General features: G+C 40.4%; 2 protein-coding genes across 4 annotated transcripts in view; both read right to left on the bottom strand.

Moving 5' to 3' along the window:
- The window catches only part of TSPAN3 (tetraspanin 3), a 23,268-nt gene extending 21,856 nt beyond the window's left edge, over positions 1-1,412 (bottom strand). For both annotated transcript variants that reach the window (XM_054387812.1, XM_054387813.1), the window contains exon 1: positions 1,307-1,412. In XM_054387812.1, coding sequence (XP_054243787.1) covers positions 1,307-1,369 — 63 coding nt within the window. In that variant the 5' untranslated portion in view covers positions 1,370-1,412. The remainder of the gene's footprint in view (positions 1-1,306) is intronic.
- A 23,762-nt stretch (positions 1,413-25,174) lies between these two features.
- Positions 25,175-55,692, bottom strand: PEAK1 (pseudopodium enriched atypical kinase 1). Of its 2 annotated transcripts, XM_054388199.1 has the most exons (5): positions 52,529-55,692; positions 45,126-45,242; positions 43,036-43,232; positions 33,044-33,792; positions 25,175-26,332 (listed from the first exon to the last, which is right to left on the bottom strand). In XM_054388199.1, exons 1-5 carry the CDS (start codon positions 55,690-55,692, stop codon positions 25,175-25,177), a joined length of 5,385 nt encoding a protein of 1,794 aa, XP_054244174.1. The 2 variants fall into 2 exon arrangements, with proteins under 2 accessions (XP_054244174.1, XP_054244175.1); XM_054388200.1 differs by lacking the exon at positions 45,126-45,242.
- Positions 55,693-72,089: the final 16,397 nt, after the last annotated feature.

Genomic DNA, 72,089 nt, shown 5'->3' with positions numbered 1-72,089 from the left:
TAAAGCATATCCCAACAAATCACCATACTAAAGGGTTGATGCAAGTAACTCATACTTCAAAGATAAGGAATGGAGCCTATATACCTCACTCAAAATTAGACTCCTAATATGCACCACTTAAAGGCCAACGTGCCTCGTATTTACTGCTCATGTCTCTGAACAGCTACATAAACACATGCTGGTAAGAACAGGCACTCATGAGAGGCATTCCTTTGTAAAAATCGAGACAAGAATATCTATCCTGTAACACTTGTTAGCATATGGCTTTCAATATTACATGACGTAGTTACAGACAGCTACATTTTTATGTTCTATTATACTGCTACCCCCCACTACTACTTTTAGAATGCTGAAATCTTTGGACAGTTGGGACAACAGATTCTTCTGTTCCTGGAGCTGGAATTAGAGGATGAGAAATGCAGTAGCAAAACGGCAGAAAAAAATGCTTCAAGTTTACAGAAGATTATTTATTTTGATTTCATTTACTTAGCATGATGTTTCCTGACAGGCCAGTTATTAGAGTGAATACTATACCAAGCTACTGCACGCATGCCCATCCTTGGGAGGTCGTTTAAAGCACCCTACTGTTCCATCGAGCTGTGTAAGCTTTTGTCTTACTGTCAGCATGACTGGAGTTGTAGGAGGTTTAAGCGATGCATAAACACCGTGATGCGGTTTGGCTACTGGAGCAAGTGAAATTTAAGACTTGCTTTTGGACTATGAAGTTACATATATAGCCTAACTTCGCCTTAAAAATACGCGGAAGAAAATATCGCTCCATAGCTACTGTTAAGTATTTGGGACAAGGCGTCCTTAACGTACAAGACCAAAAAACTAGATAGCTGTAGCAAAAATTAAAACTGCCAGAGACGTGAAAACCTCAACAACGTATCTCAAGTGGACTCAATTATACAACCGTCTCAAGATCTATAACGCTCGTTAAACCTTTATTACTATGCTACTGAGGCAACAGAAAGAGCTCCATCTACCCCTGAACTTTGGGGAGGTGAACTACAAGGATAGGGACTGCGGCCGCCGCTACAACACGGGGCCCCGTGAAGGGGCACAAGACGGCCGTTAAAGATTAAATACCAGCTGAACCAGCGAGGCAGCGCGGGGGTGCTCCCAGCTGCTGCCATAATGAAAGAGGATCAGACAGCGGCTCGATTCGGTTCGGTTCGGCCCAGCCCAGCCCAGCCCCGCAGCGCCCTCAGGGCCGGCCCGGGCCTCCACTCACCGCACAGCTGAGGGTGAGGCAGCCCCACACCCGGAGACCCTGACCCTTCCCAGCTGTCCCCGGGCTCACCCAGAAGATGAGGTTGAGGAAGACCAGGACGGTTTTGGAGGAAGTGATGCCGCACTGCCCCATGGCGCCTGCCACTGCCACCCCTCAGCCTCCGGCCGCGCGGCTCCTCTCCGCTCTCCTCAGATCCGCTCCGCCGCCGGCCCCGCCCCACGTGACCCAGGCGAGCCGCGGCGGCGGCGCGGGGAACCTAAGATGGCGGCCGCTGGCGTCACTCAGCGGGAGGGGGCGGAGAGACCTAAGATGGCGAACCTCTCCCCCTTAAAGGGGCCGCCCGGCGCGTGACGGGCGCGTGCAGGTTTGAGGGGCGGCTGGGGGGCCGCGCCTTCCTTGGCCTCAGGAGAGGGAGCGGCTCGGCCGTGTGGTAGATTGGCGCTGCTGGCCTCGCAGATGCCACAGCTAGTGACATTTCTCACTAGACCTTTGCTTTATGAGGAAAAAAGAAAATTAAACCCTGCTCAGCTGCTGCCGGAGGGATGGTTTGTGCCTTCAGCAGGCTGAAGAGTGGCGTCAGGCAGTACTAGTCCTGGCGGCAACAGCTGAGGCGATTTCAAGAAAGGGTAGCGACGTACAAGACAGTTCTGAAAGGACTGCAGTCTCACTGGCCAGGTTGCCTTGCTAACCCACTACTAGGAAAGGGTATGACAGTGCAGTGTTTGACCGTGAGGCGATCTCTAGGTGCACTGATGGATTTTAAAGGAGGAATTGAACCTGTCTGTCAGTGACTATACTACCTATGCACCAAGCATGGCAGGCAGGGAAAGCAAATGTTTAATGAAGAGAACAGCATGCATTGTGTAACCAGGGAAGAATGAATGCTTCCAGGGAAATAAAAAACCTAGCTCCTGTTGCACAACCCAAGTGAGGAAAGTGCAAGCACCGGTATTGTTAGAACATTTTTGATGCATCCAAAGGGGATGGGAATTGCCAGTGAAGAATGAAGTGAAGGTAACTTAAGAATCTTATTACAACATGTTCGTGGTTCCCACAAGCTGCACTTTTACTGAAACTGCAGAGGTATTCTGGCAGCAAGATAAAGGTAACACCCATCCAGTATTTGGTGCCCTGTTTATTCATAAGGTTCTCTTTAACATGGCCAGGATCCAATGCTTCATTCTGAAGGCTTTGCTTGCTAGTCACACCAAACCCCTCCTCCCCTATTTCGTCTGGCACCATCCTATATTCCTTAATCTTTCCTTTGTTCTCTTACTCCTCTCTAATATTCCACTGTTCCTAGAAATACTTGTCATTCCTGAGCTGTTCTCACCTCCTTGGTGAAGTTGCTTGATAGCTTCTACTTGTTCCTTTTCCAGCAGATCTACATCTCAGGTAGAAATGAAGCTACCCATGTTACTGGGACTCTTAACATTTTAGGGATTAGTCTTGTAAAAGAAGAATAGTAACAATCAGTTTTATTCCACTGTTCTGTTTCCATGGTAGCAAAGTTAGGGTTTATTCCTCCTACAACTATGGGAAGTTAAATCCAGAACCGGTTCCTGGATACCATGGAGATATTAAGTCTTTTTTCATCTTTCTTTTCAAGTCCTTATATGCTCATGGATGAAACTTCCCAATCTTGCAAGTATTATCAGACCATTTTCTGTCACTGAAAATTGTATCCCCAGATGTGCTCAAAGTTGGCTGCACTATTAATATGTTTTTGCATTGAATGTATGGCATTTAAGGTGTGATATGTCTTTCAATATCTGGTTTTTTTGATGTGCTATGCTATATATATTTGAATTTTGTGACATAGATTATTATAAAAGCATATATAGATTATAAAAAATGCCATGAAGAGTTGATAGAAGAAAAAGCTTTGTAAGAGGTGTTTGATAGAAAAAGGATTAATGATGGTATTCCCTTACAAAGATTTTAGTACCACAATGTTATAACAGAATTTCAGTCACACAACCACTTGCTCTGATTTTCTATATTAACTTTATCTTCTTTCACAACACAGTACTTATTTTATTACAGACTCATAGGAACTGGCATTTAGGAAACACTCAAGTTTCTTTGAAACATCTATCTTTGATAACTGAGAATGATAAAAAGGATGCATGAAAGAGCTAGGACTTCATGCTTGGAGAGGAGACAAATGTTGTTATGCAAGGCCCTGAGATAGGGTTACAGTTTTATACAATCAGGGAACAAAAGGGGCTCATGGGGACAATGGCAAAGGGTGCCTGGGAGAAAGGAGGAATGGAGAGACTGCAGTCAGTCTTTTGAATTGGCAGAGGACTTGTGTGGGATGAACTCACAGTGCCTCAAACTGCAACATCAAGCACCGAGAAAAAGATAAATGCCAAGTGTTCCTCTAAGTATGGCTCCTGAGGAAAAGAAAATATAACAGTGTTTGGCATTCCTCCTTGCAGTACTGTCTCATCGCTCTCATGCATAGAAAGTTGCCTGATAGTGGGTGCCAGTGTGAGATCTTTGTCAGGCTCTTGTTCAGCGAAATACTCTTGGTTCCATATAGAATGCTTGAAAAACTGTTGGATATCACCAGTCCTTGTAACTTCAAATCCACAGATGTCCTCTGGAGTATGGTGTGGGCCTGTGATGGCATCTCAACCCAAGCAGGTGAGTCAAATGACATTTCAAGAAAAGATGGGACCAAGTAGTAAGATGCCATCAGAAATCGCCCGTCCTCCTCCCATGGGAACATAGGCAGGTAATTCTAGCTCTCTGCCTGTGCAGGAGGAGGAATGGCTTGATGAACTGATGAGAGGCCGTGCAGTTCCCAGGAGTGTGGGAGCAAGGCATGCTGCAAGCAGGTTGTAACAAGTAGCTTGAAAACTGGCTGCAATTTCAATAGCTGGCTTGAATGAATTGGACTGAACTGTCTCTGGTACAGCTTTGTTGCTTACATCTCCACATTTCGTGATGTGAACAGGAAGCTTGACTGCTGAGTTGTGCTTTCATCTTCAACACATTTAGGCGTCTTTGAAATTCTTCAAAGAATGTTTATTCAGCATTTCACAACATTCAGGTGTGACTACCGTCATAGCAGTATTTTCAGAAACATATACAAGGGTATCCTGCACTTCATTGCTTCTGAGAGAGTGAGGGGATCAAAGCCTGGGGTTGGCTACAGAACAAGAGTGGGTCAGAGTTCTCAAATGCAGAATGCAAGTGTGCTAGAGAGATACTCACTGGATAGGTTGTGAACTCACAGAGGCTTGGTCTCTGGCATTTAGTCTAAGTCTCCATCATGGCACAGACCATATGGGTTGGCTGGATGGCTGGTTATGTATGGTAAGTGGCCTGAGAAATTGTTTTTCAGATTGAAAATGTAGAGGCAACTGTGCAAGCAGATACAGTTATGATGTAGTTTGTCCTTCAGTTTAATTATGACTGATTCCATGCTCCTCTTTTTTTACATAAACACTGGGATTTAAATTCTGTGGGCACAGTGCACTTTGCATTGATGCAACTGAGTCTAGACTGTGCTAAATCACTGATCTAGACAAGCCTGTAGACAATTCCACAGCAGAGAAAATTTCCATTTGCAGGCCTGCATGGGAAAAGTAAAACTGTAATCTTGCTTTTGGGACAGACATTGTAGTCAGTGTAATAGAAATGAGTTAATTTAAATGAATTTGGTAGTAAAGAAGAATCTTGTGCTTTTCACCAGCTCTTGATGAGGTGATCATAAGCTCATATGACATCTTCCATTCTGTTCTTCTGTTCTTTGGACTCTCTTCCACCAAACTGCAAATAGCACCTTCTTGCTTCTCACTCCCCCATCATTGCATTTTCTGTTCGAGCTCTTTGCCAGCTCCAGTTAACTTGTTTTTCAGGATCTATAACCTGAAAAATGGTTTCAGTGTAACATTACTTCCCCCTTTGGCAGCAGAGCCTGTTAACAAAGCCCTTCTGTCTCCCCACCTACAGGCATACAATCCTGTCCCTGCACTGCCACACTCCCTTTCCAACTGCACCAGTGCAACTATGTGAGGAGAGGGTGATGCTTTTCTATTCACAAAAAGCTGGGCTCTTCTGCAGAAGTGAATGGGGGATGGGAACTTCTCAATTCAGACCTGCTGTAAAGGAAAGGTTTGTGAAATCTCAGACCATAGTTTGATGAGATTTCTCTTTCTGCAGGAGTGTCAGCTTCAGCAGCCTTCTGCTGATTTCTCCATTCTTCCTAACCCTTCTTCACATGGCAGTAACAAAGGTACCCGTGCAAGTATTTGTGTAACCATAGAGACCAGGAGGAGGGAACAGATTATCATGAAAAATAACTCAGGGAAAAGAAAGTTGCATTTTTAACCTGGATTTCCCCCAGTCTGTTCATTGAGTGGCCCCCAAGAGAATGTGCAACAATCTATGTGTTATAGCCATGCACGGGCAGAAATTAACAGTGGGCAAGTATGGGTTGTTGATTTGCTTTCAGGAGAAATGCCTTTACCTTCCAAGAACTTGGAATGAGTTTCACATTACCTGAGAGTCACCAGTTTCTGCCTAGTCTTGACTGGCAATGTAAGCTACCTCCTCATGTTGCTTCTGTAATTAATCATCCTGGAGGGACACCTCAGTCCATTAAATATAGAGGACCCTAAATGAACAGTTTAGGTGTTTGGCCAGATGAGCTCTCCTGAATCTATACTGTTACTGTTCCCTGTAGCTCTCAGCCAAAGGTAGACATGATTTCTTACAGATTTCTAGTCAGTTATTGCTGTTGACTAAAGCTACATGTATCTCAAGAATGATAAAAGACATGCAGTCTTTCAGACCACTTCCACTAGTATGACTTTAGCGTGCTATAAACAGATACTGTATAAACCATCATTACTTGTGTTTGCTTTTTGTTCAAAATTCATGGTAAAAGTCATCTTCCGTGAGCTTTTGTACTCATTGTACTGTGTTGTGCCTGTTCCTTGCACAGACTCTGTCTGGATTGCCTTTTTCCTTTTACAGCATCCACTTCAAGCCAGTTGACAATTGTCTCACCCTAGCTATTTTACGTTTGTGTTTTACCTACTAATAAAGTGTTTCACAAAGAAAACAGAAGATATTGAAGGTGATATAAAGAGAAGACAGTAAGTCAGTGATGGGGAGAAAAAAAAAATAGATGTCTTTACATATTGGCCTGGGTGCATAATCCAACATGCATGTCCCCGTGTCTCCATTACACCATGGGTATGACTTCATGTTGGTTGTGTGGGGGGCACACCCTGGAGGCATGGCTTGGGGTACACAGGGACTTGAGGTGTTTCTGTAAGGTGTTGTGGGACTTCCCTGTCTCAGACACTAGTTACTAGTTGTTGTCAGAGTTCATGACATAATGTTCAGCTGAAGTATTTTTGTGGAAAATATCTTTAAAATAGTACAAACTTGTACTTGATATTTCTCTATTTTTTTTTTTGAAAATTGATAAAACCTTCACCCCAGACTCCCTAAAAAGCTAAGCTATAGTCACAAATCAGTTAGTAGGGCTGCCTTTGCTTCTGCAAAACAGCACTACCAAACTGTTCTCTTGGTGCCATCTGTAGCTACTATGAACTTCAAGACTGAATGTCTGTGTTTGTTCACACACCTTTTAACAACGATCTTTGCAATTTACTGGTCGTGAACCCCCTGAGATGGAGAGGAAAGAAGGCATTGCAGTTAAAGCACATACTCCATGGGCAAAGAACCTTGCCTCGATTCACTTTATGGTAGCAGAAAATTCATGTAACATCTTTTTCTAATTTCCTCACCATTTTCTGAACCTGTTGGTGTACCTCACAAGTGTATTATGAGTCTCTAGTTGATGCCTGGGAAATCTGGAGCTTCTGGAAAGCAGGACTCTTGTAACTGTTGAGCTCCTTCCCATGGATATTTTGCTTATCCCATTAGGAGCAATCAGGGTGATATCTTTATGGTTACTATAGACTGACTTGGAACAAATGCTCAGCATAATCCCACCAGGTGTTCAGTGCTGTGACATAGCTCCAGAGAAGTGTTTAAACACATCCATACTTTCAGCTGTGGTTCCAGGAGAGTGAAAGGTCTGGAAAAAACCACCTGGGGCTTTCCAAAAGGGTTAGGATAATTAAAGGGAAAGTAAATCATTCCTCATGTGTTTTTAAAAGTAGTGTTTACTTCTGTATTCTATGTCTCTTTTACCATCTAAATTTTGGCATTTCCCAGCTGGCAGATACTTGTCCTCCTCAATTGTTTCAAGGTAAATGAAACATCTTCCTTACCAGTTGTAGTTTGTTGACTTGCATTTTAGTCAGCACTACATAATTTTAGCAAGCCAACTGGGCCTCAGTAGCCAGAAGCAGCAAGAAAACAAACTGGTATCAAGAAGGTGAATCCAGCTAGAAAAAAATAGAAAATGTTAAGCTCTGTGTAGCACCCTCATCATTGTTTTAGCACCTCTGTGTTGGCCAATTATTTAGGGGAATAATTTATGTCATCCAATATTATATGTATTTTAGTGCTCATTTGATGATGACCTATATTTCAAACAAAATACAATGTCTGTAATGAGATAATCTGGTTTTTGCCACAATTTTAGGATACCTGCTACAGTGATCTAATGAGATTGACCTTCATTTTCTAGCAAATTGGTCTCCTCCTGAAACTATTTTTAACAGCCTTCTTGATTTATGCAAAGGGACCTATAGCAATAGCCTTCAGTTGGGGAAGAAATTATTCAAAAAATTATAAATTTCATGAAAATTACAAGTTACTTTAAAATACTATTATATTTAAAATACTAAAATACTATTATATTTTTTACCAGGCTACACACCGGTTGAGTGGAACATTGTAAAAGTCTCGTGTGCATTTGTTCTCTCCGCAAAGAGCAAAGTAAATGAGGTTAGCTTGTAATGAGTGAAGATAACCCCATATAATTGCCAACACAGGGCGTGTTTGAGCAGCTCGCCGGCTTTCAGCTGGAGGGTCTCTCGTCCCTGGAGTGCCGTTTGCTGCCATCTTCTGGGCACTTCTTAGCAGTTCAAGGAGACGATCAAATTCCTGTTGTCCTGCTATTCAAAGCTGTAGTGCCTGTGACTCCTAGCATGAGATGAATGAAGGGTGGTGAAGGAGAAAAAGAGGAAATCCATATTCTGCTGATTGCCTTAAAATTATGGTCTAGTTGAAGCAGAATGTTTAGATCGTGGTTTCAGAGGGAGGATGAGTAGGAGATGGATACAATTGGTATCATATTAATAGTAGGTAAGAATACTATGTTACACTGTATTTACCGTAGTATGAAAAGACTACTACCTTATTAGTGTTATTTAATTATCAGAGGATTTCTTTTATTACTTGGTACCAGTTTTATGGACTGATGTCACATAGCCACTGTAAGGCAGAATGTTTTCAAGGCTTTGCATATATATTTCCCATTGCAGGAAAAACAAGTGATATAAAAATTGTATGACTAAATATTTTCTTAGTGCAGCTTATGCACTTCTCCCATATTTTCCATACCTTGTGCAGACCTGGTTGCAAATGTGGCGCTTGTAAATTCCTGTTCAAAAATCCCAACACCAAGACTGTTCTGAACAAACAGCTTTACCAAAATGTGATTTGAGATGGAAAGAGTAAGATGCAAATTAGACTTTAAAGGAAAGGCTACACCAAATTAGCAAGTATTTCCTGAAAGACGATACATGTCCCCATGTTAAAATGATGAACTTCCAAACCTATATGTACAGCATCATCTGGTGACTTCTGCAGAGCAGGATCCCAAAGCAGGGATTTATTTACCTTGCCACATCAGACAGTGAATCAGGAGGTATCTTCCAGCAGACCTGTTCCTTGTGTTCTCACTGCTACAACCTCCTTACACACATGAAAATATGCTTTCACTTATATTTGCAGGTTTTTGCTGTTGTTATTCCTGTTTTTACAGAGGAGCAGGAGCATTTTCTGGTGCCTCTTCTTCCTATCTTACTATACATTATACGTTTATCTGGGAAGGAATCCACAGTCAAAGCTCACTGTTTACAGTCCCCATCTTGATAGTAGTCAGCAAGCACATAGATCAACATTTAGCACCTAGCCTTTCCTGGCTGCCCATCTTCCTGCTTGGCTGAGACAGCAGTTCAGTTTGTGCCTTTCCCTTCTGCCCACTGTTCCAGTCTGTCCCTCTGTTTTGCAGCTGTCCCAAATAATGCCACATTGGCTTTGCTACAGAACAAACACAGATCACCACTGTGCTGAACAGTGTGGATGGTGTAGAGTGGTGGGTCTTGACATTTGCTTCAGCAAAAGCAGTGAACTGGGTGATCCATTTGTAAGTATTGTCCGTGGGTGCCTTAACCATTTTTTGGATATGTGGATTTTGTCACAGAAACAATTAGACTCCAAGAAGTCTTAGTTTTTCTGTAAGCAAAGAGCAAGTAAATAGACTGGAAGTTTAATGTTCCTATGCATTACATCATAGTACTATTGATTTCAGTACAGTTCTGCTTCATCCTAAACCCAAGGTAACTGACTGGAATATCATTTTAACTCATAAATCTTCTGTATCACACATCTCAGGCAATCCCCTCAGCAGCTGTGGATCACTTACATGAGTTTCCCTACCACTGAAGAAAATAGATCTCCTTTGTTTCAGTATAATAGCCCTGTGGATTTAGCAAAAACATCATGTGTCTATATTTAGATACAGCAAATGAAGCTCTTCCTCCAGCAGAAACCACACAAATGCTGCAGGAATTAATTGCTGTTACTAGGACTCATTTAATTTTTTTTTTCTCATGTAGCAGCTTTCATAATTTATTAGAGAACAGCTTCTTATAATTTGGCACAGTGGCCTGAGCTGGTTACAAAATCAGTCAGTACTGTAGGTGAGAAACAGCAGGGTGCCAGCAGTTTATCTGATGACCCCTTCTGCTGAAGCAGACTGGTGTATCTATTTTAGCAGTAAGAGGAGGATGAGGATCAGAGATCACACATTTGCCAGTGGTACTGCATTGTATAAAATCTCCCTCCCACACTGTCTGAAGTGGTTTACTTTCTGATGAAACAACTTGGCATGATATATATGTCAACTTGCATGGCTGTGAAGCCTGCAAGGAGGCTGTGAGGATGTCTTGGAAGGGCAGAGAACTTGCTGGATGTTCAAATACAACTTTATAACAAGATTTAATTTGATAAGGGCTGAGTCCCAATGTACATACAGAAGCCAGTAGCTCAGTAAGCCATTGAGGAAATCTTTATTTCATCATTTGAAGGCTCATATTGTGTTCTTCATTTTCTGTTGGTTTAATCCCTTGAGAATTCTGTGGTGAAAGACATGGCACATACTAGTGTAGGCTTAAATATATTTATATATAGGCAGTAGGGAGAACATATTCTATACCACAAAAAACCAAACCAAACCAAACCCAAAAAGCAACAGTAAACCCCAGTGAGAACAGTGGCAAAAGATGGAATTTGGAAATTCCTACCTGTAATAACACAGTCCCTTTGAAGTATACTTAACAAGGACAGTCCTGACCAGGTTGGATTTGTCTGATAAACCTTTGTTCTCTTTTCTCTTTATGGTAGTTGGAGTACTAATGCTCCCAATAACCTGATTGGTATAAAGGGACAGGAATCCTGTTGTTCCTTCCTTGAGAGTAACAAGCATCTCTTTTTACACCCACTTAATGGAAAGTGGCAGGTCAGCGTTGAAGACAGATGCAGTTTACTGACCCTGAAAAGAATGCAGTGCCAGTCTGGTCAGGTTAAGTTTCTTACCCTTTCTTATTCTCAACAAACAGAACACTGGGCCAAGGCTTTCTGAGCATTCTGCTCACTGCAAATCACTGCTCACCTCACTTTGTGCGGCACAGTTGCAGATGCAACCTTGGCACCTCCTACTGCTGGTCACACCATGAGATAGCTTTGCCAGGGATTTGCTGGCTTTTTATTAAGAGCTTCTAAATTCTGAGGGTTTATAATTAAGTAATTTAATTGTCTAGGGCTTCCTAGGCTCGTGGCCATGATGTTTTAACCATTTGACACTAATATAGATGTAAGAATATGATACGGCTCCTCCTTTTGTATCATTCATCTGTATGCCAATAACTGGGCTCTGAGGTCTTTTGAACCAGCACTTCTCTGTGGCCTTTGGTGGACCTATCTTAATCTACGTTCAGACCTCCACAAAGAAAAGATGCACCTTTGTAAAATGCACATTTCTATCCAAAATAGAGCTTCCTTGAGCATGCAAACTTCTGCCAAGCCAGAGCTCTGCCATATGCAGGGAAATTTTCTGAGTCTGGAGCCCAGTGAACTTGCACACCGCACTTGGGCATTTTTCCTGACTGTAATTGCAATTGATCTTTCAAGTCGACAGGGAAAAGTCATTGTGTCTTTGATGTAAAACACAGCTGCATTTACCATAAGGAAGATCTTTCCTAGAGATGTAAAGCATTCCAGACCCCAGTCATGCATGGCTCCAGTAAAGCACTGTGGCTTTTTGTTTCAGAGGGGTTTGGGCAGTTAGGGCCTTCATTCCTTAAGTGACCTATTTGAGCAGAGAGAGGAACTGTTCTGTGTAAGGGCAGCTATTTTGAACTTATGATGCTTTGGAGAGAGGATGAAATGCAGTGAAGGATAGAATTAGGTCACAACTTCAGGTTGCCAGGATTTGCTTATTGCTTTTCTAAACCAGGCTTTCACATTTAACCACACTGGAAGAAATAATCTTTTCTCTGCACTCACTGGATCAAAGTACCAAGGAAATTCATTGAGATCATTAAAAATTTAATTTTCTACATTTCTATGTGGAAGAATAGCAATAAAGACAAACCAATCTTCTCAGCTATGTAATTAGCATTTATGATAGGGAGATAATAAACAATCAATCAAAGTCAGTTAAAGCACTTCTCAAAAGCAGTTTAGAATCTCGCTAAAATGACTGAAATGCAATGCAACACAAACACTTCTGTGATGAAGTCAGATTGAGGGCAAGAATAGCAAAGGGATTGTTGATGATTAGTAGGATAAGAAACAGGATTAGAAAACCCACTTTTAAAACTGAGGAGCTCAGTTCAGTACAGTGTCCTGAGCCCACTGATTGCTCTCTGTAGGGAGCAAGCTTGAAATCTTTATTCCCGGTGCTATTTAGAATTAATAAATGCATCCAAATTAGAAACTAGTGAAGTGTTTTCACATCATACTCCTCATTAAGGCGAGTGGAAAGATGAAATTATTAAAAAGCAGTCTTAAAAACTGGATGGCTCTATTAAATTTGCCTGCATCCAAAATGTACATACAGCTTTGCTTTCAGGGATTGTGTGCACCCACATCTCCAGTTTCTTGTCATTATCATTGTGAGCACATGTGGATTTGGGAGGGTATGAGTGAACAGACAGTACTTTGGAAATCCAGCCTACATTGTGTGAAATAAGAAATTAGCAGTGAGCTTGTGGCTAGTATTCAGATAGACTCTTTTGCTATTTCATTATAACCCCTTTCAAAATTGCTGCAGATTTTGAGCACTTATCTGACAATATCCATGATAAGGCCCACTTCCCAGATGCAGTTAAAACAAGCTGTTCTTTGTTCCTTTTCACAGGATAAAGTAAATCCATAGCCACACCACTGTCTTCTTTTGCCACTTTGGAGATGCAGGAAATACTGCAATCAGATGTTTCTAATTTAATTCAACCCCTCATTAATTTGATTTCTCCTTGAATTCAATCTCAGCCTCAGGACCTAAATAATTTGTATTAAAAATAACATAATGGCCATCCTTTCATTCAATCAATGTTGACTGCTTTAGGTAGGTATTAGCAGATAATCTGATTACCAAATACACAGTGAGTTAGCATTTAGTTAACTAACAGAAAATTTTGGAAAAAAATCAAAGGAAAAAAAATAAAAAGAGAAAGAAGGAAAAGAGAAGAGAGCCTTACAAACGCATACAACATTAAAGAGAATACTATGGAAAAGATTTTTTTGCCAGTGACTGCTATTCATACAAGCCTCTAATGCAAGCCTCTAGAGCCAGTGGTGACAGCCATAGGTGACAGGCTCAGCCCAGCGGGAAGGGTATTGAAAGAACTCCAAAAAGGTCTGTGCTAAATCTAACATAGTTTCCTCTTAGACTTACTTAAGATTACTAATGAGATTTATAGGTTAGATGCTTACTGGCATAAGCTGGCATAGCTCTACTGAACTCTGGCTGCATCAGTTGCAGCCTTCTCTTCTGCAATGTAGGGTAGACACTGTTTGCCTGCCCCATCAGCCTTTTTGTGGGAAAGCCACTCTGCTTATTCTCCTCTGTGTTGTCCAGGAAGAATGTACTACCTGGCAGAGTCCAGGGCCAGGACAGGAGTCAAGACTGGAGTACAGCTCCAGCTCTACCAGGAAAAGGATGGCACTGAACGCTCTTGTCTATCCTTACAGTCCCTTGACAACTGTTCCATAGCCCCAAGAAATTTGGGGGGTATGTCCTTTACTTCAGCCTATAACCTACGATGCCTCCCTGCACTTTGTTCAGGCTGAGTAAGACATGGAGTGGTGTGGAACAGCTCTGTGATTGCTTCATGCTACCTTGTGTGGAAGTCACCAGTCAGGTTCACTGGGCAGTTTGTCCCAATCTGACTTATGTCACAAGGTACCCAGTTCTCTAAAGACTGGGAGCTGCCACCTGTAGGGCTGCCAGATCTGGCAGGTGCTTGAGTTGCATCTGTCTTGTTTTCTTACAAAGGTTATGTTTGGAATGCATCTAAAGTAGGTAGTTCATTGTGTTTTGTCTTTTCTTGGCAAATTTGAAATACTCCTGTAATGACAGCTTTTCTGGTCAGCCAGTAGCTCCAGAGGAGACTTGGACCTGTTTTTTTTTTCCACCTGTCTCTCCTGTGACTGCTCCCCATGCTCAAGTGATCAAGCTGAATGGAGCCCATGGTCTGCTGATCAGCAGATGGCATTTTTTCCAGTGCATCAGTATCACAACGATATCCAGCATAGTATGAGGGACCACAGGCTGTGAAAGACCCTGCCTTTTGACTAAAGTAGAAGAAAGAGCCTTGACAGTTTGCATAGTGTCCTGGCATGTTCCAGTATGCCATTGCTCTCTGCTTAAGTTCCCAGTGCTCTCACGGAAGTTTTATTCAGTGTATTTTGTACTGATACAGTGATGAAAGGTATCATACACCACCTCAGAAGGGACTGCACTCCTCTGGGGAGTAATATGAACTCTGTGTGCTAATCACAAAGGGGCCTTTGAAGCTTGCAGTAGAGATTGCTTGAAGTCATCAGCATAATAATGTAGCACATCTGGGACTTGAGAAACTCGATCTGAAACACATTTTGATGGTGTGCCAAGGCAGATGACTACTGGATTTCTGTTTGTGTTAGTGAGGCTCGTTCCCCATGACCTCCTTGTAAGATAGGCTGCTCAGCAATGCCTGAGAACAGGGCTGGTCCAAGCATGAGCAGCACTCCAAGGCAGTGGTCTCCTGCAAAAGAGATGTATTGAAACTATACCAGGAGACAGAATAGGATGGCAAAGTAGCAGTTTCAATCTATGTATGTATCGGAGCTGAAATGGATATTAGAGCAGCTTGATCTGCTAGTGTGGTGGGATAGCTTTGAATTCTTTCTTTTTGTATAGGCTGTGTAGACTTGTTACTTTCTTGTTTGAGCAACTGTTATTAAAGTTGACAGAATTAATTTGTAACTCTATAAAAATCATTCTGTGATAGATTTAATTGGTGGAGGCTCCCAAGTCATAGTGGATAGTCATGAGTCAGTAGTGAATAAACAGGAATACTGTAGGAGATGGTTTAGGTGAATGGGCTCTGGATTCTTGTGTACTACTTCCCTAAGAGGCTTTGCTGTGTCCTTCAATAAATTCCTTTCAATGCTGTGCATCAGTTCCCAAATCTGTGATATAGGAATTACGTCCTCCTGGTAAAGTGCTTTAGGATCAGCACAAAACTCACATTGTATTGTTATTTTACTTTTGGTGAGTGAAGAAAAAGGAAACCCTTTTAATCATGGATAAAGAACAAAAATTCTGTAACAAGTATAAATTCTTTAGAGCAGACCAACAACTGTGTCCAAGAACTGGTATTAATTCAATGTTTCTGACTGCTGATTTGCAGGAAGAAGTGATTAATCACAAAGTGAAATCAGTTCAAGATTAGCATAAATTGCAGAAAGTTGTAAAAGACTCCAGATGGATTTGAATCATTTGTAAAAGCAGACAAAAACAGCAAAGAAAATTTTGAGTTGGATGAACACAGGCTAATTCCTAATAAAAAAATAAACTGAATAACCTAATGTGAACATCCAGCATTTTCAGAAATCAAGGCTTTAGGTATGGATACATCTACCCAGGACAAGCAACTAGGGAGATGATGGGCTGAAAACAAAACATGGTGTGACATTTCTGCAGAATGCTGATACCCTCGCTTCTAGTCCTTCAGTTCAAGCTAAATCACCTCAAAACCACAGAAACAAAAATATCTCACCTGTTGCAATGAACTGAGTAGGATTGTGTGCTGAAATTCCTGTGGAAGGAGATGAAGCCCTCAAGGTGATGATACACATAGGGAGAAATGCTTCTTGCCACAGGGAAATGATTTGAGTGGGTCACTGCTGCTGCAGAAGGGTCAGTGATAGTGAAGTTCTGGGTCTGGGGAAGCAGTAGATGGTATTAAAACATTTACAACTCATACTATTAAAGAATTTGTTGTGTGGTATCCCACACCATCATCTGACATCCTGCTGCTCCTTCTTTGAAGCCAAGGCACACCCTCATGTCCTGTGTTTGCAGCTTTGGCAGTAACTCCCATTCAAATACATAAACTGGAGTATTAATACAGCAGAGCATAAATCTTTTGTCCAGTAATTAAATGCTAAAAGCTTGGAAGGAGGCTTTCTCACCTGGACAAAAGAAGTTGCATGACTGTTCTTTTTCTTTTGATGGTTGAGGTAGTAGCTGTACTGGCCCATTTCCAATAGTAACATAATTTGAATTTAGTGCCCATGTAGGAACCAGGATAATTTTATTATCTTGATTTAATTCTCAGTTTTCTTTAGAAGAACATTTATGTCCTTTTGCACTTTGGAAAGGTGTGAAGTTAATAGCTTGCTTCTTACAGATAAACTGGGATTTAATGTTTTCTAAGGTTAATCTTCTGCTGTTCACTGCAGTTAATCTGGACCGTTAAGACTCCATTGAAATCAGGCTAAACCTAGCATCTGACAACAGATCTGTAACTACCCCCCTGCCCTGCTGCACACAGGTGCTGTCCCTGGGTCTGTTCTATCTCTAAATGGCACCATGGTGCTATGCATGGGAGCACGAGTTCTCCCCAACCCTAGTGTGCCAGGCCAGCTGCTTTGAGTGACACATCAAATCACACCACCTGTAAAATATGACACAACAGCTTTAGATGTGTTTGTTGAACAGGAGCTACTGTCCAGTACCAAAAAGAACAGACATTGATAAATAACTTTGCAATAAACTTCCACATGCCTATTCTTTCCCCTCTTGCAGCATAAGCTGTAGTAAAGAATTTTGTAGCTTTACCTTAAACTTCTGTCAGTTACTGCTAGCATCCACTTCTGTGTATGTTCTGACACTGCCAGCTGTAATGTGACAAAAATAACACCTTAATGGCAGCAAAACAAGGGGGTGCAAGCAGGAAGTATTCATAGAAAATGCATGTTCAGAAGCTGTAATTTTGAGTTCTCTGATCTGATATGTGCAAATCTGCTTCAGAGTCTCCAGGCTGTCATCTCAGTGGCTCTCTTGGTATTTGGTGGGCAATGACTTCTGTGCTTGTTCCAAAGCTCGTTCCAAAGTGTTGAACTGTCAGCAGGAAGCCTGCCCTCAGCTTCCAAGTGGAAGTATAGTGTTGCCTTCTCAGATAGTGCCTTCTGAGTAGGTGCAGTACCAAGTGAGGTGCAGTAAATTTGAAGCCCCAACATGGTGTTTTAATGTATGTCTTTCCCCACAGAGCTATGAGTCTTGGCTCAGAATTGAAACTACAGCCTTGCTCTGCAGCTTCTGTCTGGTTCTGGCTAAACCGCTACTGGCTCAGGAGGATGGTGTGATTCATTTCTGGCAGTGCAGAAACTTACTAACTTGGGCAGCAGCCTTCAGAGCTCAAGTGATGCATGGAGATTTTCTAGAAAATAAAGGTTTATCATGTAAAGGAACACAGATCCTTAGGGCCTGTCTACCATAAGGTGAATTTCTGAGCTGGTGAAAAACCTGATACAGACATTTGTGCATCAGCCGAAACTGGGCATCTGTTGGGTTCTCTTCCATTCATGTCTGGCACAAACTGAAACAAGAATGCCAGGCTGCAACTGCTTAAGGACACTCACAAGAGAGTTTGCACTGACATAAGTAAATTAATTTCAAACAGATTTTAGTTAAACTAGTACAATTATCATGTCTTGACAGGGTTTCAGTCTGTATTTGCATATCTTTTGCCTTCAGAATGGTGATTGCTGCTGACAAACAACATAATGGCTCTGTTTAGCTAAGTCCATGGCACTTGGCTGAAGTGAATGGGACTACTTTGGCAAAGCCAAAATATCTGTCAGGCTGTTAAATGTGGTGTGTATTCACTGACACCTCTGCAGTCAGTTAGCTTTGTATTTTTAAAAAGGATGAAGCCAAAAGCTTAAACTGGTTTTGAAAGGCTTTGAAATCATGTCTAATAAATGTGAAAGGCCTGTAGTAGTTACAGGCTAGACTAATTCATACTGAAGTCGATCATACACCTGTGCAAAGCCATTGTAACTGTGGGAAGAACAGAGCTCTCAGGGTGCTTCTTTTTGGGATTTTTTTTTTTGTTTGGTTATGTTTTTAAACAAGAGTACTTGTGAGCAGTCTGATTGTCATGCAGAAGCACAGCATTGCTCTGATGTATAGGGTGTCATCTGTTCTACACTAATAAATTAGCATCTGCAGCCACCATGGCTGCCTATCAAATCTGGGTACAAAATTGAGTTGTTTGATCTCACTGCCACTGAAGTGTGTCTGTATGATCACAGGAGATGCATCTTATCCCATCTGTTTTTCACAGACCCTCCATCAGGCTGTATGCTTCAAGGTAACATGTCAGACATGAAATGAATTCCACTGCAGATGACTGCCTTAGAGGCATCCTGCTTTGTCATAGCCTATAAAAATTTGACTCAAGTAATTTTATTCCTTCACAGCAGGTCATTGAAGTCCTCTCCCACAATAGAGAAATTGCTAACTGTGGCTCAGCTACTTTAGTGATAATGCTTGCCCCATTGTGGACATGCAGCTGTCTCTGTTTTCATAAACATATCAAGTCACTTCTCTCCAAGAAGGCCTTACAAGATGCTGGTTCAATCAACAGCAGCTGCTGATGGCCAGTTTATTTTGGGCTGTTACTGCCACTTGTCCAGATGGAGTCAAAACAGTGCCAGCTATGCTGAGACTCCTGGGGAAATCACCAAAGGTGGGAGGTGGCATAGTGTTCCAAGCACTGGCAATTCTTGCAGCTGAGATGCCTGGCCACTGTGGTGGCATAGCTGAAGGTGCTGAGCCTCAGTACCTCTGTTTGCCATGCCTGCAGACTACTTGCTGCTGCAAACCACTCAGCTGTTCTTGTAGCAAAATCTTTGGCTTATCTTGCCATGTGCATTTTCCTCAGGAACACATACTTGTCCAAGTGCCTAGGAAGAGAGAAAAATAAGACGACTGCAAATCTGATTTCGAGTGTAATAAAACTAGTTTATTTACACAGTAACATGAATGCCACAGAATACACAGCAAAGTACCACAGCAAACCAGAGTGTAACTGCCCCGATGACAAAGGAAGTCTTGAAGTTTATATACTTATTTATATAAAAATGTGTAAATATCAGTATGAAGCACCAGATAAAGCAATGCAACCAGGAATTCCAAATACAAATTACCCACAAGAATGGAGTTGTATGGAAATAAAAGAAATTAAAAAAAAAAACATAATCCCTTATTCAAGGGATTTAAAATCCCATCTATAAAATCCATCAATTTTGGAATCCCTAATTTAAAAATAAATTTCCCCCCTTTATTAAAAACAAGAACATAGTCTTAAATGCTCAGCATAATTAAGTTTTAAAAGAAAAAAACCCAAGGATTTCAACTGCAAAACCTTCTAATACCAACAAGCCAAAGGACAACGAAACAGAAGTTTCGAGTCATTTTTGAAGAGGTGTTATTTATGAAATGATTATATTAAAATTTACACAGTCTTAAATATATATTATATATACAATATATAATATATATACTCAAGCAAAAAGGGGCAAAGAATACTTCTGGGATACAAAAATTCACATACATACATACATATATATATATTCAAACATGCCCACACTCATTCGTACATGCGCGCACACACACACATATATATATATATGTATGTATATATATATATATATTTCCTCCATATAAAAAAAGGTCTAACCTCTTCTAAATCCCTGAACACTTACCCTTGGATTTATGGAAAAGAAAGATGCTTATGGTCTGAACTACAAACCAAATTCTGTAGAGTGGTAAAATGCTTACGTACAGCTCAGTTGAGTAGTAGTGAGAACTGGCAATTCTGCTGTACCTGAAAGCATTCTCTGGTTTCCAGCTAAATGCTGAGTGGAGCACCAGTGCAAGGAGACTTACAGGAAATTATTTAAACGGCATTCTACACCTGTTCAAAATCACCATCCTTGTAATACTGCATCCAAGTGAATCATAAAATCCATACAAATGTCTACTAGAAATTCTCTGCAACACAGCAGTGGGAAAGACTTTTTTTTGTCCTTTTGGAGCTGACTGTGCCCTGAAGAAATGTCTGCTCAATATTTCTTTTGAAAAATACTTTTTGTGTATTCCTCCCTTGAAGTCTTTGGAATCCGGATGATTGCTTACTGAGTATTTCTGTGAGTCTATTTCTATAGAGGGATTTAAAATTCTATTCTGCATTTGCACTTCTCTGTTGCTGTCTTACTGCATAACTAAATCATCATCACATCTTTTTCTATATGGACCGAGTGGCTCTGGTTATGCTCGACAATTTACAGGAGTTTGAGCAGACCCAAAACTACCTTTAAAAAAATCAGAGTAAAATCAACAGCCTAGTCATGCAAGGAATAATGGGCATGTACTGGTTCCATAGAGAAACAGCTTAATTCATGTTTGGGGAAAGGAAAGTGCATTAAAGAGGTCTGATTCAGGTTCCATTGTATCCCTCAGAAAAGTTACAATTGATTTAAATAAAACCAGGACTATTTAATTTATAGTTACATATGAATTTAATTGCTATTACAAACAAAACAAACTTTAGATGGGGCATCTCAGCACAAGAGAAACAGATTTTATTTCAGCAGCAAATACTAGTTTTACATGCTAAAGTTGAAGACCTATAATATGAAGCTGCTGAATAAGTTTTCCAAATAGCTGAACCCTAACACACGTATGATTTATTTAAATACCCTAACACACATATGATTTATTTAAATAATATATTTTTCTCTCTAATATGTGGAATTCCTGTGTTAAAATGTGCCAGGTGGGTGTTGCCATGATGTGTGGAGTATAAAAGACTCAGGGTAGAACATTATTGTAGAGGCTACTTCTTGTCTGGGGGCCAGCAACATGATATTCTAGCTTGAGTTACTGGTCTCATAATGTCTGAATGTTGAAGTGAGACCAGGCTTCTACATTTGGACATTCCAGAGGCTTGAATAAAATTCTGAATTTCCTCATTTCTGAAAATTTGTGGGCAAGTTCTTACTAGCAGATTCTCTCTATATTTACCTGGTTATGCATATGGACTGCATCAGATCTGAAGTTTGAAAAACAATTAGTGATTAAGTAGTTCCCATTTAAGAAACACAAAACCAAACCATTTTCCATGATATCTCAGGGGCCGGTGCTGCTTAGAACTCCTGTTTCAAGAGAGGTTTGTGTTTCACACCACAGAGTATGGTGTGCAGCACATTCTACCTACAGCAGGAGCTGCACATCTTACCTTCACTGTTTGTTCCAGACTAATCAGATTCCTCATCTCCTAGAAGCTGTCTGCAGTAGATTGTCAAAGCATTAGGCTTCTTTTGATGCTGTGGTCAGTGTAGACCAATTGACTTGTCATCCACTCTTATTCTTGTGCAGATCCCAAATGGGAAAGCCCACAATTCCGCTACTTCCATGTGTACTGAAAGCAACTTGTTCACAGAACTGAATAGATCAACTCAGTATCATATGAAATACAGCATTTAACTTTGTGAAGTCTTTCTCATCTTAATGTGGGCAGTATTGTTCCTAGGGCTATTATGAAAAGGATAAGATTTTCATCAACTGACCAGCTACATTGTAGTTTTTTGACAAGGCACTAAACATTGTGAATCCTATCACTGTGCTCTCTCTGTAACATTTAGAGAGGCTTTATTAATGGCTCTAATAGGATCAGAAACCACTCATCATAATTCCTCAGCAAGCATTTGATTTTTCCAGAAATTAGTTTCCACTGGAAAAATCTTTAGAGTTCACGTTAACAATATTTGAATGACAGCTTTTATTAATAGAAAAATATATATTTACAGTCAATACTGTTATCTTAGATTTGTAGCTCTTCCTATTTCTTGAGCTCAACTGAAAGTGCGACATTGCTAAAAAAAATAATTCAAGATGTGTGCACATATTCAAGTAAATTGTAACGTGCACAGCCAGGGGGTTTGTTCCTGTCATACACAGGATCCCAGTTACAAACAGAGCGGGTTTTTTTCCTTTTGCTTAGCAATTATGCTGTAGCATTCTTAGGATTAGTTTACAATCAGTTTAATGCATACATTCTTGTATACTTACGTGGCACAATCTGTTGCCAGGATGGAGAACCACCACACAGTTACAATCATCAGTTATGGGCAGAGCTGCAAAGTCAGCCTCAAGCTTTCCAAGGAAGAGCTCAGGCCAGATTGTGTTCAACTACTTTGACCATTCTTTCTTTTTAAAGAAAAAAACCCAATACACAACATTACAAATTACTAAGGTTTACCCAGTGCTGCACAAGAAAGAGATTGGTAGTGAACATCTACCCATGCTTGATTATACTGCAGAGCTAAAATGAGTATTGGTTCTTCACAAAAGATGCAAACTGAAGTTACATTGCTAGAGATAAAAAGGCTTCGGACCAGCTGCATTAAATACGTACAGTTGTAAAACATTCAAAATTCAGCTTTGCATGTTGACATGGAAGTGACACCGAGAGTGTGTGTCCTTAAACACAGAAACACCGATAGGCTTCAAGCAGTGAGCCCACTGCAACGGCAAATGGTCCAAGAACTGCTTGTACAGCCTCTGTCAGTTAGGTGAGAACTTATGTGCACACACGCACTACGGAACACAAAACCAAACCACAGAGAACAAGAAGCCCTACTTGTAGCTCAACACGTTGTGACTAATAGCTAGCAGATAGCATGTTGGTGACTTGTCATGCTCAGTGTATTTGAGGTGTGAGAGCATTGCCCTCCTGTGTCCAGATAAAGCTGGGCTGCATCAAACGCTTTTGTGATTCTTTGTAAAGGTTCTTCTAGGAGCTGCTTAGCAGCAGTGTAGAAACTTTCTTTCCTGACATAGTGGGAGTACCTCAACTACATACATTGCACTTGGGCTTTTAATGCACTGTCCTCTCTTACTGCATCAATGCTACCATTCTAATATTTTTGCCAAAAAGAGAAAGAAAAAATAGATATCACATTAAAATATATTATCCTTAGCCTTGCCTGATCCTTCAATGATACAGGAGAATCAGAAAAAAAGAATAATAATCAGAAGTTTCAAAAAAATCTTTAGAAAGGTCACAAAGTCTATACTACTGCACAATCGATGTAGGCTTCTACACATTATGCAGCTTAGCTCTGATAGATGCCAGAGAAGAACAATACAGACATTTTAACCCCTCCAAGTCTATGATGTGGATCCAGAGCTAGTTTTGCTGACTGTAAGCCTGCATGACTGTTTGTTCAGTTTCCATGTATCTGGCCAAGCATGCATATGCTGAGTAAAGTGGCTATTTGTTTCAAGGCTGAAGTGAATTGATTCCTCACAGTTTTAACAATTAAAATGAAACATCAATTCATAAAAAGAACACGTGGATATCTGTGCATTTATGTGCCAGGAAAGTAAAGGAAGGGTATGCAGATCTATCTTCAGGTAAAGGCTTGTGTGTAAAGTAAACACTGTAACATACAGCTTTAAAAAATACATACAAGAATTGCACATAGATCCATAGGAGAGAAGCACAGGCTCATAACTAGGGCTGTCTGCTTTCCATCACCCAGATCAGAATATCCGGTGTCGCTTTTTCCCCTGCATCCAGATCAGTTCTTCAGAGTGACCCAGGAAACAATGCAGAGCCTTGCAATACTGAGCAATGACAGTGCCTGCACAACTGCAGAGGTTCCACTGGAAGCGGCTGTTAGGGCAGAGAAGGAAGTCAGCAGCAGCCTCTAAGAGTGAAGAAGCTTCTTCGTTTTGAAATATTCTGTTTTTTTTTAATCCTCACTAATTCCTGCTCTAGTCCAAAACTGCCTGCAATGCTCTTGGAGCAACATACCACTTTTAGGGTGTTGTCTGTAGCAACATGAGAAAACACTAATTACACAGACAAGAGATTGCAGCCAAACACTGCTGTGGGAAAAATGGATCATGATACTGTTAGTTGTGGCTGCCAAACTTAACAGCTCCCTCAATAATTAATCAACAGTGTTTTTGCCCCCTTGTTTTTACCCTTCAGAGAACCATGTCTCAGTAAAAGTGTCTCAACGTGGCCTGTTAGCTACACACAGACAAGCGCCAAACACTTCTATCTCCTGCCAACATACCAGCAGAGCCAATTTCAGTCCTGCTTTGCAATATGGCACGTGACAAGAGAAGACCAAAATAAAACAGAAGAGGTGGCTGTTATTTTCATCCCTGATTCATAGCAGTGATTGTCAGAGAAGGTTATATGTGTCCTATCCATTTCAAGTCATTTAGTGCCCTTTGTGATGGAAGGGGAATTTCGATTGCCCACCACATCTTGTAATACTCTTGTATAAATGTGATTATAGCTACAGTACATCATCAGTCCAGACTGGGAAATGGCCTGGACAATGTGTGAGGATTCTGCTTTTTAATGCGGAGGTCTTAAGTTCGGGTAAGGGTCCGATTAAGGCAGCATTGTTGAAATCCCAGATCTATGGTTAGAAGGGGTATAGGCAGGCAGTGAATCTGAGGCAGTGGAGGAGGGAAAAGGACAGATGCTTACTGCCCACTGACCTTGCCACAGTCAGCAGAATAACTACATCTGTAGAGGAAAAAAAATTCCAAAGCCTAAAGTGTAAGAGAAAAATCAGACAGTTTGGTTGAGACCAAAGAAAGAGGAGTCCAGCCTGCTTCTGGAGAATTAAGCTGAGAGAAAATTTTGTGTTGTAAGTGGAAAGGAAGCATCTGAGTGTTCTGTGGCATGGTGGATCACTCATCTCACATTTGCAACCTAACCCATCTCTGCTTATGGTCACTGCTATTCACTAACCAATGCTACATAAGGGAATGACAGAAACAACCCAGAAGAGGAGGGCCATTTGTTTACTGCAGTGGTAGAAATAGTGGTATTGAAGTTTGCTCTCCTTTTCAGCCTGATATTAATCAAGTTACATACAGTCTGATCCAAATGCAGCCATATATTAATCAATCCCTAACAGGCCTGGCAAAAAAGTAAAGTTTCTGTCATATTGGGTACAAGATGCAGTTTCTCCAATTAGAACATGTTTGCTCAGAGTTGCCAGCTCTGACATCTAGGCTATTTTTTAACACTTGTTCAAAGCATGAGCCCCAAGGGAGGCTGGAGTGAGGACTGGGGGGGATGCGGGGCATGCTCCATTAAAAGCAGCGGGCTCTACCAACTAGTGCTGCTGCATGATTCGCACAATGCGATGAAGTGATTCTATAGTGGCAAAAGCAAGATATTGACAACAAAGCCAGTCTTCCAGAATAACTCCACAGTCCCTGTCCAAGGACTTCTCTGCAAACTTGATCATCAGCAGCGTCCTTTTAATATCCAGCCAGTTCTGAAGTACAGCATCTCTCCGTGAGGGATTGGAAGATGTACTTAGAGCGTGGAACAAGTCCTCACGTGGGCCCCAAAGCAAACACTGCAGGATTCCCTTGGCTTCTGATATCAGGATCCTCTCTGAAGGGTTGGGATTCAGCAGGCAGCTGGCAAGTTGTTGAAGCCCTTGAGAGTAGAGGGAACGACAAGGAATCTTGGGGAGATCAGCACGAGTATACTCCTTCTCCTTCAGCTCTGGATTCTCATCAAAGGGATTGGGTAAGTGCAGCATTTCGTAGATGAGGATGCCAGTCTGGAACTCATCACACTTCTTGTACTGGGTTGCAGTGATGATTTCTGGAGCCAGGCGTGACTGATCCCGAAGGACCTCAGGATCCACCATATGACTCTTCTGCTTGGCCTGGGAGAAATTGCTCACTATTAATCTGGCTGGGCAAGCGGTGTTGGGACTGGGTTCCATGGATTCAGAGCTCAGAGGACTGCCTCTTGGTCTGGAATGAACCAGCAGCAGGTTCTCCAACCGTAGATCACAGTGTGTGATATGATAGGGTTTCAGGTGCTCCAGGCCCAAACAGAGCTGTAAAAGGAGTAGACAGACCTGCCTTTCATACAAATCTGGGCTTTTGGCATGGCGAGGTGCAGATTCTCGCACAAAATCGGCCACTGTTAAATAAGGGACTTCCCGTGTGATGACCACAACACGGCTGCGTGGCTTGCTGATGGTCCCTTGGTTGCTGGAGCTGTCTTTCTGTGTAGCCTCTATATTGGAAGGTGTGTCTCTGTTCTTTTGCTCAGGCTCTTTCTCCTCTTCTTCCTGCTCTTCTTCTTCCACCTCTGACGCATCAGCATCTTCCCATGGAAGGAGACGAACTGGCACTTCTGCAAGGAAATGGCCACAGTCCTGCTGGATGTTGAAGTTGATAGCCAAACTCTGCCGGATAGAGAGGCTGTGGTAATACTGCTGGGATTCCTTAGCTTTGCTCTTACAAATCTGGGCAAAGAAAATAAACAGAACAGACATAATGTAAATTCTAAACGGAACTTAAGTTTCTAAATGCTATATATATTTTTTTTTAATGTACTTTGCTGCTGGTCATCCACTGAGTAGCCCTAAACATAAACACTGAAACATTTTCTCCTGAACTGACCTTGGCAGACTTATTTTAGGCCCATGAGCAGGTTCCATTGGGTAATAAGCAACTGCAGACCACTATGTGCAGATAGCTCTCCCTGTTCACATATTATTCAATGGAAAACAAAGTTCAGGCATATTGTACTTTTAGTCAGAACAGCAGCTGGTATATGTAAATGCACAGTGAGGTTTACTTTACAGTTACGTGTTTAGCTACATAATTTTCTGTTCTTCTCTCAGCTTTGTGTGAAGCTTGAACAAGATAAAAATAATCAAGAGTGATAGGAGATAAAAAGAAACATGCATAGAGTATTTGAGGATATGATCAAATGATTACACATGACTGAGTTTGCTTGGTGTATAACCCTTGTCAGCTAAGTGACTGGATGCATGCTCTTTGCCCACTGTAATTGGAAAGGGAAATCTGTGTCTGATCTGCTGCTGTGTCAAGTTAACACATCATGTATGCAGTGAGTGGTCTATGTGTGCATGGCATGGGCTCTTGGCAGGATAAATGCTGTGGCTCAGGTGAGCAATAGAGACTCATGAGAACATGGTTCCTTAATTACTTTCAATCATTTGTCAAGATCCTAAGGATACATTTCTATTTTGCCATGTATAGATACATTTAATTTCTGTCCAGTAATATCTTTTTGCTTACCACCATAATCATTAACTTTACTACCATAACAACTGTCAGCTCTAGACACCTCACAACAGTCACTAGACAACCTCTACTGGGGTCTCGGTTCTGAGGCATCTGCTGATTTTAATTACAGTCCTACGGAGACTCAGGCATGTTGACCTTTGCATATTAACCTTATTTCTGCTGACTTCAGTGATATTGTTCAAAGTGTATAAGGTTAAGTGTATGTTTTAATCTGTACAAGGATAGATCCTAAGTACTTAGATAATGTAATGCACCAACAGGTCTTAACTGCAAAGCTCAGATGAAGAGAAAATAGGAAGACATCTCTCTTCAGATGAAGAGAAAATAGGAAGACATCTCTCTTCAGATGAAGATACAGCTTCCCTTAACCAAGGAAAGACAGATAACTAAGGTAAGTAAAAGTCAGCACTAGTTCTACACAGTCACAACAGCCAAGGAGCCCAGATCTCATACTAGCCCTAAATATAAAGTGACTTTTCTCTCAATTTCTCATTTTTCTCCTTCTCAGGAACTTAATAGGATAAGATATAAACTGATTTTTCACTAAAAAAAAAAAATACACAGAAAAGGAAAATGTTTTTAATCTTTTATGTGTTGAAGAAACATATAGTTAAATGGGAGATTTAGTCTTTTATGCTCACCAATCAGAAAAGTGCGCTGTCAATCATATGAAATTAGGCACAAATAGTTGACAGTATTTTGATTGTCCTCTTGTCTTGGATACTGTGCATATTTCCATGCTTTACAGGCATTTAAATTTCCTTACATATTAGGCACACTATAGCTTCAACTGCCTGTTCGTAACTGCCGGGCACAAACAAAACAAATTTGAGAACTGCATTTTTAGAGAATGTTGCCAATCCTAGGATTGTAACAGTACAGAAGCGTTTTCATGGGCCTCTGTGGATGGGGTAATGCTTTCTTCTAATGTCAAAATGACTGGCCATGCACATCTGCTCCAAAAGACATTCAGCTCTTAGGGCAGCATACACTGTCTTTGTACCTATTGCCTTTTATTCTGAGCTGGCAGAACTGGCCTGCAAGGCCAATCTAATCCATACATTGCCAGCTGGATCATTTCTATGCAATGCCTTTCTACTACTAAAAACACCCAAAAAGACAGTTATTCTTCTCTGTCTTCTCCTTTCTCTTTCTTCCTGCTATTCAATCCTATTTCACTCCAAATTAAACCGATAGCACTTCTTCTAGCTGATATTAAAACACATAGATTCCTGCTCTTTGTGAAGTTCCACCTTTACATTTGGGAAAATGTAACTTTACCCCTCTTCAATGTTTTCTTTTCAAAACCAACCAGCCCTCATTTCTCCTATCTTTAGTCGTAACACTCTGATTGTTGTTGCTCTTTTCTGGGTTCTCCCCACTCATTACAGCTGTCTGAAGAGTGGCACACCCTGTAAGGAATACGGTATTCCAGTTAAGGCCTTTCTGGCATGAGGTGGAACAGAGCTTTATATATAATGATCCTTCTAACACTTCCTAGGGTGAACAGGTCATATTATTGACTCCATTGTTACTATGGGTCACAAGAATCTTCTGAGTAGTGTCCACTAGAAAGTCTGAATCCACGGCAGAGCCAAACTTTCCTCAATGTCACTTCTTAAATCAAGCTTTTGTCTCAGACTCCTCTATTCATATCAATAAAACAGAAATTAAAGACCAAATGGTTTTATGATTAAAATCAATAATAAAATATCTGCTTTCATGAAAACTCCTTATACTGCTGTTAAAGAAGATAACCAATAAAGAAACAAAAAAAACCCTCTAATCCAACAAATGCCCAATAACTGGGGTTTGGACACTTCTCTTGCTGAATACAGGGAAGGATATGGGTATATGAACATGCACACAATATCTACAAAGACAAGAGAACTGAGATCTGATTAATTTTCTGCTTCATGCTTTTTGTTTACAAACAACATGAAGTGAGGAGTGGAAGAAGCAGCTGGGTTATTTAAGGCCGATTAAATTGCTGACTGTACAAAGACTACGATTTGCATACTAGATATTTGTAATTGGAAGTAAAAACTAGGCTGCCTGGAAGCAGCATCCAAAACCAGGTATGATGATAAATTGGACATTTTTTCTGAATTAATAAAACAGTTTCTAAAAGACAGACCTGCAGTAATTTGATGTTCCCTTCTAAGCGTCTGTATGCTCTTCAGAATTTTGCTGTGAAATACAGCTGCACGAGTTGACATAAGTCCTGGGGTTTTAGATTATAGAGTTCAGATGCTGATTTACCAATATTGTATTAAAGTGGGGAAAATATACTGAAAGCAGTGGAGACAAACTAATTTTTTTTATTATTGTGATCAAAGAGAGTTTATACACTGTAAATTTTATTTACTTCTTTTATTTTATAATTTCCTGAATTGGAGCTTCTACTCTATTTTATATTACCAGTTTGCAATAGAGCAGTGCATGCTAGCGTTTAATACTATTAATGCTCACCCTAGCATTTTGTATTAGAATAACTCCACTATGACCTAACCCTATCATCTGGATGACCAAGATTTAAATTTTCAAAATGGTTTAGTAAGTTATGCAACCGAAGTGTGTATTTGCATTTGAAAAGATTTAGGAAATAAATTGTGAAATTTGATGGCCTCATTAGCAAGGGTTTTAGATTGCTTGTGATGCATTGCTAGAGGAATGGATATGGAACTTCTTTCCTGTTTGTGGCAGTTAATGTGAGGGTAAAACTGTGAGTAAATATATATGGCCCAGTTTTCTTTGCCTGATATTTAAAGCTTTTGTCTATTCCAGTCATCTACTCTTAAAAAACCAAACCAACCCCTGAAACAAAACCCACCCCCTCAACAAGAAACACAAAAAAAAGGAAATCCTGTTGCCTTTTCCATATACAGTATGTTGAATTCCTATTTTTGAGCATAAGAAAAGGAAAAGATGAAAATACTCAGACTAAAACACTAATAGAAAGTAGGATCCATCAGTGTTTACCATTTGCTTTAATGAAATACAATCAGCTGAGCTTTTAAGATGCTATGTGATAACAGCTGAAAGAAAAGTGTTAATAAGGGCTTGGTAAACCTTATTTCTAATGCTGATAAATAGCTGGTTGTTCACAAGTGAAGCAATGTTGGCAAAAAGCCCTTCCAGATGATGCAAGAAAGGAATGAGGAAAGAGAGATATGAATAGGAAGGAATGGAGTTTCCATCTTCCTTTTCAGTGGAATGGACTGTCATCATCTATCTTTTCTTTACTGCATCCATATAAACTTAAGCTTCTGTCATGTTTATAGGGACTGGACAAGTTTCTTTACATTCTGCCATTTCCACTCTTCCCCTCCCCCCAGGAAGCAAGAATTTAATGTTTCAGAGCTTCTAAAAACTGCATTTTTCCTTCATGAGTCCAGTAGCCTACTGTGCCATCAGATGACTTCCACTTTAGCAGCAGGGAATCTCATTTCCACTCTGTCCTATGCATTTTATAGGGCATCACTGAACTTAAAGTACAATGAATATTGTGGAAAATGAATTTACAAGTACTGAAAATGAGAGAGACAGAAGATCACAAAGACTGCACCATCTGTGCTACTTTGTTGTACTGCACAGAGGGACAACTCTGAATGAAATTGTGTGTAGAATGAAAGCTTGCTAATCCCAAATTGATAGCTTGTTCTTGGCACAACCTTGTTTTCCAAGGAGGCCAGTTTGATCTCTGATTGACCTCATTTTCTTGATCTGGCCTTGGAACAGAGCTTTGACTTTTTAACAATGTGTCAAAATACAGAACCCTCCACTGCTGTGACTGAACTGGGGCTGGGCTCAAAGTTTAATGTCCACAGCTTTATTTTGATCTGAAGCATGAAGTTCTGGAATGACCTTTAATAACACTCTGCCAAGGAGCTCCACTAGAAAACTGAATTACCAAAAAACCCACCCTTGCACACTGTGACAAACTAGACAGAACTAGAAAATAATTGTCAGCTGCAGCTAGGAAACTGCCAGACAAAGTCAGCCCAATGCAATTTACTTCTGCATTGCTCTGTTTAAATGTGGGACAGGAACCTTAGCAGAAATCCTGAGGTTTTATTGCTAAAAGAACTTCTGCTGCCCTGCAGCAATCAAAGCAATAAATTTTAACTGCTCTTTTTGATCTTTTTGCACCTTTGCAATTCCTGTTATGCTACCTGAACAGCATTGCAACAGATGCCTATGGCCAGAACACATGCTGCAGGCCACAACCCTACTGGCTTTTATAAGTCTTTATTGTTCCGGATGGATGCTGAATCATGACTTATATGTGCTGGTCTATGATACTGCACAGTAATTTCCTTTAGAGTTTAATACTGAAAGTGGAAGTAGTTTATGTCACAGAAATCACTTTGTCTAACTAGGACTCAAACTGACTAATCAGTTTTTTTTTTTTTAATGAAAGGATTCCTGCCATATCCCAACCTTATTCAGTTTGTGTAGGGATACTAAGTATCTCTTTGTACAAAAGCTGGTGCTCTCTGCTGCTTTTAAGTTAGCGTAACCTTTCCACTACATATTTGGAATTACTGATAAGACTGTGGTTTCAGAGGAATGTTTATCCATATTGTCCCAGATCCACCAATTACTTAGAATGTGGTACTGCGCTTAGCAAAGGAAAAATACCTCAGGGACTGGAATTTTATGACAGCTTTTCATGTAAAGAAACTCCTATTTTTTTTCCATCTGGAAAAGTAGTTTTCTGATCATGACTGACTTACTGTTTTTATGATGTTTCAGTTAAAATAATTTCCACATGGCTTCATGCAGTTTTTTTTTGCACAGGATGTTTACACTGTTTGCACAGTGGATTAGGTGAGAGTGAAGCAAAAACTGTCTGAAACAACACCCCAATAAAACATGTTTCTTCTTATATCTATACCAACAGAAGAAGTTGTGTCTGTTCACCACCAAATTTCTCAGAGTACTGTTTGCTGGTGATAACCCCAGAATGTAAAGGTGCATTGGTACATTCATCTGCAAAACCAAAGTCCCCAAACTGAGTAATGCCAGACTGTTGATTCTGCACCCAGAGCAGATTACTGTATTCATGGTCTGGTTCTTGGCTGTTTTGCACCACTGGGCATGACATTCCCAGACATTTATTTTATTTCAAGAAAAGGTCCTTGATAACTGTAAAAATATAAATAGTTAAATAGTTATGCCCAAAAATCTACCTTAAAAAGATGCCTTTTCAAGTTTCTGAAGAAGGTATCAGTTGCACTAATCTTACCTTTTATTTTTTCACATCCTTCTTGTAAATAATCATGCAGGAGTGGGAAAGACATTTTGTTACCGTAAAGCACCACCCTTCTGGGAATGTCAGCATGCTCTGTAAGGCCTCCCACACCTGAGCTGGGTAGTAAATGTCTTATCTCCATTTCAACAAGGAGTCAGAAGTTTGATTTGCTCAAGGTCAGAGCTGTGAGTCTCAGCTGTCTTTCTCACTATCATGCTACCAGATAAGCATTGAGAACTGTAGAGATACAGTGCTCAGAATTACTGATATAAAAGGCCATTAAGTAACAACATCTAGTGAAGTAGCAGCCAACTACTTATTAATATATTGGCAGTAAATCTCATTTCTTTTATGTGTTAGCTGGAGAACAAACTAGACACAAATCAATTGTTTGTTTAGCAAAAGGCCACAGAACTAACACCGACAAGCTAGATTTTTGTTTTCGTATAGCTCATAAGGCACCACCACACATGGTTCTTGATAAAAGAGAGGACTTGCCTGGGAATCCTGCTTTTCACATGGTGCTGCTGCAAGCAGCATGCACTTATCTTTGTAGGACTTATCACTACTGTGCTGCAGATTATGGGTATTGCTACATTTTGTCACTGATGCCTAGGGTTAATGTTTTTCAAACCCATCTTACCTTGACGGCATAATTGTTGAGAGGATCTTTTGCATAAGAAGCTGGGTAGTAAACTGCATCACCTGCCTCGCAGCATGGCTTGTCACTGGTCAGCCTGAAATCTGACCAACTGTCCACCCCAAAGCGCAGTTGATCTTTTTGTCCAGCCATGAACAAATCTTCACATTTAAGTGCCAGCTTCTTCAGTGAATCGGCATGGAGGCTTCGGATTTTCCCTACCACCTCTTCTCGGTTTTCAATTCCCCGATAAAGTGCTTGCCTTTGTGGCTTCTGGACACCTTTGCCCTGCTTAGTCTGCGAGATGCGTCGCCCCATGAGAGACTCCATGCTATTGGAACACCGGTCCTTAATACTGATAGTGGTTAGGCTGGAAACACTGTTAGTTGCTGAGGTGGTTGTCCTTAGTTTTTCTGTAGGCCTGTCCAAGGAATCTCCTGACTCATTGTCCAGTATCTTGAGCTCCAGGCTGACTGAAGAGCAGGCGCTGCTTGCTTCCCAGTTGGTGTCAATATCATAGGTGGGATTTGCCACAATGCACAGGCTGTTCTCCAGAGCCTGCTTTTGGAGATCTCTGGGAGTCGGCTCTGTGTTGGCTCTCAGAATCGTTTTCTTTGGCAGTGGAGGTGGTGTTGGCTGCAAGCTGTTCATCGTCTCCTGGTCTACTAGTCCTCCAAAGGCAATAGCATCATCCAGAGCTCCCTTTGGTTGCCTTGGCTGTTTTGGAGGTATCATGGCTGCCCTGGACTGTCCTGGGTAACAAGAAGGTAATAATAATAGAAGATTAAATTACTTTGCATCTGCTGCTTATATTTGCACTCTGCAAAGATTTGTAAGGGAAAAAAACCCTGCTTATTATGACCCTCCCCTCCAATATTTGAAGAAAACCTAAATACATATCTGAAAAGACACATAGTTAGATAGCAAACTGACCAATTCAGTATCCAGTTTTTATTTGACCTTGGCCTATATATTACAATCAGTTTCAGTGCTGGCAATGCTGGAAAAAAGTGGAAGCAAAACCAAACATCAATTTTGGCACACAGGGCAAATTCCACTTTCAGGAATTATATCCAGCCTCCCATAATTCCTTTTGCAGTCAATGAACACTAATATTATCCCTTACTTCCTATTAAAATGTGCTAAAACTGTGGGTCAATGTTCCTGAGTGGCTTTGTGTGCTGTTTCTTTGAGAGGTGCATTTCTCTGTGAGGTGAGGTGATCTCTTTTTATATATCCTCACATTAGTCTGCAAAGCTCTTGAATTTGAAATGTGCTAAAGGGGCTGAAAATGTTATTTCAGAATGGAAACCAGAACACTTCAGACAAATAAACACAAATAATGTAATTTAGATACTTTGGTGGTTAAGTTGGAAAATCAGGACTGCACTAGCATATTCATGAGAGGAAAACAAGGAAACGAAGCTTCTCACAAGTGTGTTGCCACTGCTTTCAGCCAGAGTAGGATCATATTTTGAGATTACAAAACCAGAAGTATTGTTTAATCTATAATTCACTCCCCTCACTGCACTTTCCCTAATACATTTCCCTTACCCACTTACTAATGGGTATCTCTGTTGACAATATTACATTCATAGATAAACTGAGATTCAGTCATGAGATTCCAAGCAGCAGGTTACACACATAAAAGCATGGGATTTCCACTGACTGGTTACAAACATTTGTGTGCTTCTAGGAAGATAAACTTCCTGTCATGTGTTTTGGATGGCTCTTAGAGAGGACAGTTATGTTTTATAACTGCCAGAGTCCTTGGAAATGAAGTATAAATAAAGGAGAATAATATGGGAGAGAATAAAACCCAATAAACAGACAATACAAATGACCAAGTCACTGCTCTGCAACAATTAAACAGTTGTTACTGATAGCAAAATGAGATTTTGTCAGCCTTAAAAATCACCAGCTATTTTCAGAGAAATTAAAAGTTTTCAACTCCTCCTGTGAGGTTCATTGACTATCACATAGAGTAGGATGCCAGTTTTTCCAGTTGCACCACAGCAGATATGAAATGGATGCTCTGTATAATGGCAGCTGAGCATCTTTTCTAATAAGGGAGCAGCAATCAGAAAGACACTATGACTGTTTGACTATTTATAACACATGCTGAATCCTTGTAAAGAGAGGACCGAACTGGAGTGCTCAACCAAACTGGGGGGGATCTGAGATTCAGATTTTAATTACATGACTTTGGTCCATAATTAATAAAAAATGACTTTGCAGCTTATGAAAAAGAAAAAAAAAACAAGATAGCTTCCATTACACTTGAAAATATGCTGTTATAGTTGTTATGAATACCACAGGATCGAAGATCTGCTTGGGTGAGATGCACAAAGTCCTGGAAGGCTGGGTTAGAATGCTGAAAAGGACTTCCTAATTTCAGAAGATCAGAGAGGACTGTATTTTTACATGTATCCACAAACAGAAAAAACTCAGCTTTTGAATTCTTAACAATCACTCTCTTTTCAATCATCCCAAGGAGAAGACATCACAAATAAAAGATATATCTCTATCTCAGGAAACTCTCAAAAGAGCCTTATGGATTTTGTGGTAAGCCTGGATAGTCCAATATTTAAAAAACTGAATTTTAAGCAGGAAATTCTGTTAGCTTTGAATATGTCTTATCATCAGGGAAGATTATATAGGACTACTCCCCTGGGTCACCACTTTTTAGCTACCACAAAGTAAAAGTATTTGAAGGCTAGAAATATTGGAGAACCCCTCCATCTCTCTCAATTGACTGTCAAAGTTGCTTAAAAAAAACCCAATAACGCTCAGGGGACCCTGCACTGCTCCTTTCTGATCTTGTTAACTGTAGTGAGTATGCTCTACCTTAGCAGATCTTCCTCTCACCATCTGATATGCTGTAGCATATAACACTGGTGCCAGCTTAGCAGTACAGAAATACTTACCAGGTACCTTTTTGCAGACAAAGAATAGCATGATTTAGAGTTAAAAGCAGAACTGATGTCTGCATGCCAGACACACATCCAGATGCAATAGTCTTTTGCATAAACCTGAGACAAGGTCTTTTTCCACAGGGCTATTTTCCATCAGGTCAGCCCCCAGCTGATACATGAGGTTATTCCTCCCCAGGTGCAGGACTCTACACTTGCCTTTGTTGAACTTTGTAAGGTTACTCTCTGCCCAACTGTCCAGCCTGTCCAGGTCACAGCACAACCTTCTGGTTTGTCAGCCACTCCTCCCAGTTTTGCATTACCCACAAGCTTGCTGAGGGTAAACTCTATCCTTCATACAGGTTGCTGATGAATATATTCATGATTGCTCACTCTTACAAAATCCATGACCTCTGTATGTCTCCCCTGCAACATTCTGTGTTAAGATCACTTGCCTGTTTTCTCATTCTTACCCTCTTGCCCAGTATGCTAAAATAGCCTAACTGCTGGTCTTTTGAGAAAGGCCTCTATTGCAGGAAGCAGTTTCCTATTGTATGTCTCTTGTATGACTTGCTAACCCAAGGACTGCACAGGTGCTAGAGGGAAAAAGCAAGAAAACCAATTAGAGCAAGATGCACATCTCAAGCAGTAGCCCTCTCCAAGAAAGGTAAGATTTATAGCAGTGCTGCTTCTGGATTCCCTTATTTCCCATCTGCTTTAATGGCCCTGTCTTCCAAAAGCCATTCATCCAAGAGAGTGCTGCTGCTGCAGCCAGTGACTTTTGCATAGCTATTGGAACTGTGACATCAAATTACAGTTTTCATAACCAGAAGTTGTCTCTGCAGATGACTGGTGGTGGTGGCAGGACCCAGAGAACCACATGTACAAGTCATTATGTGGTTACTTTTTCAAGTCTTCTCTGCTGAGGGAAATGAGTTTGTCAAACATGTCATGTTGCAGTACAGTTTTACCTCACAGGAAAAAAATTTCCGCATTGAAATCTATCCATCTATATTATGGCTTTGAAAAGCTTCCTATGTGGACTGGTTTTATACTGAGTCCTTAACACTGAACATTTCTTTCGTGTCCAGTGGGCCAGTATTTCTATCTCAGCTCTCCCCAAGCACGGACTGATACTGCATGTCCTACATTGTAAAAAATTCAGTATCTAGCAAGAAAAAGGTTGTATGAAATTTTGTCCCCGTCAAAGGCATGAGAATGTTCTTTTGCATAAAAGTACTGGCAGAACATTTGCTTCTTGCCTGCCATTTCTACCTCCCCTTGCACACTTAAACCCCATCACTTCCTCTGAGCTACACTCTTGGGAGGCAAATGAAGAGGAACAGGCACAATACTAGGCTACCACTTACAGTGATATTTGAAGTGGCTTCCAGACTGTTCAAAGACAGAAAAAAAATTAACTCTTTACATAGACAGCAGCTTTCCAGAGAGCTCTAAGGTCAATAACATCTTCCATTACAGAATCTCAGTGCACTATTTAAATATTAATACTTAAGTCTCCAGACACCATGCAGAGGACTGAAAGTCTAAATCAACCCTACCAAAAATAAATTTATTTTTTCCAGTCTGATTTATCATTAGACTTTGCTTTGCAACCTCTTTATGTTACCTCATGAAAATATCAAATCTGACACATTGAGCTCAGGTTTAACTCAAATTCATATTCCACATGCATATTTTTCTTAATGACATAACTAATGATTGTTCTTGGTAGTCCATGTACCTTTCTTTTTTGCTTAGACCAGCTCAGCAGCATACATTGTCAAGAAATTTCAGAACTGTGAGGGAAAATGCTTCTTTAATTGGGAAGAGAAGCAGTGCTGAAATAGGCAAGCCAAGTGGGTGACATGCTGCATAAGTCTATCCTTCCTTGGACAGAACTATTTCTGGGGTGCATACTGCTCTACAATGCTCTACAATACATAACATATATTAATCCAATACACCAATGACAACAGGCAATCTATCCTATATTCTTCTTTATTCTTGAACCTGGTTTTGTGATTAGATGCCATTACTATCTCTCATCCAAGGATAGCATCTCTTGTGGGAAGCTGGGAATTAGACAACAGCTGAAACCAATACTCTGATATTCACAGTAGTAGCTAGGCTATTGCCATGACCATTAACTCTGTTCTCAGTTAGTGACCATTATCCTGCTCCTTAATCCCTAATCCCCTAGTGCAGGGATTTAGATGAAAGAACAATACCCAGAGGGCTAAAATGACCAAAATCATTCTCACCTCTGCCATTCTCCAACTGTCACATAAGTTTGACAAAGATGCCATGTTTTGCATTGCCAGAAACAGCAAAAAACAATAACCATGCATGTACAACATGGCTAGCCAATCTTTGAGACCACATCTGTCTGAATCCCAACAGAACTAAATGAAAACTACGGAGCCTCTACACCATCGTGGAGCAGTCCAACAACACTGGTTTGGCAGTCCCTGCTGACATGCTTCTCCTCACAGCCATGAACAGGGTCAGATGTTAAGGTAATTCTCATCTCAGTCCATCCCCATTTGCTGTTAAAAAGACCAGTGATAATGGCTAATTAAAGTAATCACTAAGTAAAATCCATAGGCTGGCCACCTCCACCGTACAAATTCCCATTCTCTGCCCCTGACCTAGTAACTGCCTTCCTGCCTTGTACTTGGATGTTGATCATTCTTTACAATCTGCATTTTCATTACAGGTTTCACAGTATAAGTAGCAGATCTTTAATAATACTACAAAAACCATTCCTCCTTAATAAACTCTTACCCTGACTGATAAAAATAACCAAACCATGAAAAAAACCCCACAAGTATGTAGAAGTATCTTGCAGCCACTGCAAAAGCAACCAGCATGCTTCACAGCCCCAGTTCCAACCAACTCAGTACATGTCCACCACTACTCTAGGAAATGATTCAGTACACAGTTACAGAAACACAACTGTCAATTCTGTATTATACGAAGTTGTTTACACAATTATCCTTCATTTAATAAAGAAAAGTCCTACCAGAATGATAACATATGTAACAGAAAGGAAAGCTAACATTTGTTAGTGACATCCATAATGCACCTCTGTGCACAGAACTGTGGTAGGATGGGCTGGAGGCAGGAAATAAATAAAAAGTGCAGATGCAACAGCTTATCTGCCTTGGTGACTTGTCAGGTCTTGCTTCCTGTCCTCCATTACACTATGTTAAAGATATTACCTGTACTAATTATATATTATACAAAATGCATCAGACTGATACTATAATCACTGTCTGACACTGAACTGTCAGTTTCAATCGACAATTACTTCATTACCTTATTTATAGCCTGACTAAGGCACACTGCCCTGATCTAACTGACTGAAGTAGTACTCCATGGCAGATTTTTTACAGTGCAAACAGTCATAAAACCTAGAAATGTAGCCACCTTTTTTTTACTTTTCCTTTATGTGTAAAGAGAAAAATATATGAAAATAAAATAGCCTTTGTTTTTTTAAATTATAGAAATACTATGCTAAGTAAATCTGCTTTCAGCTATGCAAGTTCAATCAAGTCAATTTCCACAACAACTTCAGACAAAGACAGAAAAATTTAAAGATTCATAAAGGAAAGGATTTTAGTTATCTAGTCTATTTGTCTTCCTAATCATAAGATTACAGAGTTCACATGAATTAACTTCTGACTGATAGCCACAGGACTTTATTCTCTCTGATGATTGTTGATACCAAAGGTGTGTGCCCCTCATCACAGTTCTGCTCACCACTTGAGCATCCATACCATAGAATCATAGAATTGTTTCAATTGGAAGAGGCCTCTAAGATCATTGAGTCCAACCATTGACTCGACATCATCATGGCCATTAAACCATGTCCTAAAGTGCTACATCTACATGGTTTTGAACACCTCCAGGGGTGGTGAGTCCACCAGCTCTCCAGGCAGCCTGTTCCAATGCTTGACCAAGCCATGACAATTTCTTTGATATGCTGAACAGATCCAGCTTCTTGAATTAGGCACTAAGAAGTGCCTGATACAATACTAGGCATCTTCAGAGCTTTGCTTTAGAGACAGCGCTTAAAAAAAATTTAAATTTCTTCTTAAACTGTGCTCACCAGGACTTGACTACAGCCATGGCAGTTGCAGGGTTAAAATAAGTAACCCCTCTCTGTAGTTTTCCCCTGTTAATACACCCAGGAACCTACTGGGCCCTTTTAGCCTATGATCATGGTGGGACTTCAGGTCTTCTAAAAGTCCCATGTCATGTATGTTATACCTGATTCCCAGAGGATAATCTTCTATCTAGTCAGGCTTGCCTACCTGTATTTTATATATGAGTTGCTCTCCAGTTTTGCATCTGCAGTTTGGTGCCTGACAAATACTGGCACACTGCAGTTTTTGTGGGCAGGACTGTAAGCAGATGTTGGGCCAAGTCCTGTGGGAGCAGAAGGCCAAAACCCAAATATAACAGTCCCTGATATAAATTGCTATCTGACTACAGATGAAAATTTACCACAGCTTGCCATTATTTCTGTTCATAAAATTTCATGTGCAATGTCATAACTGAAGATCAGACATTCAAAGTAAGGACATAATATTATCTGTTTTTCAATAAAAAACACAGAATACGCATTAGAGGCATATTTAAAAAGTGCATTATGCTGCAAATCAGGATGCTCACAAGATATATTTTACTAACTACAAACTGTAGTGGGTAGCCATAAAAAGGTAACTGTAGATAGAACTGCCGTTGAAGCAGGAATCAGTTACACACATGAGTATTTATTAATTCTAAAAAAGGTATGATTTTGCTGCTCAGGTAATATAAGATGTGAAGCCAAGAAGGAATTATTCTATATCCCTACCTACTAATCTCATGATAGCTATCTGAATTCAAAAGAGGTGCTCAAATAAACCAGCTGAAAGTCTGAACAGCAGCCAGAGAACTCAGTGCCATTTAGGGTAGCATTGCTTTTAAGACAAGCAGCAAGCTGCCAAGAGAGGCCAAGTCCAGTCTAAAAGATAATTTAACTCTTTCGTACCTAAAATTTACTTTGGTGACAGCAAATCTGAAAGTGACCCAAGAATGAGAAGAATTTGAATAGAATGCCAAAGGGTTCAGTTTGATATGGTTTCACAAAGGAGCATTCACACCTGGGTAAAACAGTGCCAAAAGCGAGGACTGATGGCAGTGATCACAGAATCACAGAAGCAGTTAGGTTGGAAGGGACCTCCTTAGATGGTCAAGTCCAACCATCCCTGCTCAGGCAGGGTCATCTAGACCAGGCTGTCCAGGACCACATCCAGCCAGGTTTTGTGTATCTCCACAGATTGAGACTTCACTTCTCTGGACAACCTGCTCCAGTATTTAATGGTATTTTACAACATTTCCCATGAGCTTATTACTTCCAGTTTGTGCTGTGCTGTGGGAAGGACAGAGATCTATGGACAGAAGTACATCTAACTCTGTATGGTGAAGCAGCTGCCATCAAATGCTAACATCCTGCATAAGAAAATTGAGCTAAAGATTTGTACAGAAGAATCACAATATCGTTATTTTGGCTATGAAACATAAATAATCCACTGACTCTCTGGGCACTCTGGCTAAAATATAACAATCTCAACATGAGTGAGGTTTCACACACTGAATGCTGCCTTAGCTTGATCCTTCTATGTGTCAGTCTGGCTAGAAAAACTGGCTAATCGTGCTAGTTGGGTTTTGATGCATCTAGATTCTCTCTGTAATGTACAGAAAATATACAGATACAGATGTATATCTCATGGAGTGGAAGATGAGGCATTAGATCTTTGACTAATTCTACCACAAAAATTTAATTTTTCTTTTCTTCCTTGAAGTTACATTTTCTTGGTACATGTCAGTATCACTCTGGGGCAGGGCATTTTTCCCCTTTATGCTTTGTAAACAATACCCAATTAATGTTTCGTTAGCAGAACACACTCATAAGTTCACCACTAATCCACATTTCTTAAAAAAAAAGGGACAGCAATATCACTAAATGTCTAAGGAATGTATGCACCTGAGGGTGTAAAGTGTAGTCCTTGATCCTTCAAACCTGTGTGGACCTGCCAAAACCCTGTACTTGTGAGCCATCTCAGTGCAGTTGGTTTAGTTCTTGTCCAAGAGCTTCCTAAGTTGGGAAACATACAGTGTGCAAATATTCTTGGACATACATAAATGAGAGACTTTTGTTCTTTGAGAAAATCCAGCTACAGGTATTGCCAAATCCATAGTACTTCAAATCAAAATCTTTTAGAACATTTGGTTGATAATATTGTACTATATATCAGGAGATGTTTATCTATCTTGCTCACATCTTCCAGAGAAGCACTGCACACATTTTAATACGATAAGAATTCAGGGACAGCTGAATAGACTGTGCTGCAGCTTCAGGAATTTTTTTATCTTAAACTTTTCTGAAGAAGCAGAAGTAGATTCTCAGACTACAATAAGAAAGGTTTTAGTCAACCAAAGATTACAAATAACTTAGTAGTTATTTACACTCTAAAATAAGAATCATAGAATGCATTGGGCTGGAAGGTCCAGACCTTTAAAAGTCATCTACTCCAACCCTCCTGCAGAAAGCAGAGGCATCTTTAACTACATCAGGTTGCTCAGAGCCCCATCAAGCCTGACCTTGAATGTCTTCAGGGATAAAGTCCTATCTTTTGTTGAAGTTCAGAAAAAAATATTGAAATCTATTTATTGTATCTTAAAAAAAAAGAAACAACAGGTTATTTGCATGTTATTTGAAACCTCTTTGATAAAAATCCCTTCAAATAGATAAAACAATGTGCCTTTAAAAAGTATTTGAGATGTTTATCATTAAGGGCAATCAAGACGTATATTTAAAATCACAGGAAAGAAAACCTTTGAGTTTGTTAAATCTTGACCGTGTATCTCAGATTAAGGCAACGCCATTTTGTTTTCTAGAAATAAACTTTAAAGTTTTGTCTTCAAATTAACCTTGTGAAAGTGGATTGAGCTGTTCAGAAGATGAAGGTTCTTAGTGAAGTATCCAAAACCTGATCTAATTTACATATTCTTCTCTAAGAATCCACTTACCTAAATTGCTGTATGTAGCACTGCAAGGATTTAAGTCAGGAGAACTGGAAGCTTCTTCCTTTTCTTCCTCCCCCTGTGGGACACGGACAGATGACACTGGTATGATGGAGGCACTGCCGCCATTGTCCTGCTTCACAAATACAGCTCTAGGGACACGAGGGGACAAATCCTCCAGTGTCGTGTCATCGGGCACTTGACTGAAACAAACAAAACAAAATCACCTGGAGACCAAAGCTGGGTACTAGATCCTACTGGCAAAATACTGGAGTAGGCATTAAATATTTCAGGGAAGGGAATGAAGTGATAAAGAAATAAGCTCCTTTCTCCCTCCTCGTTTTAACTGTTTCTACAGTATTTACTTTCATTTAGAAGAAGAATCAACTTAACTTTTGACTGAAATAGTAATGTAATTGCTCATGGTTTTCATACAAGAGGGATAATAAAACGTTTTACAGTTGACTACAATCGACATGTATGCATATATATGCAGGCATTGTTCTGCATAAAACATGTAGGGCTCCCAGCACAGCAGCAGCAGAGTTTAAGGTGCTTTTTGCTAATCAGAATAATTTTACTTTAATCAAAGATTCCAAGTTACAGCAAGGGGGCTGTTCAGTCTTAATAAATGCATAAAACTTTAATGATACATTTTCATATACTGGTAGGATTTGGGGAACTGACACTTTGGGAAACAGATCAGTAGTTCCTCTAAGTCAGTAATCTATTTCCCATACAAAATTCTCCAGGATTAAAATCCACCTCCATGAAGCTATTCCTCTGTGCTTGCTCTTAGCTATGAGGTTTTATTCAAACTGTGGTGACTTATAGCATAAAACTGGGAAGATCATGGATTCAGTAATTTTCCATGTGCATATTTATTGCAGTATAGTTTTAAAATTATGCCTTTTAGATATATATGTATTAAAACATGTTCAGGTTTATTAAAAAACCCCCAATCCTATTCAAAACATAGCAGCAATTATCAATAATATGTCATATAAAACATGTCAGAGCAAAAATTTTCCTGTGCTTTTATCCTCTCTCTCACAGAAACTAATACCAATTACAGGGCAAATCTCAAGAGCGTATCTCCTGTTCACAAGGTCTCATTATTATAGCCTGATCAAACAGAACAGCAGGAATTTTAAGTTCTTGTGACTTCCATAAGGGACAGGAGCAATGAACTTCCTTCAAAATGTGATGACCACATCACAGATCTGTACAGATGTTTCAATTTTTTGTGGTAAAGATTTAAAACTTTATATAACTTCTGATGAACAGAAACAGAAATTCTGCCTTTTGAAATACTCAGAGCAGCTGAGTTTCTGTAATACAAATCCTTACAGTGGAAAGAGGGATTACATCCTCCAAGAGTTAATATAAATGATAGGCATATGTCTCTCTATGCCAAAGCCCAAATATCAAAAATCAGGATACACAATCTTCTAGACTACAAAAATTAAAGCATGCCAGTACTTTGCATAACACAAGACCCCATATATGGTGCAGCACGCACATGCTGTTTCTACTCAGACTCATGAATTTTAACTGCAGGCTGAGACAAACAATACTCATTAGGGCTTGTTAGTAAAAGAGAAAAAATTGGCATAAATTCAAAAAGATGTAATCTTTAATCAGCATAAAATTCTTTGTTCATTTTTAGTACCATGCATAGGAATGGTGTGAAGAACATTCCATGTGCCATAAATATACCCACATTAAAGAGTTAACCTAATATAATTTTGGAGTAAAGCATACATAAAATTAAAGCAGTTACAAGGCTCTCAAGATGAGGAGAAACTCAGCCCAAGACTTGTGGTTGCTGTAAATCGTATACATACCTACATTCTTCAGTAAGAATGTTTTCTTTAAGAAGAAATAGGTTCTAACAGCTTTATAGTTCTGTCATTGCCACAAACCAGGAATGGTGTCTCAAAGTAATTTTTTAGTATCAGTTGGTGAGGTATAGAACAGATTCATTCTTCAAACCAGACACATGCAAGCACATACACTAAACCTAAGCTCAGAAGCGTTTTGCCAAAGTAAACCAGCAGCTAGAAAGGAAGAAAGAAAAAAAAAAACCAACTCACCCACTGTACTCACTCACACAATTCCCCATTAAAGGAAATTCTTTCAGGGCCTTCTTGAGTCTTTTAATCATGTCTTGAAACTCTGGCGAGCCATTGATTCCACAGTGTTCTGATGTGCTACAAGTTGTGCAAGCTGTAAGCAACAGGGCTGAACTCTGCACAGAGTGATACACCTACTGCACCTTAATGTTTACCTTAGGGGGTTGGTCCCAGGGACTTGCCAAAGTGCCCCAGGAAACCAGTTAGTTACAAGCCCTGCCTTCTTAACTCTTCCACTGCCTTCATGGATGAAAAATAGTTCATAGCCTACTACATCACTGTTCTGGTATGACAACTATGGTCTTAGTCATGTTAAATAAAGGAAAAGCAGGTTCAAATTTCAAGAGGAGTTTTAAGAACTTAGAGTAACATACTGTTAAAAGTGAATATCTCAAATCTCTATTTAACCAGTTTTAGTGTCTGAATCTAATACATCTTAATCACAACAGTTAGATGTCAGGCCATGAAATCTGAGGGGAAACACTTCCCCCAGTGAAGACGCAGAGATCAAGCACATGTACACAGTGCAGTGACTCAGCCAGCAAAACGCCAGCCCCTGATCAGCACTGACAGAACACAGGAGGAATAAAAGGCAAAAACATCCTCACACAGCAAGTATCAGAACCAACTTGCTGTTCTTTCATGAAATAAACAGTTAAAACTACTAGTTTTCCAGAAACATAGAGCAACTGATAAACAACCAGTTCTGTGAGATTAGAACCATTAAAGCCTGATAATTTCATACTGCTTGTTGACAGCAAGTGAGACTTAAAGCTATCCCCTTATTTGGGATAGTTACAGATATTTTGCCAGGATGGATTCTTTGATGCCTTGCATAAGAGCACGTACGTAACTTTTACCATAGTGGGCACTGCCTCATCTGTCCAAGTCTTTTTTTTTTCCTCTTATTTCAAAACCTAACTTCATAGGAAGTGAATTACATTAAAGAACTCTGCTCCTTGGGCACATGTGGCTGAAATTAAACAACTATCTAGTTACTGGAGGGAGCAATTTTTCTTAAGAAGCTGAGATCACATGCAGTGAAAAAACTCGGCATAAAAACGGCTGTCCTTCAGCTAATACCCCATTGAATTCACATACTTGTCATTCACACGTGCACAAACTCAAAATTGGTTTAAAAGTGGTTGTTTTGTTTTTTTTTTCTCTGCAGGGAAAAATGCCCCTAACTCTTTAGCTCAGGCTTTCCTTCTTCACAGTTTCTGAAGGCTGTCCAAAAGATGATGTGGTCTGTAAGAACCCAGAAAGTAGCCTGCACAGGGTGTTGATTTTTGTAAGAACAGTGCAATCACAGCTATTGTGTGATTTGTGTTTTCCTCTGTTCAGAGGACTCAATTAGAGTGATGAATAAATAGCAATGAGTATGAGGGAGATAAAGTGGAATACTCATAAGAGATGACTTTATTACAAGAAGTGATTTGATTATAAGAAGTGCATTCCTGAAGTAGGGTCAGGTCTAGAGGTCAAGCTGAGGGAATACAGCTCTGTGTAAGACAGCCCATAAATAACCACGTGGAGGAAATGAGTGACAAAACACAGGGAAAAGCTGATGCGGCCTTAGACCCAGCTGAGGCTCTGATCTCTTCCCAGAGTGGACATCAGCAAAGTAATAATTAATGGTAATTGTACTATTAGAGATGAGAGAGACCCACAAGGAAGATGACTTAGTTTTACATTAAAAAAACAAAACTGTAACTTTAGTTTCATTGACATCTCTTTGAGATCCCCTCAGGCCCTACACACTTAAGCTGATAAAAATTGACTGAAAAATGCTTTAGGAAAAATGAAGAGAGACTAATGACTTGAGGGCAGTCAAAGGCCACCTTACACAGGAACAGAGACTACTTTATTTTTGCAAAACACTGAGCAAAGATGATCAGTGCCCAGGTTTCAGAGTATAGAAAGCCCATTCCAGTGGTTCTTGCAGTTCAGTTCCTCATCACTGCCATTAGCCAGAAACAGTCACTTGAGAGGGAAGTGAAACTTAAATGACAATCTGAAACAACTAAGCCATTACATTTACTCTCATTTTTGTTTGGCTTAGTCCTGAAGCAAGATAATTTATATTCTCCTTTTTTTTTTTTTTTTTTTTAAATCTTGTATAATGCAATGTTTGCATGGATAAAGGGAATACAGTCAATAATCCAGTAAGGACATCCTGCTAAGCTCTTTAGTGTCAGTGAAACTGAATGACAATGAGTTCCCCAGATTAACTGTGCATTATAAAAAATATTCTTCACCCATTTTAAGTTCCAAATCTTTCCATTTTACAGACTATATTAGAAGAGTTAAGAGCAATAATGCATGATTTACCATTTCTTAATCTAAATTTATAAAGTATGAAGTTGTAAAATCCTTTCTACTTGGTCCTCAGTGTTTATGAGTCTTCACATGAAATGTTACCAAACTTCTCACCTAATGGTCATGCACAATTTCCAATTCTGTTAGCAGAGAGATGTTCCAGAGAAAAATCTCACACAAGTTTTTCACCGTTGAGCACTGCTAGGTAAGAAAAATAAACCTTGCTGGTATCTGGGAGAAGGCAAATCAAGATAAGACTTGGGGAGAAGGAGGAGTTGATAGTTCCATCTGAACTTTTCAGGAGAGAGTTGCTCCCATTTCAGCAGACTTGCTCAAAGAAACATTTTCCTTCTAGCTATAACATCCTTGAATTCTCCTCACCACTTTATGCAAGCTACACTTGTTTAAATTTGGATTACCTTACAACTTATACAAGAGGTCCTCTAAACTGGGAAAGACTTTGTTTTGAACAGAGCTCTACTGTGATGTAAAAGATTTTGTTCTCAAGTAGTTTCTGAAGCACCTGTGGAATCTGAAGGGACTGGATTAATGACAATGAGAAAGTGGAATGTGGTAGTGGTGGTTATTCCTGCCTGTCTCTGGATGTCATCTAGATCTTAATATATGACTACATTTTTGAAGAACAATGATCCCAGTTGTTTTTACTGAGTAATCTGTTACAACACTCAGATTCCTCTTGCTACACAGAGTAATTTCACGGCTCCTGGCCGACTGAATCAAGAGAGCCTACATGTGAGCTCCATTCCCTAAACTGTTGAGGTTCTTGAGGTCCAGGTCACAGATGATCTGCACCATGGCACACCCCTAGCCCCAGTCACCTATTCTTTTTTTCTTAAGAGTTAGTGGTGTAACAGAAATGGTTCAAAAACCACTGAGGAGTTAGCTCATTTAGGGCCTTTGAAGTCTTGGTGCTGTAGATCATCTCACTGGAATTGTGTTTCTCCATTGCCAGTATATGGAAATTTGATGCCAAACTCAGGTCCTTGAAATCACATTTGCCTCTACTGTCATGTGAAGCAAGCAGTGTGAACAGTCCTCAGCAACCTCAAGACTATCAGCACAACAAAAAGCACTTGAAGCTCGCTTACATGACTGAAACACTTCCATGGCAGGCAGGAACTATGCATGTTTTTGGCCAGTTTCCTAAAAGATTCTCCCCAGTCACTGACATTTGTATTACTTTCAGGAGCAGTCATGTGGCAGGAAGTTACTTGAGCTGAACTATCTGTACTGTAAGTGTGGGACTGGGATAAGATCTGAAAGATAACAAAACATTTCCAAAAGCTTTGATAAGTATAGAGCCCATGAAAGTGTTCAGGCAATGCCCAGGGGCAGTTTGAATAAAAACTAGCCTTAAACGAAGGCAGCTTGCTGCTGTGGTGTCTAACTGCAGTGGAGAAGCATGCTTCCTCAGGAATATGCTCACAGAGCTTTAGAATATGGATAAGCATTTAACTACATTTGGAAGCAAGATACAAAAGCCATGTAGTCACCAACAAGAGAACTCCTATCTATCACTTGAGAGTTCAAATCCTTTTGACAAAGTTAACATTGTAGGAATTGGATTGGTAATCCAAGTGCTAGCTATGAAGAAATGCTTTCTTATCTAAACCAGGATGGAATGAATGGGCAGAGCTCACTACTTGAAGCAAGTGTTTTGGTAAACAGAGTTTTATCCTTAGTTCATCCAAGTCTGGCCCAAAGACCCTATAAAGGAAAGTTATGGCTGACTTGTAGCTAGGAAAGGAAACTCTTCAGTTTAATAGGTAACTGGAATGGAAATGGCTGTGCAGAAATCAGTGAGTGACCCTTGATTTACAAAGGCACTGCTGTCTATAACAGTGCTGAATGAGGTTTTAGTTCAGCTCTGATGTGTTTATGAAGACAGGGAAGGAAGAATCAGAAGGCTGTGCAGCAGTTTTCATTTAGGAAACATCTCCATCTAAAGTTTAGCTGCTACTCAGTAGAAATAGTGATCTCTCAGTGATGGAGAGGAGAAACCTTTACCTTGTGAAACACCCAGAACCTGATCCACTAGATAACAAAGCCTTTAAAGAACCTTCTAAAAACTCTTTCACATGGAGTTTTAAACCTCCATGTGGACTCCACACTGTGCTGTACCACCTTCATCAGTTACAGTGACTTTGGCCAGAAATACATTGCATTTTTTTTTTACAGGTCTGCTTTAGGTTTGCCTGAGAGCAACTGCTGCATTATGAACTTCCTATTTCATTCTAATTAATGCTGAAGCTGATGTAACTGCTGACTTTTAGCAAAAGTGAATCTACAAATTTTTGGTGAATTTAATACATTAGTATTGGCTCTCTCTTTTCAAAACACCATATGTGCATCCAGGCATCAAACAGAAGCAAATAATCACATGGATAACCCAAACCCAAATTCTTTTGTATAGCAGAGAGAGAGTTTTCAGCTTTCCAATGAACTGAGTATTTTGCAAGTGCTCTTCAAAGGGAAAACCTGACCTTTTAAAGTGATAACATTAAATACCTTCCAGCTGGTTTTCTGTGCTATGTTATCTATCTTTAGCAGCTTTGTAATCACTTGCAAAGTAAGGAAATAGTGTATCTTCACTTAATTTGCTTTCAAGGCCCCCCAGTAATCTGACATTTTTAAAGCTTATCTTATTTTCCAGGTCATTGGTTTGGTTTTTTAGTAAGCTTACTGTTCTTTACATTCTGAGTTAGAAAAGTGTCACCTTCATTGATTGCTATCTTCATGTCTTCTGTTTTCCTCTAAGCCTCTGCAAGCTCAGCTCAAGATTTTAAACATCTTTTCCATGCACATATTTCAGCCTGAATAAACACTAACCTCTTACTAATACCTGAACAGCCTCTTGTCTGTTGTAACTCCTGCTTGTGCCATAATGGAAGCTGATTCTCATCTACTGGGTATTAAGAACAAAAGCCAAAATCCTTGAACAGAAAAGGAAATTAACTTCATTTTTTGCAACTGTAAGGTTCCAATTTTCACCAGGGGAAACTGTGAGAGAGTTTCAGAGAGTATCATCATGACTTGCAGAAAAATGAAAAGAAAACCTGTATTTTGGAGTAAGTGAATGAGATGGGACAGAAGGACCAGGTGCCTTCAGTAGTAAGGGCAGTAGGTACTCTAGTAGTAGTGCAAAAAGAGAAAACATTACAACAGCACCACCTCTAGGGTAGTCTGAGAACAAGTGCCGACAGGGCACAGCTCTCAGTCTGTTACTGCCCTTCTACACCCAGATAAGCAGCTGCTCCTTTCCTGCCTGGTCCCGCTCTCAGATCAGTGAATTATCTGCCTGAACAATAACTGCAGAGTTATTTTGCACTTGGATCATTTCTCCAGTCTGGTCCCCAGAGGTAACACTGCCAGCACAAGAACGGGGTGCTAAGGAGATGGGAGCCAGCCAATCTCCTGATGGCAACGTATTTGGTAATGCTGCTAAAAAAAAGGTGTTGGTATAACCTCATTTGCTCTAGATGCTTCTGGAGGTCAGTGACAAAATGGGTTCCTCTAAAGGAGGGCTAAGAGCACAAACTTCTGTAGTTCTTTACCATAATCTCTAAAGCTGCCCACTTATCTCCACTTAATTTAGGGTAAGTCTAGAGAGACTAGACTCCTGCCAAAGGTTATTCTAGCCCTGGGAACATTCCCCACTGTTTTTAGCCTTCCATCTGTAACCTGCACTGTAAAAACTGGGACACTTCCTTTGGCATGGTCCACACCCCTGTATTGTTCTGGTACTGTACATTTTGCAGAGATGCTGAATGCTCACAGCTCCTACTGACTTGAATAATTTGTGAACGTGCTTAATGTTTCTGGAACTGACACCCACAATTTGTAGCGGATTTTTTTTCAATACTGTATATTAATTTTAATGCTTACACAAAATGTCTTGACTCTAAGACTGAAATTCATCCAAGTCTGCAGAAACAGTCAGCACACTGAAGTATTGGAGACCATCCTATCTTGAATTTGGGGCAATTACTGGAAATGGAAGCCTACAGAAATTACGTTAGAAAACATATTCTGATAGATCCACAGTTCTGGTCTACACTCAGTGTTATACACCCTTGTGACTGACTGCAACCAGAGTCTCCATCCCTCTTAGGTGATGGACTGTAGCAACTCAGGGGTATGTTGAGAACAATGCTTATCTGGAAATAAAGGTAGCTCTTCATACCCAGACACAACCAAGAGCACATGTGCCCTTGATAAGGGAACAAACAGACCTTTAAACCAAGAGCCAGACCTAAATTTTTCAACTATCATAAAGTTATAGGAGTAAAATAAGCATCTACTGGCCAAAGTAATGTCACAGAAAGTGGAACAATGTAGCATTTTAGTGAACTTTGGGGTAAGAAAAATTGTAAGTGAAATCACTGAACAAGTGTCAGGCAGAAATAAAGCACCAGCTCTACTGAATCCAATTGTTAGAAGATAAAGTATATTCATTGCTAAAGGCCTTGCAAAACTGAAATAGATTGTTTTGTAGACAATCTCATTCTATCATTACTTTTATACGTGGTTTATTTTGGGAGTGCTGCAGTGGTGTTGCAATGTAGCATCTCTTGTCTTGGGTGTGTGAGATAAAGTTAGCACACCAACTCTTATGAGTCACAGGTGGTCTAATTTCTGTTATACTTCTCAATAGTTGCCTTCTATTTCTGCAGATACAGTCTTTTAGTTTTTTCTAACAAAGGAACATTTTCTTAACTAGAAATCAGGAAAATGTCTCTGATTCACCACAAGACAGCTATGCAACACAGCAGTGAACCTACAAACTCCAAACAGCATGGACTGCTAAACCTACAAACTCCAAATAGCAAGGACTGTTTCTAGGAATTTATTTTTTAAATCTCTTCTGATATTTGGTATAATGCAAAGGTTTGAAAAATATGCTTTAAGTTACCTAAATTACTTAAAAAACCTAATGTAATAAAACTCCTTATTTTCTCCCCTTTGTAGTGGTATATGCAGACAGTTCACAGTGAAGGAGTGAGTATAGCAAACAAGAAGATTACCTGGGGATTTTCTTGGCAGTCTGAGGTGGTGATGAATGGCTGGCTATTTGCTGTTCAGAGCTCTCTGCAGACTTGTCCTGTGTTTCTCCTCTGTCTTTCGCTAGTGCCTCTGCAATAGCAGACTCTGCTCCACCCTTGTTTTGCTGCTCAGCCTTTGGCTCAGCTTGCGCCGGTTCACATCTATACATGAAAACAATCGACGGCTTCTCACTGGAGTCTGACTTGGCCTCACTGAACCAGTGATGACGTTGAACTGGAGGAGGGGGGAGCATATGTATAACAGTTCCATCAAGACCAACCAATTTTCCTTTCTCTCTTTCTTTCTCTTTGTCTTCCTCATCGTCAGTTTTCCTGCGGCGGAAGAAGCTCTTAAATGATATCCAGCGTTTGGGTTTGGCATCGGCAGCTCGCCGACCTTCTGAATGAAGAATTGACTCAGCCTCTGTAGACCTGGTGGGACTGTTTGGTTTGGCCCAGTTGCTGAAATGTCTTTGCAGCAAGTTACTTGCATGATAGGGTGAAGAAGTAGATCGTGGAGGAGGAAATGGTGGTGCTTGCTCTGTTTTGGGGCTTGTGGTATTTGGGGTGGCTCTCACCGGCTTTGGAGAGGGGGTAGCAACTGGCTGTGAAAGTACTTCTTTCTGCATTTTAATGGCAGTGTTTTCCACCGTCTTGGATGACTCCATTTCAGACTGTGATGTAAACAGAGATTTGGGTCGTACCAGGGTGGTTTTAGTAGCATCTGCATCAGGGGGTAAGGAATACAGTTCTTCTACACTGCAAAATTTGGGTCCAGACTGAGGCGTTTCTGGAGGAGACTGTGGAGGCTGAATAGAAGCCACAATCTGTGAAAGCACCATGCTTGCATTCTCTCTGCTGCTGCTGCTGCCAAGAGAAGCCTCTGGTGTTAGGTCTATTTTTGCTGCAGGCTCTTGTGTTGTCTTTTGAACCCCTGTTGGGGAGCTGTGGTCAGAACTGTGACTTCTCTGCGGTGATATCTGACTTTTACCGAGACAGCTATTAAACTCTTGGACCTTTTGAGCCACAGAACCTAGCTTGCACTCAGAGCTATTAGTCACCCCCTTCACTTGGGGAAGTTCAGTGGGTTTACTTCCTAGGGCTTCAGTCCCTTCGCTTTCTGTTTCAATTTCTTCATATGTGTGGCTTATTACACTGGTAGTTTTATCTTTGATGGATAGCTCTCCACTAGTCCCTAGAAAACTTTTATAGATAGCCAGGTTATCATATGCATTTGGATTGATGACAATAGGAACTTTAATAGCATTTTTGGAACTCTTGGCGTAAGTGGGCTCGTCGTGAATGATAATAGGAAAAGGTGGCATGCCAGCATTATTGTAGCTGTTGAATTTTATCTCAGATAAATTGGGAGACTTAACTGGGATGGTTTTTGAAGAAACATTTGTAGCTGTAGGTGAAGTAGGAGCTGACTTGTGGCTTGTCTTCCTGGGAGGAACGGAAGGTCCTGAGCTGTTATTAATTAACTCCACCTTAGGTATCTTCTGCCTTGGACTAGTACTAGAAGTCCACACTTCTTGATATCTAATTGCACTGGATTTTTTCAGATTAGCATTTACTCGTACAGGTGAGGCAGCAGAGGATGTAATAGGTGTGCCTGGAGTTACTGGTGAGCCTGGGGTAGATGATGTTTTTTTGGTTTCTGAGGTTTCAGTGAGATTCTCCTTACATTCACTGGTCATGGCAGCTGATACATCTACTACGGTATATGGCTTGCAAACTGGTTGTTCCATATTCACCACCCTGTAAGGTTTAGCTTGCTCTTCTACAGGCACCAAATTTATAGTTACAGCTTGACCAGCAACATCTGAAGAACTTTTATTCTCTTGCTTATCAGTCTGCACAGCAATTTTGCCATCCTTCTCTTCCAGTCGAAGTGCAAGGACTGCCTTGTGAGTTTCTAGACTTTTCGGAACATTTCTGGGAGCTTTTGACACATCCTTCACTTGCTGATCATCACAAAGACTTTCATATTCTGGTTCAATCAATTTGAGGTCCTGAGGAGTACTAGGAGATAAGCCTCCATTACAGAGCTTCTGTGAAGAGCTGCTGGCTGTTCCAGAGCGAGACTCTTCTGTCAAAGAAGAATCAGGAGATGTAGAATCAGAAGATACCATGCTCTGCATGCTCTCTTGCCCATAAAGAATCACAGTCTCTTCCCCATAACCATTCAAGATTTCATCGTAACTGTCATCATAATCTACTGCACAGATCCTCTGCAGGGACTTGTTTCTGAGGGGCACAGTATTCCACTTTTTGTCAACACAGAACTGAACAGGAGACAGGGTGTTAGCTCTAAAATTAGCGAAGCGGGGTTGGCCCCTCATACGAATCTCCATTGCTAGCAACTCTTCATCACTTTCATCCCAGCTCTCATGCTCTTCTTGCATGCTGCCAAAAAACGTGTCATCCTCACTCTCATCTCCACTAGAGAACTCTGGATAACAGAAACGTCCACCTTCATTACTTATGACTTCAGTGCTTCCACTCAGAATAACGTGCTTACTCTGTGTATCCTTCATTCCACCCATCATGCAGCTTGGAGGGATCTTTCTTTCTAATGATCTTTTGTAGCAATTATTTATTCTTCCCAAGAAGTTTTCTCTTGAGTTTGTTTCATGTCCAGTTAGCTGAGGTGTGGTTTCCAAACCTGCAATCTCCTTCAAAACTTCTGTCAGTCCATTATTATTGTTATTTGCTATCTTACCTACACCATCATTGCTGCCATACGGCCTGTGAACATGGCTATAGCCTTCAATTTCCTCTTCATTATTATTGTTCAGTGGTTTTCTGTTCAAGATGGCTTTGTTCCGGTTCCAACCCATGGGCACCGCCTTGTTCTCACAAAGATCCGGTGTGCTGATTTCGCCACACACTCCCTGCCCGTCTACCACCATCATGGTGGGTTTCACAGCTATAGTGGGTTTCTTTGCCACAGGGGGTCGGAAGCTTCCTGTATTTCTTCCACGATGGCTGTTACTTTGGTTTGCATTGGGTTTCAGGTTTCCATGTGAGAGAGGCTTTTTTTCAGATACTGGAGGTAACTGATGCAAGCTTTTGGGCTTGAAGCAGTTCTTACATTCACCGGGTTTCCAGACGTGTTCAGTGAAAGTGTTGCAAGCAGACATTTTCCCAGAGCTCTGCGCTTGATGCTGTGCTGTTCAGTGCATGGTAGGAATGTAATCCATGTGTTTCCACTCTGCGTACTTCGTATGGCTACTGTTCTGAGCAGTGATCATTCTGAAACACAAGAGAGAGTAAGATTAAGAATGGGGAAAGCCCAGCCTGATCGTTACACATACCACTGTCTGCAGTGGGAACCATCTGAAAAAAGCAAGTAGCCTTTTGCTGATGTCTCAGCAATTTTTACCTACATTTACAAAACTATGTAATTGAAATGCAAAAAATGTTGCAAATATAATTCTCATACACAAAGAATTAAAAATCTGTCAGCTAAGCCCTGTACTACTGAAAACAGAGAGAGAGAGAAATGGCAATTACTGAGAATTCAGAGTAATTCTCTTGACTAGTTCAGGACCACTCACTTTTAATTTTGTCCACTAAAACAAATGCTAGGAAGAGGATATTAACCTAAAGATTAGTGCACATTGCTTTCAACATAACTACTTAAAAATTAGACAGGAAAGTAAGATTATGTTTACTCTCCTGAATGCAATTGAGATAATCTGTTTTAGCTTTCCGTGTGAATGAGCTTGGCTTCAGTGACAAAATATGTTCAAGCAATTCCAAACTCTGCCATTCTAGCCCTTTTTTCATTAAGTTATAACTGATAAGTGTTTTGGTCGAAGGGACAGGCTGAACTGCTATCCTGCAAAAGTCAGATAAAAATGCTGGGGGCCTTTCTAGAAAGTCACTGTTTCTTCTTCTTTAGCTGATATAGGAATGGCAATAAACCGTTCTTACAGCCTCAAACCAAAGCTACGGATTTTTAGTCCCTGATTTGTTTCACATGTAGCTTTTCTGCCTAACTCCTCCAGAAATAACAATTGAAAAAGAATTGAAAAATCTCTTTCAAAGTAAACCTTTTTATTTCCTGAAACGATCATCCTTAAGTAAAAACCAAATACAAATCTGCTGTGCTTTATAGTCCTTTGAATATCCTGGATTGAGAGTTTCATGACTTAATGCCTGAAGATTTTAAGCCTTCTAAGCCAAATCCACAAGTCTGGTCTCTTTGTCACTGTTGCATAACTGAAATTATTAGGAGACATTTTACTGAGGTGAAACAATCTGTGTGTCCACTGCTACTTCTGTAAACACAGGCATTGAAAAATCAATGATTTTTATATTCTTACAGACTTTGGGCAAAAATGTACTTGCTGATCACATAGATATACTGAAATGGTATTAATAAACCTGTTCAGCTGAAGATATAACTCTCTGCAGAGCCCCTGGTTAATAACTCAGCAGCAGGATGGCTATACTGGAATTCACCACAGGCACACCTGGGCTTCATCACTGTAGCAAACAACAGAAACTATTAGTACAAGTGACAGTGGTGTGGATTTGTCAGTCTCCTCACGTACTGCTCTGTGCTTTGGCAAAGGGCTGTCCTGTGCTGGAAAACTCTAATAGAGCAATCCTCTTCCAACACCAGATGGGGCTGAAGTCTAACTCTATTAGTATCTTCAGACACATTCATGTACCAGGGCTATCATGTTTCCTACAATGACTAATTATGTTTCCAGACAAAGCTTTTGGCCAAAAAAGCAGTACCAAAAGCTTTTTCTGTATGACTTAAGAGATAGAAAATCTGCCAGACAGAGATTTGCCCAAACTTTCGGCCATTGTTTTATATATACAGAGTAAGATGTCTTTGTTTTTTTTTTTTTTAAATCTCTGCCAAGATTTGTTGCTTCAACACTTTGCAAGGCCATACGCTGTAGGCAGAAAAATTACATTAAGAGACCATTCTAAAATCAGAGAAAGAGAGAGAGTGCACACATACTAGAGTTTTATACTCAGCTTAACTCCTTCTTTTCATGTGTTTCACAAATAAACGGAACAGGGATTCCACTAATGGGAATCTAAACTGAAGGTTTTCTTGGGAAATATATTCCTCTATTACAAAAAATCTCTGAACAAACAATTTAAACAAAAGGCTTAGTGCAGATGTATGGGTTTCAGATTTAACCAGGTGATACTATTTCCCTGAAACTGCATAGACTGCACTTGCTCTAGAATCCCATCACCAAACCAGACAGCTTTAGGGCCTCCCAGGCTCAGCATTTTCTGCTAATAACACTGGAGTAGAGATGAGAAAGCTGCTCTGTTGCACACCCTCAGGTGACTGCATTTTTATGTCTGACCACTGGCTCTACTTGCTCTCATTTGCTCAGGTACACTGCTGCTGATCAGTTTCCTGTGACCCAAATGAGTGCCACACTCAACACGCGAATGCAGATGACAGGGAGAGTTTGCAGAACCATAGCACAATGCTCCAGTAAGACTGAGAACTGCTGCAGGGTCACAGCTCTGAACAAACAAACATTCCACGTCCCAGGAGTACCATCTGCAGCCAGTCAGCTTAAAAACAAAATACATAAGGCATGTATAGATATTTTAGCTCTTATGCTCTACTAGAGCTGGTTTAAATACAACCATGTTCTCTAACATGATTTTTGATGCAGCCTGTGAAGCAGACAGGCTCCTCAGACCTCTCAGGTTTATAAACCACAGATGGATTTCCCGTTGTCTTTGGCAGATGCAGGATGGGCAGTTCCTGCAGCATGCTCTGACACTGCCTGCAGCTGTAACAGAGGACATGTGCACCTTTAAACAAGAGGAAATATATCTTAATGAAAAAGCCCAAAGAATTCCAGCATTGTGCTACTTGCAAATTACCACTCCTGTGCCATTACAAATTAAATTCGTAGTGACCTTTATGTGTCTAAACAAGTATTTCCGTTCTAAAAGGAATTCTGGCAGTTTCTTCATTGCTGTACAACCAAAAGAGTGTTTGCTGGTATTTTTGTCTTCCTTTAAAGAAAACACATTTCCCGTTTCCTCTACAGATTCCTTATTGTGAGAGATAATTATAGTGAGAGTGATTATGAGTACTAACAGTAATGAAATCTTTCATTGTTAACTGCAAACCGTTCCTCACGTGTTCAGGCTGTTGCTACCACTGCTGAAAACCGCAGCTGCAGCTTGGTAGGGGGCAGCAGAGGCCACTGAAGGTAAGGAAACTGCACACAGATACAGCAAGAGAAAATAGCCTGGCACTCTTCATGTCTACCTCCTCACCCTGCTCTCCAAAACAAGGTCAGCATCACCCATCAGCTCTCCTAAGCTGCTAGTGGTTAGCTATCTTTTCATCCATAACTTCCCTGCTTCCATAACTGTCCAGGTCAGGGGCTGAGGAACGGGAAGCAGTGTGTACTCCACAGAGCTCCTGGCTCTTCTGAAATGATCAGTTTGGATGACAGAACTTATTGAAGATAACCACAAGATAATCAATACCAGCCTCAGATGTAAAATACAGAACAGCATTAGGCTTCCAAAGAAAGCATTAGCAGTAAATTCATAATATCAACATTGTGCATTTTATCCCTGTTACCTTGGTGCCTTTTATGTAAGTTGATAAACAGAATTATTCACAATTTATACAGGGAAATGCTGCAGTGCAGTGACATTAAGTAACTAAAACTCACCAAGTGAGTCAGTGACAGGAACAAGCACAGACAGACAAGTTCTGCTCCTAATGTGGTGCTGCAGCCAGCAGATTGTGCCACTCTATTCACTAAATGGTTGAGTCAGCACAGAGAGTTTATCAGCTTCAAAGGCCAAATCACTCTCTGTGTAAATGACAATAACACTCCTCATTTCAGCAGATACACAACTGCACACAGGAGGGCTCAGTATGGCCCTGTGAGGTTGATATCAAACCAACAGAAATGAAAAAGCATATCCCACTTTCCAGGTCAGAGGGACATGATGACAGATTCGGTGCAAAGACAAAGAAGTGATCAGCTGAGATATCCTCATGTCAGGAAACTGAACCTTGCATAGAAATGCAGAAGCATTTTTATGGCTCTTATTTGTTGACATCATCTTTGTTGAGTGCACCAAGATAGTAATAAACAAGCATTTCAGGAATTTTCCTTTTGTTCTAAGTAATTTCAGGCTGGCGGGTCTCCTTTAGATGTATGCTGGCTGAATCACAATGAAGGCCTTCTCCAGTAATACTTTATACTAACATAATCCAATTAAAAGGAACTTAATTGGTGTGCAACATTCCCTACAATTTCAACATTTTAAAAATGAATAGTCTCAGTAAGTACCAGATGGTGACACGCACTAATTAATCAGGCCTGCTCAATGAATGAGCATATTAAAATGAATGCACCTATTAGACATGTGTTTTCAGTGCTGCATGCTGCAGAAAAACTCCCCTTAAATGAATGCCTGCTCTATTACTGAGCAATCTGCACAAGTGTGCATTTCATCATTTGTAATTGTAACACTCACTCTTTGATCTCTTCTTAGATCACCAGACACTTGGTGCAGCTTTCCTTTTGTCTGTCCCCCTCCAGGGAAAAAGCCTTTAGCTTTAGCATTGCCATCCATTCAAATGGGCCTGCAATTTTTATGCTGCAGAATAAATTGCATTGATCAGCCTTCTTATCAGACAACAGTCCAATAAATCGCTACCCAACAACCCACCAGCCTCTTGCCATTGACAAGCACGTCCTCAGACTGACAAACCAGCACAGGGAATCCCACCTGGCTTTGCTACAGAGGAGTGGCCAAACACCACAAAACCGCTACGGGTCTGTGGTTTTGTCTGAACCACTTACAGAGATCTGGACAGTCCCTGATCATCATAAATAAAGTGTGAGTCTAACAGAACAAGAATAAAGTGATGGTTATTCCTTGCCAGTACATGATTACTGGTTCTTCTAATGTTTAATATAATTGTAAACATTCTAATAAGACTTTTTGGAAACACTGAAATGCTCCAACTTCACAGACAAGAGTCCTGCCTGAGGGGCAGTGGGCTGCAGAAATGCTCCGTCTCCCAGATAGACTTACTGCCTCCAGGCTACTGACCCATCTCACACAGCTAACCGGGACCACAAACAAATGTGACATGCTAATTAGTTTGCTTTCTTCTTCATGCCTTTAAAAAACAATTCTTCTTAAATTTTACAACATTTGTCCAACTTCAAATGAAAGCAAACCCCCAAGTGAAGCTAACTGCAATGTCATGAAATACAAACGCAGAGAGAAGAGCTTCACAGCCTGATAAGCACCCAGTCTAAAGGCATGTTGTGAAACAGAGTTGTTTACATTCAGTACCCAAAAGCACTGTGCTTTGATTAACCCTGCAGAAGTCCTTAATGAAATGCAAATCGAGAAAAAAATTATTAAGAGAAAACCAAAATGCTCTCTAGTACCACAGCAGAGTCTGGAAATAATATCTGAAGTATCCATACTAATAAAGTGAGTTGCACACTTGCAGATCTCATAGCACTTCACAAAGGTGAGCGAGCATTTTATAGCACAGATCTTTGCAGAGAGGAAGAGGAACTCACAATTTGGTGAAAGATGAAGAAAACAGTCCTGATTCTGAAGGGGGAAGCCAGTTGAGTTACAGCACTGACTTCACATGAGATAAGTCAGGAAAAAATAGGAAACTAAAAAACGGCAAATGGCATTATGGGCTGTCCCAACCTTATTGCCAAAACAGAGCAACACTCACTAAACATAGGCTCATTGCGTCAAGCCGGAATTATGATGATAGCAGGTGGCACAGAAGAAAATTTCCATCACATTCTTAAAAAAGTTTTACCTTGTTGCAGATAGGTTTTTGGTTTCTTCTTCCCTTGCAGTCAGAATTGAGTGCCCTGGTAACTGTCCAAGGCCACAAAATGACAGTTCTGCATAAAAATACAATGAATTCTGCAGCGGACATTGAGGAGGCAATGAAGAAGTTGCTAACTTACTTTAGAACCTGTCTTCAGCACCATGCTACTGTGATGCTGAGGTACAAGGGGTGTGATGGATGGATGGGATAACATTCACTTCTACCCCAAGTACTGAAAAAAACCCTAGCTGCAAACATTCTGCAAGACAGGATGAAACAATCAGGAAAACACCTTCTAACCATTTCTGTTTTTAACCTCTCACACTGTATTTTCTGTCCTTTAAAAAGAGTTTAAATTACAACATATTTCATTAAGTAAGTGAAGGAGAACTGTGAATGTTTTTTTTTTTTTCTACCTGTAACTTGTAAGAATAAAACATGATAGAAATAAGCAATGAACTGGAACAAAAACCTGCCTAGGGCTAGACAATCTGTAATGCTTCAGAAGAAAATAGGCATTTCTTTACAATTTACCTAACCCAAACAGATAATGCCACAGAGCAGGGAAAAGGCAAGAAATATCCCCAGGTATTCTGATTAGATTCTGCATCATCACATTGAGAACATGAAAAACAATAATAAGGACAAGTGCTCACATTTGGTGTTGAGGCCAAACAGACCAGCCAAGGCATATATTTGAATACAAACTCTTCTGAGCTCCAGTAATAAGAGATTCTTAACTGGGAAAAACTGTTACATTTGGTTTGGTGGCACTTTTTTTTAATTTTTTTTTTTTTCTTTTCCCTTTTGGAAAAAACAATCACTTAGCATTAATAAAATGTAAATGTGTAATTGCCAGGCACACATACACATATATGTTCATATGAGAATGATCATTCAGACAACACTGCACTGCATATTCTTTTGGCATACTTTTATTTTCACTGAAAAGTAAAATAAAGCAGACTTATAAACAGCTTGTTTACCTTGCTTCCTATAAAAGGCTGTGTTCCACATTTAAAGATCTAGCAGCACATTAAGGATAAGCCCATCAGCTGACAGGAACAAGCATGATATTGATACTTTGAAAAAAAAAAATCCTGTCTTTCAGTGCAGTTTAGTTTGTCTCAATTCTATTGGAGCAAAATTAACAGAATGAAGCCCTTCAAAGCATGCTAAAAATGCACTGGCATGACTATACCTTTACTAATCTCAATATCTTTCATCTACCTTGCCCAGGCTCAGCTGAAATCCTGCCCTCAGATCTTTTTTGCCTGTTGTTTAAAAGCACATGAAAACTACTAGAAGAATAAACCTTAACAAACGTCTACGGAACCTCTCCAGAATGTATTCACAACTGACAAAGGAGAAATACCTGAGAAACATTAGAGTGCTTCTATAGTTACAAAGCCCAGTAGGGTTGTGGTTATCCTTCTGCCGAGCACAGCTTGCAAATGAAAAGACTGTGTATCATCACTGTATTATTGAATCCATCAATTCTGCAACTTCAATTTACTTAAAACTCTCTCCCTTGGACTACTGCAACCTCTGGCTCCAAAGATCTTTATGCTAAACCCCTGATGCAGCAAAACATACAACTGCCAAAAACGTATCAATTTCAGTTTAGCAAAACAACTTGTGAATAGCAAAATACAAGATAGTTTTAGAAAGAATATGAAAGTTCTTGCTATAAAGCAGCCCAAGACAAAGAAAACACTGTGGTTACTTAGGACCTTATGAGTTAGTGGGTTGCAGACAGTGTGAGAGGGCAGCTACAATACTGAAGAGAAAACCTACTGCAGAAAAGTGTCGTCCAGCAGTCTCAACCCCGCCACAAGATCTTTAGGAGTTATTAAATAAATAGTTGTTTAAAAATAAAAGACTATCAGCCATTATATATAAAAAAAGAGAAATGAAAAATAACTGATAAATGAACAGTACAGTGGAGCTGAACTTGTAAAATGGAGGATAAACTTGAGAACCAGGTGGCTGAGCTGCACACAATTATGGAGTCCCTTTATCAGAACCAGGCACCAGGGAACAATGCACAGGATGAATGGGACATGTTCTTTATCATGACTTCTGTGAGTGAAACTTCTCTTCTTCCAAGCAATGAAATAATGGGCAAAAGAAAAAGGGCACCATATTATTTCAAGGTTTTAAGAAACTCTCCCAAATTACTAACTGCAGGACATGCAAATGGTGCAGCACAATACAGAGAGGTAACCAGCGAATTACATGCTTTTGGTGTAAGAAAATCAGTGACATGATTTACTGAGTACTGTGTTCAGTTCTATTTATGACATCTCAGGAAGAAAGGCACCATTAAACAACCAGAAAAATATTTGGGGGGATGAAAAGCCTTCCATGTTAAGTGAAACAAAAAGATTAGGACAGTTGAATTCAGAATTGAAACAAAAACATAAGGTAACATTAAATGATCCATCACATAAAGAAGATAGAGGGGGGGTTCCCATTTAGTGTCTATCTCAAAAGAAGAGCACAAACCCAAGGCAGCATATTTGTATCAGTACAAAGAAAGTGATTTCATATAGAATTCTTGCTGAATCCAGCTGGCACTGTGATCAAGAGGTCAGCTGCACTCAGGAAAAACAATTAGGCATTTATACATCGGATGAGACATGGACAATTGTATTAGGTGGCGGTAAAAACAAAGCCTCCAATTTTGGTGCTTAAACAAAACATGAATTCCTGGAGTGTGGAAGAACATTTGCTCATTAGCAGATGATTCTTTTGTTGTCCACTTGGGATGTTTGGGCAGTGTGAAGGCCAGGGCTGGGGCTGGCAAAGTTTCACTGCAGCCCAGTTTCACTGCAGCATGCTCTGGTGCTGTGCACAGGGTGCCCAGGTCATGCCACATGCACCAGCTGTCGGTCTCTTCCCACTCGCAGATCCTCTTCTCCCACTGCACCAGATCTGATGCACCAGAGAACCACAGAACTCAAGATGTTGTCTTCAAGATTCCTGGTCCGTATACTTCCATCCATCCTTTCATCTCTGTATGGCACATCCCTTTAGTTTATGATTTTACCTCTATAAACCATGCTTTGGAAAGGCCCTTCTCAAAATTAATATCTGATAACATGACCTTGCTTTCCCTTTTTATCAGATCCTGCTCTTTACTTCCAGTGTTTTTAATAACTAAATGGGGAAATAATACTAATACTCTATTACCTCCCATTGGTAAGGCCTTTCTCTTCTGCCACAGCAGAAGACTGTCACTCTGGTGCCAGGCTTATACCTCAGCCCTGGAAACACTCCTTGTGTTCATTTCTACTTTCAATGACTATATGATCATGTTTGATACTGGGCAGCCAACATCTCAGGCTATAAACTACTTGGGCCAAGTGACTGTGTATTATAGTGGCACAGATCTCCCAATGATCCATCCATACCCACAGCCATGCAAAAGTAGGATGGTGGTAATTACAAAGGAGAGAAAGCAAGATGCCAGTCTTACAAAAGATTAGTACTGCTGGAATGTCGACACACTACAAGAGAGAAAAATCAAGACAAGGTGACAAAGGAATGCTAGGAAAGTGTTTTTGCTCTACAACTATCCCAAACAACTTAACTTCGAAGACACATATATTACTAGTGTGTGGTGGAAAACAGACATACAAATAAGCCCCATACTGATGTCTCATTCACTGCTTGGTGGAGAAGTGCCTGGAAAGGACTTGAATCTTTGTAAAAACTCCTTCAGTTTCCCGTTCCACTGCAACCATGTCCTCCCACTGCCTGCCAATTGGTGCAGTCATTTTGCCTTGTTCTTTGGATCTATGATCAAAGACAGACATTCTAATTTGAAGATCCCTTTGATAACCTTAAGAAACTAGCTACAGGTAATTTTTTGGCCATTGAAGCTAGTTCAAGCAGCTTATTCACACTCATGCTACTCTTCTAATCAGTATGTCCTTTATTCATCCAATAAGCTACTTTACCAGGCATGATGAATGCAAGAAATTTTAACCTGCTGTCACAAGCCACAGCAATGAAATGAGTGATGAGCTCTACGTCAGAAGGTTAAAGACGTTATTGCTCACTGGTGCTGAAGTTAAAAAGAAAATGATGACAATTTACACCAGATATTCTTGGGTACTCCTTATGCTTTGCCTAGAATCCATCCCCATAATGGGAAGCCACCGCTGATGAGAATGCCATTAAGGATAAAAAGAAAAAGCACCATCACAGGTGAGATGCAGAAAAGGAATTAGCAGACACTGAAATGGGGTGATTTTAGCATTCATAATAAATAAGAACTGATTTCTAAATTATTCTGATGATTAAGTGTTGGCTCTACCTGGCTTTCAAGATAACTCCCAAACACTGGGCTGTGTTTTCTGTTGTTTCTCTTTGCCTGCAAAGATTTCCACCACGCATTGTTGCCTGCAAAGCAGTGTCAGTCGGAGGTAGAAGAGATGCTGCTCTGGAGCTGTGTGCTCAGGTTCTCCTGGAGAGCTCAGTCATAGAGACAGAGCAGGGCTTCTGCTAATGTAGAGCCTCCTGCTTCTTTTCATCATTTGGTACCAGAGTGGATTTATCACTGCAGTATTAAATACAACTCCCTGCATTATCAATGACTCACCAAGAATAAAATCCTAGGGTGCCTGTAATAGCAGTGTGGAAACACACCCCAAAGCCAAGAAAAGTCAATACCTTACTTCATTTAAAACTTCGTGTTGTGGACCACTAAGCAGTAGTTTTTACACCCTTCAGCCTGATTATCAAATTAGCAATATCACCGGCCCTGGAAAATCTTCAAATCCAAAACTAACAGTGTTCCAGGCACCTTGGGGGATTTGTGATGCAGTATCTCTCCATGGTGACAGGAAAGAACTAACAGCAAAACTCAATGTATCTAACAGCCAATAATCATCTTTCTAGGCTACCAGAAACCCCCAAATAAACCTGATGTAGAGCAGGGGAAAAAAGAAAACAAAACCCCAGTAATTTATTTTAGTCAACACAATCTGATTCTATACTTGAAATTAATCCATACATGGAAGAGTTGTACAGTGAAGGCATAATTTTTTTTTTTTTTTTACCCAGCTAGGGAATCTGCTCAATTTACTTCACGAGGGATGAAACAGCCTTCATTTTCAAAGACATATGTTTAAACCTATCAAGTATGTAAGCCACTAGTACTTTTACCCATCACTGCACGATGAGGAAGGGGAAATAAGGAAATAATTTACTGCTTCTGAGAAGGCTGACTTCACACAGGCAAAACCTGCCCCAAGAACCAATCTGCTCTGTGGGCAGCAGGAGCATCCAGTTGCACCCAGCCACTTAAAACACCAGAGGCAGCTTATCACAAAGAGCAACATCATCCAGAGCTGAGCCTGGTACATCCCCCAGCACTCGCACAGTCCCTTCCTGCTCCAGGCATTCCTGCCAGCCCAGGGTGCGCTGAAGCTGTTCTTCCACCTCTGAACTGCCACGCTGTTGAGCGCTCAGACGCTAATTAAGAGGCTGCTGATCATACTTGAAAATCACAAGCTGGAAACCTAGCCAGTGGGTCAGGACACAGTATGAAACAACAGAACTGAAGCACTGCAAACAAGCTCTAGCAAAGGAAAGAAAATCAACAACAACAAATGTTTGTTTGCAGAAATGGCACTGGGATTCTTTTGCTTCAGTTCTTCACAGACAGAAATGTTTTCCTACAGGAATTGATTGCCAACAGTAAATTTTGCTACTCGTGCTTGACAGAATCCTAAAAATGCAAAGCTTTTTCTATCCAGAAAAGCCATAATGTGAATTTTCTAGTCTTGTACTGCTAAGATAGCTGAAATACTAATCTACAGGGATCTCAAGGTAAAATCAGAACCACATCTGACTTCTTTAGGTTTCAAATAGGGTTTTGACGACAATATGCATGATGAGCGGACAGGACTGCTACAAGTCCACCTTGTGCAGGAATGGATTTCACAGGAACCACACCGAGCCCAGGGACATTACATTCTGTCTCTGACAACCTGAATAAAATATAAATGGCTGCTGTTACCTGCCTTCTTGGAGGATCTTGAGGGAGGTTTTATTCCTTCCATATGCAGCACTATGCCATTTTGAACTGGGCTGTGAACAACACTGAGAACCACTCTAAAAGAAACTGGGAGACCAAGGCCTGCTGCCTCTCCATGTAAACAATATCAAACTGCAAGGAAGTAGCAATACTCTTCCCACAACTCCCTGCTGGAGTCCTGGGCGCAGGAGAAAATTTCAATATTCCACTGAATGAGGAAAATTGCTCAGGAATCTAAACTATGCTTCCCCAACAATGCTTCTTTGACACTGTGCACATGAAGGTGATGCTCATGCCAGGTCTCCCGAGGATGTTCCACAGAAGAAACTACACACTCTCTGTAGTGCTTCATCTTGCAATCTATACAGGAAAAAACTGTGTGGCAGATTTCAAGGTTATGGGCCCAAACTGGTCTTAGTAACACATGGTGGCATATGTTATGGTTATATTAACAATATTTGCAATCCCAGCTGTCCGTCAAATGGTAACTAGCAACAGTAATTGCAACAGCTACACCACACAGCCTTACTCATTTCCTTTGCCCCCTCATTTAAATAGCAGTGTTGGGTCTGCTTTGCTTTTTTGTAATTAAAACACATGAGCAAAGTGAGCTGTCAAGTCTCCTCTGTAAAACAAGCTGCTCAAACCTTTAGTGACTTTTGTGAATTGTTATTAACACCCATGATCTGTTGCTCTCCAAAAGACAACAAAACATTCCTAGAGCTTCATACCCATAACACAATAGAAACAAACTCTTCTCACTCCTGAAGTAGATTCCTCTGCATGTGGAGTCCAGGCACTGTCCTTTTATGTCCAAGAACTCATGATAACGGGGTGGTCATGACTTCCACAAGCTTCTGAGGATCTTCACTTCTCTCAGTGGAGTCAGGCAAGCCTGGCCTAAACTCTTTATTCCCAGTATACAATTGCACATGATAAATTATTTGCTCAAACCTTTTTATTCCAGTGTAATCAATATGTATCTTTGCTTTCAAATTTCCTGCTCTCCCTATTTACATTTTCTTTCAGACTGCTCATAAATAAACCTTCCCTAATTTTAGGGTAAGGATTAACACCACAGTATCCAGAGCCAGAAGTGTTCAGCCTTCCCTATACTTGTCAATGAAGATGCCTAGTCAGGCTCACCAAAACCATACAAAGTTCAACAAGGACAAGTGGCAGGTACTGCACCCAGGGAGGATAACACCCCCAAGATGGGGGCTGACCTGCTGGAAAGCAGCTCTGTGGAAAACACTTGGGAGTCCTGGTGGACAACAGGATGGCCATGAGCCAGCAACATGTCCTAGTTGCCAAGAAAGCAAACGGCATCCTGGCGAGCATCAAGAAGAGTGTGGCAGGCAGGTCACAGGAGGTTCTCCTCCCCTTCTACTCTGCCCTGATGAAGCCTCATCTGGAGTACTGTGTCCAGATCTGGGATCCCCAGTTCAAGAAGGATAGGGAACTGGTTGAGAGGGCACAGCAAAAGGCTACAAAGATGCTGAGGGAACTAGAACATCTGTCTTATGAAGACAGGCTGAGGGATTGGGGGTTTTCCAGCCTGGAGAGGACTGAAGGGGGATCTTGCCAATGCTTATCAATACTTAAAGGATGGGTGTCAGAGGGATGCGGCCAGCTTTTTTTCAGTGGTGCCCAGTGACAGGACAAGAGGTAACAGGCACAAACTTAAAGAGAGGAATTTCTATATAAACATGAAAACTAACTTCTTTATCTTGAGGGTGGCAGAGCACTGGAACAGGCTGCCTAAGAGAGCTGGTGGAGCCTTTCTCTGGAGTCATTCAAAGCCTGCCTGAACACTGTTATCCTGTGCAACCTGCCCTAGGTGAACCTATTCTAGGCCAGAGGGGTTGGGCTTGACCTCCAGAGGTCCCTTCCAATCCCTATCATTCTGTGATCTGGAAAGAAGACATACAGAGGAAGAGAGGACACAGTTTTGCAAATACAATTAATTTGTGCTTTATTTTAAAGCTATTTTATAAAGCAAATCTTCTGCTTTGCAGTAGTATCAGTCAGTTATTCAAGAGAAAAAAAACAGGAATTTGCATAGTGATTAAAGTTTTAATTTTTTTGATTTCCACAGAGGTTTGCAGAAGTATTTTTTTAGCATAATGAGAAAATTACTCACTACTAACTTCACCTTCTATGGCTAAGTTCTCCTTATTCAAATAATTTATCATATAGCAATCACTCAGACAAGTGTCAGCTTTTTAAAGGCAGCTGTTTTAAAAAGCCTTTTGTTGAAACCAAGTATACTAACAGTGAACCCAAAGCCTTACTTCTGACAGAAACTGCAGTATGTCACACTCAATAATGGCAGCAGAACTATGTTTGGATGCCAGAATACAGCACGTTAAAAAAAAATTGAATGATGAATTTCAGTAACGTGATATTTATCCGCTTGCTTATCAGGCCTGTACACAGTTTTAGGACTCAGCCCCCATGTTGCTCCACATAAATATGCTGAGAAATAGAAGGAGATTTGCTCTGCAGCATGTAGATTCTCAAAATACACATTAATACAAGAAGTTTTGCTGCACAGAAGAAATTTTTTTTTTTCTCCTTCTTTTCTGTAGACAGCAAAATAATTTCCTTGCTTTCGTATGGCATTGCAGGGACAGGAAGGCTAAAGAGAAAAGTGGAAAGACACCAAAAGCCTCACAGCATTTCTCAGAATATCCTGGTTATAAAGAGAGCTCCATATAACCTCTCATTTAGCTTCACCTCTAGCTCTGCCAAAGCAAGACACAGCCTTACAAACTGCGGCAGTGTTCAGCAGACACCACTGGGCTGGAGCCGCCGCTCTCCGCGCTGCTGGTGGCAGGAAGCAGGTGCACAGCCACTTACAGTTGCCCCATTTCAGCCGCGCTCTGCGCTGCCCCAGTTGACTGCTGTTCTACTGCCAACCCCGCTGCAGGCTGCCAAATGCAATTCAGCACCAACATACTGTACTTCTGTTCCAGCAGAGACTTCTTCCAAGTCTGATATAATTCAAAATGATGAACAAAAGGATGGTTTCATAACGCTAATTAGCATTATGTAGTCAGAAGATAGACTGGAGGTCTGTATCTCTAATGTCCTATGTTAAATTTGTTCTCTAGATGTAAAAGGCTGCTACATTAACCATGTCTTACTTTCACATTTTTCTTTTTAGAGAAGCCTGGATGGATTGTGATGCACACAGTCTGAAACATTCAGCAGATGATCCTGCCTAAATCTCAAGCAAGAAAATTAGATGAGATCTTCAATCACTGCCTTGGGAGGTGTGGGTGATGTATTGCATTTCAAAAGTAACAGCATTGGAAAAATTCCATTTTCACTCTCCAGCCACTGTACTCTTAATTACATGCTAAAACTTGGAGAAACAAGAACTGGAAAAGAGCAGAAGAAAGACTTCAGAGATAATGAGATGGCTGCTTGCTGAAATTATGCAGCTTGATCTTAAATGTCTGCAGAGATGAGCTAAAGGAGGAAGAAAGATTCCTCCTGCTGCCCAGTGCCTTCCTTTTAGCAAAGGAGCCTTCCTTAGTAACAGAGTAAGATATGAAACTCTAGCAGCAAGTTCACTACTTGAGTGAGGGGTTTGAGTTTTATAGGGTGTGATGAAAGAACTAATTTGAGGCCATGCAAAAGTAGTAAAATAAAATCTGCCTCAAATCTCTGTGAACCTTTAATATGCCAGGATCCACAGGTAAATGAAAGTCTCAGCAGTTCACTGGAGCCCTGCTGCTTGGAACGCCTGTTCATTTGCTGGTCCACACTTCCTTGTTACACTCTAAAAATAAAGTGTGTAAAAAATAAATTAGGAAGAGGTGTCAAACACCTCACAAAACCAGTTGGTTTTGTTGTTGTTTTATTCAAGTCCAACTTCAATCTTACCTATGAAGAATGTGATCCAAAGACTCTTGCAGTTATGATTGTCCAAGGATTGTAAATTCCTTAAGCTGTTTGGATGTTTGGTAAGTTACCTCATGCCAGTGTGGACCATACCTTTGTTTTCTTGCAAGCACTGGATTGTTATATCAAGATGCAGCATTAGTACTGCTGCTAAACATACTCAAACACATCTCAGGTGAGTACATACACTTCTTACAGTGGTAACCAAGGTGTGAATCTTCCATGTTCAAAGGTTATGTGTCAGGTGGCTGGCTCAAACGTTTTGCACAACTAAATCACAACTGAGAGGATTATTTTCTTTTAGAGCTATTGTAATATGTGGGGATAATGTAATACTGCAAGTGCATAGCTTTAACTGGAATGTAAATTGCTTGTTGATATTTTTATCTGTCAGTGAAAGTGGCTCTAAAAACCCTTGTACCCAAAACATTTGGGAAAGAGACTGAAATCACTATCTAAAAATTAAGTAGTGGGGTTAAAGTCTCATAAATAGCACCTGCATCCTTCATATATTGTAGTAGCAGAGAAGTGTACATGATACATATTTATAAACAGAGACATAAAAGGGGAAAAGTGCCCAAGTATTAAATATGCTGGTGTTATTTCTGAGATCTCCAGACTGAGATCTACCTAAGACAAACACAGCACAGGCAGAGAGCTGAAATAAATGTAACCAGATAAAAGAGATCTTTAAACAGAGATGATAAAAAAAAAAAGAGAGAGAAATATACTAG

This window comes from Indicator indicator, chromosome 16 (assembly GCF_027791375.1).
Source record: "Indicator indicator isolate 239-I01 chromosome 16, UM_Iind_1.1, whole genome shotgun sequence".
Classification (NCBI taxonomy): Eukaryota; Metazoa; Chordata; class Aves; order Piciformes; family Indicatoridae; genus Indicator; species Indicator indicator.
Note: the sequence above shows the minus strand (reverse complement) of the source record. Positions and strands in the feature narration are given on the sequence as shown.

Bases quoted from the DNA above. Each gene is read 5' to 3' on its own strand.
- PEAK1 (XM_054388199.1), bottom strand. From the start codon at position 55,692: ATGTCTGCTTGCAACACTTTCACTGAACACGTCTGGAAACCCGGTGAA. The intron at 43,233-45,125 runs GTGAGTTGGTTT...TGTTTGTTTCAG, and splicing joins TGTGTGAGTGAGTACAGTGG to TCAAGTGCCCGATGACACGA. The intron at 33,793-43,035 runs GTAAGTGGATTC...CTTGTTACCCAG, and splicing joins TGCTACATACAGCAATTTAG to GACAGTCCAGGGCAGCCATG.